This window comes from Pristiophorus japonicus, unplaced genomic scaffold (assembly GCF_044704955.1).
Source record: "Pristiophorus japonicus isolate sPriJap1 unplaced genomic scaffold, sPriJap1.hap1 HAP1_SCAFFOLD_182, whole genome shotgun sequence".
Lineage (NCBI taxonomy): Eukaryota > Metazoa > Chordata > Chondrichthyes > Pristiophoridae > Pristiophorus > Pristiophorus japonicus.
Window position 1 is genome coordinate 515,001 of NW_027251505.1, and position 59,198 is coordinate 574,198.

Consider the following 59,198-nt stretch of genomic DNA (forward strand, 5'->3'; position numbering starts at 1 on the left):
CTCGGGTGTCGGGTCTGGTCGGCGGGGGCGGGGTGGAGGAGTGGGTATTGGGTCGGGTCTGGTCGCAGGGGGGCGGGGGGAGCGGGTGTTTGGTCGGGTCTGGTCGGCGGGGGGCCGGGGGGGTGAGCGGGTATCGGGTCGGGTCTGGTCGGCGGGGGAGCGGGTGTCGGGGCTTGTCGGGGGCGGGGAGCAGGAGCTGGCCGTGGGAGGAGCCTTATTCACACAGCCCCAGTGTGGCCATTCAGCCAGGGCTAGGGGCTGCGTGCTTCGGGCCCCTCCCACACAGATCGGCGCCTGTAGCTGCAGCACTTGCGTGCCCACTGTAGCGCACATGTGCAGATGTCCCGGCACTGATTTCAGCGCCGGGACCTGGCTCCGCCCCCCCCCACAGCTCGTGCTGGCTGCGCCGAGGGCCAGAGGACCTGTAAGTCGGTGGAGAATACCGAGGATTTTTTTAGGCGCCGTTTTAGGCGCGAAAAACGGGCGCCCAGCTCGGAGGGGTGCCCGTTTTTTTTCTTGTGGAAACTTGGGTCCAATGAGTCTTGTGCTGCCCTCCAAGGCCCTCCCGAGCCCCGGATAATCGGTGGGAGACCCTTGCTAGCGCAACAGAGCACCCTCCCTGTTGTCTTTCGCCTTATCAGTCTGGGGCGGGCGGCTAAGTCAACAGGGTCCACGGCGCCCTGGGCTGTGGCACTCTGTCACTCCTCCTTACTGTCGGTGCAGAATCCCACGTTATGGGCTGCAATGCCATCTCCTCCACCTCTTGGGCTAGCCCAAGCTGATCCACCATGGGAGGTTCAGCTTCCCCTTGAACCTTGCTAATGGTGGAGCCTTTCTCCCTACTTCTGTTATTGGGCTGGGACCCTCTACCCAGTGGTGGGATAGCCTTACTGGAGCAGTGAACCAGCCCCAGCTGTAGGGCTTCGGGACCCGCTGCCTCCTCCGGAGCCTCCAAATCCACCGGGGCCTGTTCTTCCCCCAGTGCCTGATTCCCTTCCCTTGCTCGTCCCCTCTGTGTTTTACCTCTTTTGGGGTCAAACAATTTACACTGATTAATGTGATACCACTTCACCCGGCGAGGCAGTCGAACCGCATAAACCATAGGGCTAGCCTTGTCGACTCTGGTGTATGGTCCCATATATAATGCTTCAAAAACCCCGACCCGAGCATAGTTCCTCACCATGACCTGGTCCCCTATCTCCCATTCGTGGTGTTTGCTGGGCTCTAGCAGCAATCGGTTACTCTGATGCTGTCTTCCCATGTTACCAGCAGCCTGCCAGTGAATCTGTTTGAGGTTTTCCAACAGGTTCCTGACAAACCCGTCCCGGTTCACCTCTCGGAGCTGCCCTTCGGTGAGATCCGGCGCCAACACATGCACTGGGGTTCTCATGATCCGGCCTGTCATCAGCTCATGGGGTGAGTACCCTGTGCTCTTTGACTGACTGGCCCGGATTCCCATGAGGACCAACGGTAAGACCTCCACCCACTTGTTAGGTGAATCCCCCGTCTCCTTGCGCAGCCTTTCCTTTAGGGTCCGGTTCAGACGTTCTATGGGGCCTGACGACTGAGGGTTGTAGGCGGCATGCCATTTGGCTCTTATCCCCAGCACCTTTAGGGTGGCCTGCATCACCTGGCCGGTGAAGTGGCTTCCCCGGTCGGACTCCACGATTTGAGGTAGACCCCACCGAGAGAACACCTCCATCACCAGGGTTTTTGCAGAGCCCACCGTGGTAGCTGTTCGGCAAGGGAAGGCTTCCACCCACTTGGAAAACACATCCACCAGTACGAGGCAGTATTTATAGCCCTCCTGGGCGGCCGGTAGGAATCCGATGTAGTCGATCTGGATCGACTGCCATGGTCCCTCTACCCGCCTGACGTGTCCCATAGACGCCTTCCTTTTCTGAGGGTCTGGGTTGTTTGCAGCGCAAACCAGACAGCCCGCACAGAAGTTGCGGACGTCTTCCCGGAGGTCTGGCCACCACCCTGCCTTTTCTACCCGTTGCCAGGTAGATTCTGGCCCAGGGTGTCCCGCACCTGGACCCTCATGGGCCAGCTGAAGGAATTTCCTCCGGTGTTGTGGCGGCACTACCCATTTGTCCCCTTTAAACAACATGCCTTCCCGCACAGCAATATCTACAGCACTGGATGGGCCCTCCGCCTTTTCCCCCTCTTTTAATAGCAGCCAAGGCAGCCTTCAGGATCGGATCCTGCATCTGGACTACTTTAAGGTCCGGGGTCACAGCCGCCCCGACGCTCCCTTGTGTCCCTGGCTTGCTTCTTGCTGCTGCTATCCGGCCTGCCTCGTATGGGTCCTATGGGCGACCTGTGCGAGCACCTTCCCTTGCCAGCAGGTCTGCCTGCTGGTTACCTTCCCTCCGTGGCTCAGTTTTGGAGTGGGCCTTTACTTTATGGATATATACATCCCCGGTTTCTCCCATTGCAGCTACGATCTTTCCTAGCAGGGGTTTGGTCACAAAGGGCTTCCCATCTGCAGAGGTGTACCCCCGGCATGACCAAATCGCCAGATACTCTGTACACGAATTGCAAGTGAACATGCTGTCCGAGCAAATCGTGTATAGGGTAGGGAATTCCTCGGGGTGTGTGACCACATACATCACCGCCGGGAGTTCCGCCTGCTGGGCGCTCAGGGTGCATGGGAGTTTAAGAGCCAAGGCAATTCCTGCCTTGGGATCCCAAACTCCGCAGCCCGTGAGTCTTGTACCCGCGGACACTGAACTGGAGCCATCAACGTAGATCTCGCGGCCTGTGGGGTGTATCCCTGCCCGAAATCCAAAGTTAATGTCCCACACTCCCTCCACAGAGCATCGATGCGGCTGCCCTGGATAGATTAAATTTGCTGCGAGCCTGGGCTCGTAGAGGCCCTTGACCTTTAAAGTCATTTGGGTGAGGAGGAGGGTCCAGCGAGTGATTCTAGCACTGCTCACTGTCCCGTCCTTAATCTTCCCGTCCAACAGCATCTGCGTCGGGGTATGATGGGCGAGGAGTGTAATGGGGGATATTCCGGTAAAGATCTGAGCTCTCTTTACTGCCCAGTGGGTGGCAAGCAAGTGCCTCTCACAATTGGAGTATCCCTTTTCTCCCTCCGTGAGGACCCTGGAGGAGTACACCACTGGTCTCAGCTGACCGTTTCGCCCCTGGAGCAACACTGCACTTAAGCTGTCGCCACTGGCTGCCACCTCCAGGAAGAATTCCTCCCCTCCATCAATTGCCCCAAGGGCTGGTGCTACCTGCAGGTCTCTCTTAACACAGACAGATGCTGCCTCACAGCCCTCGTCCCATTCCCACTCGACCGCCTTATGTAGGAGTCTGAGCAGAGGGGCGGCAGTGGCTGCATAGTCCTCGATGAAGTCCCTACAGTAGCCAGTGATTTCCAGGAAAGACCTTACCCCCGACACATCCCTAGGGACAGGGAGTTCCGGCACTGCCTTTCTTCTAGCCTCATCAATGGCCCTTTCTCCTGCTCTTATCGTCAGGCCCAGGAATTTTACCTCTCCTCGACCTATCTGGGCTTTCTTGGGATTAACTATAAAACCCCCTTCCTTCAGTAAGACCAGCATTTCGGCCAGCAGTGGACCGTGTTCCTCACTGCTGTCTGTGAACAACAACAGGTCATCCACATACTGGACCAGCTGGTGTGACTGGCTTAAGCCTTTTAAGCAGTTCGCCATGCATTGGTGAAAGATGCTGGGACTATTATGAAAGCCCTGCTGTTCCCGGAAGGTGAAGGCAAACTTGTACTGGTCTTCCCTCCGTACAGGGATAGACCAGAACCCGTTGGGTATGTCCAACACTGTGAACGTGGTTGCGGATGCAGGGATTTATCTATCAGATCCGCAACCGCCGCTACTGTGGGAGCACAAGCTGGGATGTTTTTATTGAGCACCCTATAATCCACCGCAGCCCTCCAAGAATAATCCGGTTTCCTAACCGGCCAAAGCGGGGAGTTGACATGGGTGGCTATGGGTCTCAAAACACCCTGCTCGACAAGCGAGCTTAAAGCTGTCTCCAAGTCTGCTTCTGCCTCTTGGGGAAAGCCATACTGCTTTTGCGGGCGGGACATGGGATCCCCATCGATTCTAACCTCCATTCCTGTGACTCTCCCACAGTCGTGTTTATGGGTGGCAAATGCTGCAAGATTTGCTTGCACATAGTCCCGGTACTCGGCCGGGGTGTTACCGACCAGAACCTCCAGGTCGTAACCCCCTTTTGGCTTCATTGTACACAGAGTTGCTTTTCCCTGTTTCTTATCAATAACCATGACTTCTCCCTCTGCTCCCATGCCCACTGTGCCCCATAGACAGTGATTCCTCAAGTCTACTAGGATCTGGCGAGCGATGATAAAATCAGCCCCCAAGATCCGTTTTCCCACCCGCTCCCAGTTCATCAGGACGCACTTCCATTGTGTTTGGAGTGCTCCGAAACGAACCGCGAGCGGGACTGAGAAAAACCCAGCCTTCTCATTAGCTGTGAACCAAACTAGTTGATATGGCACCCCGTTTCATTGAGGTGAGGTTGCGGGGTCCTCCGAATGGACTATCGTGCTGGAAGCACCAGTGTCCAAAAGGTAGGTACCCAATACACCCTCAACCTCCATCTTGACCCAGGGTCATCCCCAGGGGTCGTATTCTAGTGGGCACAGGTATGCAGGCTGGATCTGGGCTAGTCACGGCCTCTGTCCTGGCAGGGTTGCTGGTGCTTCCCTGCCTGTTGCCGTGGCTACCTTCCCAGTCCCCTCCAGCGCTGTCCTCACTGCAGCTACTATCTGGTCAAGGGATGGTGAGGAGCTCGCTCCACTTCCCCCACTCTGGGCGGTTCCTAAAGAACTTCTCCCCCATATCTCTTTACTGGGCTCCTGCAATCCCTTTTAAAATGCCCAGCTTTCCCGTACCCGTAGCACACACCCTCCTTATCAGACGAGCGGCCATCCTCCTGGTGCCATTCCCATTTGGGAATCGGGTTGGGTTTTACTTCATTTACCCGACCTTTGGAGGTTTTCTGTTCCTCCCCTCCTCCATTCCGTTGGACCAGTGCCAGTTGCCTGACCACTGCTTCCTCGGTGAGGTTGGGGTCCCGGGAATCGAACCACAGTTCTGCCCTGGCCTTGAGCCGGGGCAAGCAGTTTGCCACCAGCATCCTCAGCCAGCGGCCAGTCTGTACCGCGGAAAGATTCACCCGGTCGAGGAGCTCCCCACAGGCTGCGTGGTATACCACCCACAGCCTGTCCGCAAATGCCTGCAGGGTTTCCCCTGCGAGCTGCCTTGTCCTTTCGACCCGTTCGAAAGGACTGCGTCATCGAAGCCCATAGCCTCAAGGACGGCCCTCTGGACCTCAGTAAATGTACGCTGTCCCCTCCGGCATTCTGCTGGTAGGGCCTGGTACAATTTGCTGTCCAGAGAGAAGAGCAGCAGCTTGGCTGTCTCTTCCTCGTCGCACCCATTAATTTCCCCTGCCTGCATCACCTCCATGAAGTGGATAGACGGGTCCCCGCTGCGAGTGAGTTTGGCCAAATGGGCCACCATGGCCCTGAGTGATTGAACTCCATGGGGAATAATAAAGTCGCTCTCCAGCGCTCCCCGACCTTGGCCACCTGCCTGTGGATGACCGTACTTGCGCTGCCTGACCGGGCACATCCGCCCTGGTTCAGGGTCTTTCTGCGCTGGTCCCTCTACCTCTGGCTGTCCCACCATACTCGGTGCAGCAGACAGTGCCTGGTCGCCTGATCCAGCCCTTAACTGACCCTCGGCTGGAGCCTCACATCCCTGCTGCCAAACGGGACACATTGGTCCTGCCCCCAGCCCTGGGTATGCTACTACCTGCGCGCCCCGCCCCTCCTGGTACCCACCGGACAAACCACCGGTGCCTCAGGAGGTGGTCGGGCGCCTCTTACCTTTGGATTCTCCTCTACCTCCCAATACTCTCCTTTGTCCCCTGTGGACCCTCCGGGTCCTATCAGGGCGACCGTCCCCTTTGCCTGGGATAGAGCGTGGGTGAGAGTTTTAATCCTCTCCTGACAGGGACCGTGATCTGCAAACTCACTGCTACTGGCCACTTTATAGGCTGCCTGCACATCTTTTAATTTATTCTCCAGTTCCCAAATTTTCTGGGTGTGCCGAGAATTCTGTTCCCGGAGGGACCCCTCACTACCCTTGGCCTCAGTGACCTGACTGAAGATAGTCCCGGCTATTTCGGAAGGTCTCCTACAACTGCCGGTTCCTTTGCTGCTCCCCAGCTAATTCGGCCAGCAGGTTGTCCCCAACCACAGCCCGGATAGCAGAGAGCTCCTCTGATTTCTGAAGACTCTGTTCCAAGTCCTTCACCCGCTGGTCGAGCTTTCGGACTTGGCGGGTGAGGCAGATAAGCCAGATGGCCTTTTCCACCCTGTGGTTGTAGTCCTTCCCTGCTGTCCACTGTTCAGCAGCATCCACTGGGCGCTCTGCCCGAGTGAGGGCTTGTACCCAAGGTTTGGTGAGGTTCACCTTGCCAAAAATGTATGAGGAAATTCTCTCCTCCATTTTAGATTCCTCTCTTATCACCTCATCTGTTATATTAACATCTCCTCTTTGTTGATGTCCCTTCGTGGTCGCCATGTTCTGTAAGGGGTTTTCACAGGGTTGTTATTGTGCCTTGGGTGTCTCTCTCTGAGCTTCTGCCCTCACAGCTTATGCCTGGCCTGTGAGGTACCCTGAGTGCTGCAAGAGCACCCCTGGAGAGACTGTGTCCACAGCTTATGAAAGGGGTTTTGAGACTCGTGCGTACCCACAGCTTATGCCTAGCCTGTGAGGCAGCTGTGAGTGTCAAACACTCCTAACCCCTTCTTCCCTAGCCTGTGACACACAGTTGAGCGTTTTCGAGGCGCTGCTAGCTTCCCTTACACGGTTCTGACATAAGACTCACGATCAGGAGATGTAATACAATAGAACTGAGACAAGGTGATTCCAAGAGGAACTTTAGGTTTCCAATTTATTTGACAAGGTGTAACTCAACAAAAGCAATACACCAACAAAACAATCCCCCGAAATCCCACTAAAACAGAACCAACGAAAATCTTTACACCAGTTTAGCAGTACAATGCCCAACCTCCCACCTTTCCTGGCCGAACTGAGTTGGGAGTTCTGGGGACCAGAGGTTATACTCACTACTGTGCCTTCCGCAGTCTGGTGGTTTGTTTCTTCTATCTTCGGTGTCCTCGGACACTGGTTTTCCTTCAATGTCGAGAGGCTTGTGGTTGTGGTTGTTGAATGATGAGTGCAGGGAAAATCATCACTCCATGCTACTATGTCAGAAACCCCTTTTTTTATAGCCAGATTATCCAGTCTGCCTCTCCTGCTGAAGTCGATTCTTCTCATTGGTGGACATTTGATTTTGAAAAATGCAGCAGTTTTAGGTTTTTAGTTTTTTTTCCCACTGATCTTAACCTACTCAAGGTTTGAGTGGGTGTTGATTGCATTGGCCTCCTGTAGCCATTATGCTAGTCTGGCCTGAGCCAGATATTTCTATGCCTGATGAAAAATGTGTTGGAATATGTATGTGGCATTGTTTAAATGCTAATGTTTTCAAGGGGCAAGTTTCGAGGGTATACAGTTCCCAGACAATTTGATTAGTTCCAATGTCCAAACTGGCCCTTTTGATATTGACTCCACCCCTTTTCTTGCAGACTCAACATACATCTTTTAAAAAATCCCAAATTCGATTAAAGTTCGTAGTTTCTTCCATGTGCACTTTAGGATTTCAAACTTTCTGGTAGATAGTTCCAAATTAAATTCCCTTTCCTATGAGTCCAAACACTGGGCGGGGGGGGGGGGTGTCTCCATGAATGCACCTCCTTTTATCCCCTACAGGCCTTGTCTGCTCTTTTAAAATTCATTTGTGTCCCAAAGTTTTCCTTCCATCGGTTTCAATTCACAGCACAGACTGATCCCACAGCCCTTTTCCTTCTGGGTAAAATGAGGGGGTTTTCGTCCTCCCCTACACATTGGAGAATTGTATTATATGTGGGTTACTAACCGGTGTTGAACACCAGACTCCAGTGCCCATGTATTGCTAGGTTTATCTGTCACTAGAGAATTATTCTGAATGTGAGTCACATATAGAATGACATATTATATACAGCACAGAAATAGCCCATTTGGCGTTTATATTCCATCGAGCCTCCTCATGTCTTTTCACATCTAACTCGATCAGTGTAACTCTCTATTCCCTTATTCCTCAGTTACTTATCTAGCTTCCCCTTAAATTAATCTATACTTTTCGCCTCAACTACTACCTCACCAATCTCTGTGTAATGAAACTTTTGCTGAATTCCCCACTTGGTTTCTTGGTGACTCTCTTATATTGATAGTTCCAGTGTTGTTGTTCCCCACACATGAACACACTCTCTCTGTGTCAACTCAATCAAAACCTTTCATATTATACACCTCAATTAGGTCACACCTCAGACTTCGCTTTTCAAAAGAAAAGAGATCCAGTCTCTTCATCCCTTTCTGATAGGTATAAAGTCGTATTTCTGGTATCGTTCTTGTAAATCGTGTTTGCAACCTCTCCAGTGCCGCTGTATCCTTTTTATCAGGATTTAAAGGCAAGAAACAAAAAGGGCCACTGAATATAAAAGGGCTGCAGGAGGGGTCAAAACTAAAAATCATGGTTTAAAAACTAGGATGAAAACACTCTACCTAAATGCACGCAGCATTCAAAATAAAGTAAATGAGATGATGGCACAAATCATTACAAATGGGTATGATTTGGTGGCCATTACAGAAACATGGTTGCAGGGTGGCCAAGACTGGGAATTAAACATACAGGGGTATCTGATGATTCAGAAAGATCGACAAGAAGGGAAAGGAGGTGGGGTAGCTCTGTTAATAAAAGATGTTATCAGGGCAGTTGTGAGGGATGATATTGGCTCCAATGAACAAAATGTTGAATCATTGTGGGTGCAGATTAGAGATAGTAAGGGGAAAAAATCACTGGTCAACGTAGTTTATTGGCCCCCAAATAATAACTTCACGGTGGGGCGGGCAATAATCAAGGGAATAATGGAGGCATGTGAAATAGGAACGGCAGTAGTCATGGGGGATTTTAACCGACATATCGATTGGTCAAATCAAATCGCACGGGGTAGCCTGGAGGAGGAATTCATAGAATGCAAACGGGATTGTTTCTTAGAACAGTATGTAACAGAACCTACAAGGGAGCAAGCCATCTTAGATCTGGTCCTGTGTAACGCGACAGGAAAAATAAATGATCTCCTAGTAAAAGATCCTCTCAGAATGAGTGATCACAATATGGTTGAATTTGTAATACAGATTGAAGATGAGGAAGTTGTGTCAGAAACGATCATACTATGCTTAAACAAAGGGGACTACAGTGGGATGAGGGCAGAGTTGGCTAAAGTAGACTGGAAGCAAGGACTAAACGGTGGCACAATTGAGGAACAGTGGAGGACTTTTAAGGAGCTCTTTCATAGTGCGCAACAAAAATATATTCCAGTGAAAAAGAAGGGCAGCAAGAGAAGGGATAACCAGCTGTGGATAACCAAGGAAATAAAGGAAAGTATCAAATCAAAGACCAATGCGTATAAGGTGGCCAAGGTTAGTGGGAAACTAGAGGATTGGGAAAATTTTAAGCAACAGCAAAGAATGACTAAAAAAGCAATACAGAAAGGGAAGATAGATTACGAAGGTAAACTTGCGCAAAACATAAAAACAGATAGTAAAAGCTTTTACAGATATATAAAACGGAAAAGAGTAACTAAAGTAAATGTTGGTCCCTTAGAAGATGAGAAGGGGGATTTAATAATGGGAAATGTGGAAATTGCTGAGAACTTAAACAATTATTTTGCTTCCGTCTTCACAGTGGAAGGCACAAAAACCATGCCAAAATTTGCAGGCCACAGGAATGTGGGAAGGGAGGACCTTGAGACAATCACTATCACTAGGGGGGTAGTGCTGGACAGGCTAATGGGACTGAAGGCCGAGAAGTCCCCTGGTCCTGATGAAATGCATCCCAGGGGATTAAAAGCGATGGCGGAAGTTATAGCAGATGCATTCGTTATAATCTACCAAAATTCTCTAGACCCTGGGGAGGTACCAGCGGATTGGAAAGCAGCTAATGTAACGCCTCTGTTTAAAAAAGGGGGCAGACAAAAGGCAGCTAACTATAGGCCGGTTAGTTTAACATCTGTAGTGGGGAAAATGCTTGAAACTATCATTAAGGAAGAAATAGCGGGACATCTAGATAGGAATAGTGCAATCAAGCAGACGCAGCATGGATTCATGAAGGGGAAATCATGTTTAACTAACTTATTGGAATTCTTTGAGGAGATAACGAGCATGGTGGATAGAGGTGTACCGAGTGATGTGGTGTATTTAGATTTCCAAAAGGCATTCGATAAGGTGCCACACAAAAGGTTACTGCAGAAGATAAAGGTACGCAGAGTCAGTGGAAATGTATTAGCATGGATAGAGAATTGGGTGGCTAACAGAAAGCAGAGAGTCGGGATAAATGGGTCCTTTTCCGGTTGGAAATCAGTGGTTAGTGGTGTGCCACAAGGATCAGTGCTGGGACCACAACTGTTTACAATATACATAGATGACCTAGAAGAGGGGACAGAGTGTAGTGCAACAAAATTTGCAGATGACACTAAGATTAGTGGGAAAGCGGGTTGTGTAGAGGACTCAGAGAGGCTGCAAGGAGATTTGAATAGGTTAAGCGAATGGGCTAAGGTTTGGCAGATGGAATACAATGTCGGAAAGTTTGAGGTCATCCACCTTGGGGAAAAAAAACAGTAAAAGTGAATATTATTTGAATGGGGAGAAATTACAACATGCTGTGGTGCAGAGGGACCTGGGGGTCCTTGTGCATGAATCCCAAAAGGTTAGTTTGCAGGTGCAGCAGGTAATCAGGAAGGCGAATGGAATGTTGGCCTTCATTGCGAGAGGGATGGAGTACAAAAGCAGGGAGTTCCTGCTGCAACTGTATAAGGTATTGGTAAGGCCGCACCTGGAGTGCTGCGTGCAGTTTTGGTCACCTTACTTAAGGAAGGAAATACTAGCTTTGGAAGTGGTACAGAGACGATTCACTCGGCTGATTCCAGAAATGAGGGGGTTACCTTATGATGATAGATTGAGTAGACTGGGTCTTTACTCATTGGAGTTCAGAAGGATGAGGGGTGTTCTTATAGAAACATTTAAAATCATGAAATGGATGGACATGATAGAGGTTGAGAGGTTGTTTCCACTGGTAGGGGAGACCAGAACTAGGGGACACGGCCTCAAAATACGGAGGAGCCAATTTAAAACCGAGTTGAGAAAGTATTTCTTCTCCCAGAGGGTTGTGAATCTGTGGAATTCTCTGCCCAAGGAAGCAGTTGAGGCTGACTCATTGAATGTTTTCAAATCAAAAATAGATAGATTTTTAACCAATAAGGGAATTAAGGGTTACGGGGAGAGGGCGGGTAAGTGGAGCTGAGTCCACGACCAGATCAGACTTGATTAAATGTTTTAACCTGGTGTTGATCGACTTTGGGATGGTGATACTCCTTATTTATGAACTGATGAACTCTTGTCCATTGAAATAGCACTGCTTTGGCTTCGGGAAGTCTGGGCTGAGCCAGATATTTCTATACATGTTGAAAAGGTTTTGGAATATGGATGTGATATTTGGGTCCTGTGGGTAAGGTGGATTTGTTTCTTCCGTGGTCGATTGTTTAAATGCTAATATTTTCTGGGAGCCTGACTATGGTTAAAGAGCTCCCCCAGACAAACTGATTAGCTACAATATCCAAACTCTAAATCCCACCCCTCTGTCACTGCAGCATTTCCCCACAGGCCCAAACGTGCCTTTTAAAATCCCAAACTTGGTTAAGACTTGTAGATTTCTTCCATATGCTTTTTAGGATCCCAAACTTTATGTTTACTCATCCCAAATCGAATTTCCTTTTCAGTGAGTCCAAACACTGGGGGGTTTCCACGAATTTTGGAATCTACATTGGCAGTCCCTCGGAATCGAGGGAGACTTGCTTCCACTCCGAAAATGAGTTCTTTGGTGGCTGAACAGTCCAATACTAGAGCCACAGACCCTATCACAGGTGGGACATATAGTCGTTGAGGGAAGGGATGGGTGGGACAGGTTTGCCGAACGCTCTTTCTGCTGTCTACACTTGATTTCTGAATGCACTCGGCGATGAGACTCGAGGTGCTCAGCGCCCTCTCGGATGCACTTCCTCCACTTAGGGTGGTCTTGGGTCAGGGACTCCTGAGTGTCAGTGGGGATGTTGCACTTTATCAGGGAGGCTTTGATTGTGTCCTTGTAGAATTTCTGCTGCCCACCTTTGGCTCGTTTGCCATGACGGAGCTCCGAGTAGAGCACTTGCTTTGGGAGTCTCTTGTCTGGCATGAGGACAATGTGGCCTGCCCAGTGGAGCTGATTGAGTGTGGTCAGTGCTTCAAAGCTGGGGATGTTAGCCTGAATAAGGTCGTTGATGTTGGTGCGTCTGTCCTCCCAGGGGATTTGTTGCATCTTGCGGAGACATCGTTGGTGATATTTCTTCAGCAAATTGAGGTGTCTACTGTACATGGTCCATGTCTCTGAGCCTTAGAGGAGGGCAGGTATTACTACAGCCCTGTAGACTATGAGCTTGGTGGCAGTTTTGAGGGCCTGGTCTTCAAAGACTCTTTTCTTCAAGCGGCCGAAGTCTGCACTTGCGCATGGAGGCCGTGTTGAATCTCGTCGTCGATGCCTGCTTTTGTTGATAGGAGGCTCCCGAGATATGGGAAGTGGTCCATGGTGTCCAGGGCCGCGCCGTGGATCTTGATGACTGGGGGGTAGTGCTGTGCGGTGAGGACAGGCTGGTGGAGGAACTTTGTCTTACGGATGTTTAACGTAAGGCCCATGCTTTCATAGGCCTCAGTAAATACATCGACGATGTCCTGGAGTTCACCCTCTGTATGTGCGCGGACGCAGGCCTTGGTGAGGCCACACCTGGTATATTGTGTACAGTTTTGGTCTCCTAATCTGAGGAAGAACGTTCTTGCTATTGAGGGAGTGCAGCAAAGGTTCACCAGACTGATTCCCGGGAGGGCAGGACTGACATGTAAAGAAAGACTGGATCAACTAGACTTATATTCACTGGAATTTAGAAGAATGAGAGGGGATTACATGGAAACATAAAATTCTGACGGGATTGGACAGGTTAGATGCAGGAAGTATGTTCCCGATGTTGGGGAAGTCCAGAACCAGGGGTCACATTCTAAGGAAAAGGGGTAAGCCATTTAGGACCGAGATGAGGAGAAACTTCTTCACTCAGAGAATTCTGAACCTGTGGAATTCCCTACCACAGAAAGTTGTTGAGGCCATTTCGTTCGATATATTCAAAAGGGAGTTAAACGTGGCAATTACGGCTAAAGGTATCAAAGGTATGGATAGAAAGCAGGAAAGGGTTACTGAGCTGCATGATCAACCATGATCATATTGAATTGTGGTGCAGGCTCGAAGGGCCGAATGGCCTAATCCTGCACCTGTTTTCTATGTTTCTATCTTTCTATGTTTCGATGCAAAGCACAGAAAAAAATGGTTGAAGTATCGACTCTGCCTCAGTTAGCATTTCTTTCATTGTGCAAAAGAAGGTGACAGATTAATTAATGATGCAATCCCGTGAAAGCAACACAAAAGTTTAACAAAAAAACATACGGTGACTGGCAGGTGAGCGCTGCTTCTGACGCCCGGTGGGAATGGGCGGGGATTTTAAAGCCCCTTGCATTGTGAAACCTTCAGATAGTCAAACATTTCCGATGTGCTGTATCGACCTCGTGGCGCAACGGTACTGCGTCTGACCCCAGATCACGTCGAGGTCACTGTTCTTCAGGGTAATTCGGGAATTAATATTTTCTTTGCTGTTTGGCAATAACCAGACACTTCCTCCAAGGTCTGTCTCACTTTTTCCCCGTTGTCAATAGAGATACGCCTGCTGCCCTCATTTATTTCATGTGACAGGACACAAAAGTTCAAAATCAACTTGCAGATGGCCACATACAGCATTAAATAGTCAGGATGGCCGAGCGGTCTCAGGTGCTGTGGTCAGTTTGTAGTTTTTTTTCTGGAAGCGTGGGTTCAAATCCCACTTCTTCATTCTCGTCATTGAGCAAAACTCATTGTTTGACACCACGACCAACTCCTTAAAAGTGGGATTCAGCAGTTCACCTGCTCGCTTCACATTTCTGTCTGACCAGGTGCTGAAAGTGGAGATGATTCCGCAGTGTAGCGGTTAACACGTTCGCCTCACACGCGAAAGCTCACCGGGTGGGAATATTTTCTGGAACTTTCTCCTCGTGCTCAGGGGCGAGTTTGTTCTTCTGTGAAAGGTCATAAGATCATAAACATGCAAGGATTAGGGGCCGGAGTAAGCCATTCAGCCCCTCTAGTCTGGTCCACCATTCAAGAAGATCCTGGCAGTTCCTCGGCAGCAAGTTTAAACATCTGGGGCGGAGCCAACAGGCACCTGGCTGTAATCAACGACAAAAAGGTGTATTTTGCAGAAGCCCAGCAAACTCAGACAGGAGATCATGAGATTCTAAAAAGAGCCCCACGTTGGATGATTATTTTTCATAGAATTATATAATCAGAAGTTTACAGCACGGAAGGAGGCCATTTCGGCCCATTGTGACCATGCAAGCCAATAACAGGCTCTCCAGCCTAATCCCACTTTCCAGCTCTCGGTCCATAACCCTGCAGGTTACGGCACTTCAGGTGCACATCCAAGCACTTTTTAAATGTGGTGAGCGTTTCTGCCTCTACCACCCTTTCAAGCAGTGAGTTCCAGACCCCCACAACCCTCTGCATGAAGAATTTTCCCCTCAAATCCCCCCTACACCTTCTACCAAGACTTTAAATTTATGCCCCATGGTTGTTGACTTCTCTGCTAAGGGAAATGGGCCCATTCTATCCAATATATCACGGCCCCTCATAATTGTATACACTTCAATGATGCCTCCCCTCAGCCCACTTTGTTCCAAGAAAAACAACCACAGCCTATCCAATCTGTCCTCATAGCTAAGATTCTCCACTCCCGATAACATCCTCGAAACCTCCTCTGTAAGTCTCTAGTGCAATCACAGTCTTCTTCCTGTAAAGTGGTGACGAGAACTGCACGCAGTACTCCAGCTGTGGCCTAACCAGTGTTTTATATTCAAGCATAATCCACCTGCTCTCTTATTCTAGGCCTCGGCTAATAAAGGCCAGCATTCTGTATGTCTTCTTAACCAGCTAATCCACCTTGCCTGCTACCTTAAGGGATCTGTGGACATGCATTCCCAGGTCGCTTTGTTCCTCTACAATTCTCAATGTCCTACCATTTAATGTTTAATTTATTTCTATTGTGTCTGTAAGCACTCAAGTAATGACTCCATGAGGCAAGGTATTGTACTTGAACTGTGGTGACCTTAGTCCATTTATTGCAGCTCCTGAGTGAGGGTACAGGATGGTGAGCTCCGTTTTATACCTGGTTACCTGTCGTGTACAGGTGATCCCGAGGTCTCCACCAGTTGCACCCTCTGGTGGTACAGGCATAGTGTATACAGTGTGAAGGTACATCCAGTAGTCTTATGTAACTGTACATTGAGTGTACAGGGAGTATAATTATATTATACAGACACAACATCCCTCTCACCTTAGTCTTGTGCCACTGGCCTTTTCATTGTGTCCTCTGGCCCGAGACTTGAGTGCACAAAGCTCTTGCACCTTGTCAATGCTTTGGCTTGGTTCTCTCCCTGTGGACCCCCAAGTCCTTATTACCACAACATTGGGAAATGGTCAGCATTGGATGGTTGGAGGTTGCAGTGGGGGTTGTGTGGGTTCTGGGTGTGATCCATGTGTGTCCATGGCTACATACATCCATTCCCCCGCCCCATACATCGACCCTGTGTGTGGCTCAACATCTGCATGTGCAGACCTGTACAGACAGAAAGAACAAAAAAACATCGGATTAGTTCCATCACTGTTTGGGTTCTGCAGTAGTGGAACAAGTACATTTTACAGGTAAGGTACATACGTGGTGTCACAGTCTTGCCCCTGGGTTGTGTAGGTGCAGGTGGGTGAGGACACTAGTTCCAGAGTAACCAGACTGTGTCCAGGTTGTCTGATGGCAGCGCTGTGTCCCCTGCTTGCTGGGTGGGCTCAGATCGCTCACCTGTCTGAGTCTCAGAGCCTTTGCCGTTGCCTCGTGGTCGGCAGAGCCATAGGAGTGTGTGGCCTCCCTGTCCACCTTTGAAGGCTGCGGTGTCTCCCTGCTGCTATTCAGCGATAGTGGGAGCCTGGTCATCGCAGGTCCTGTTGGGAGGTCAGGAGGGTGCTATCCGCTCGCTCCCAGTACTGGCCCTGGTGGCCAGAGAGGTGGAGCCGATCGGGGGCAGGGTACCGGTAGTGGTGCCTTTGACGTCCGCTGATCACTGGCCCTGCAGCTGGTATGCTCCCTCTGTGTGTGGCCACACTCCCTGGGGTATCACATTGGTCCCGGAGGGGCAGGCTACATGGTCGCTGGACCTGGGTGCTGACGGGAGGTTGCCCTTGATTTTGTCGGCAGACATGTAAATCGCACGTCATCACTTCGTTTACTCTCACAATACATTGGCTCTGATCGCAAGTGCCCGACTTATCATGATTAGTTACATTTACAAACTTGAAATTGTCAGTTACATCTTTTACATATGTATCACCATCATCGCTGTATAAACATAGAAACATAGAAACATAGAAAATAGGTGCAGGAGTAGGCCATTCGGCCCTTCTAGCCTGCAACGCCATTCAATGAGTTCATGGCTGAACATGCAAATTCAGTACCCACTTCCTGCTTTTTCGCCATACCCCTTGATCCCCCTAGTAGTAAGGACTTCATCTTTTCCCTTTTGAATATATTTAGTGAATTGGCCTCAACTACTTTCTGTGGTAGAGAATTCCACAGGTTCACCACTCTCTGGGTGAAGAAGTATCTCCTCATCTCGGTCCTAAATGGCTTACCCCTTATCCTTAGACTGTGACCCCTGATTCTGGACTTCCCCAACATTGGGAACAATCTTCCTGCATCCAACTTGTCAAAACCCATCAGAATTTTAAACGTTTCTATGAGGTCCCCTCTCATCCTTCTAAACTCCAGTGAATACAAGCCCAGTTGATCCAGTCTTTCTTGATAGGTCAGTCCCACCATCCCGGGAATCAGTCTGGTGAACCTTCGCTGCACTCCCTCAATAGCAAACATGTCCTTCCTCAAGTTAGGAGATCAAAACTGTACACAATACTCCAGGTATGGCCTCACCAAGGCCCTGTACAACTGTAGCAACACCTCCCTGCCCCTGTACTCAAATACCCTCGCTCTGAAGGCCAACATGCCATTTGCTTTCTTAACCGCCTGCTGTACCTGCATGCCAACCTTCAATGACTGATGTACCATGACACCCAGGTCTCGTTGCACCGCCCCTTTTCCTAATCTGTCACCATTCAGATAATAGTCTGTCTCTCTGTTTTTACCACCAAAGTGGATAACCTCACATTTATCCACATTATACTTCATCTGCCATGCATTTGCCCACTCAAGAGTGGAACTGTCCCTTTAATTGTGATGGGTTGCCGGTCTCCTTTTAGAGGGTCTTGCAAACTTTACCCCAATCCGGTTCGCCGCTCGGCATCACGTGTTGCTCCCTTTTGGTCTGGCTGCCGCCATCTTGACTTCAGGCGCTTCACCTCGTGGTTTGGACGCCATCTTCTTTCTCTCCATGGGGTAGGCTGCGGTGATTCTTTTCTCCCCAGGTTCTGCCACAGAAGCCGGGAAGTTACCTTCTGCGTGAATTTTCTTCTCTGGAGTCCTGCCACTGGAGCCTGGAAGGTGAGGTCTGGTTGTTTGGGCTGGATCATCTCGCCGTTGGGTTGAGCGGTCTGTGTCGTCGCCTCACAGTCGAGTTGGGCGGTTGGTTTTTCAGGTGTTGTGCTGGATCCAACTTCGGGGCCATGGAGGACGTCGATCGCTGGAGGTTGGATCTTTTCCCAGCTCCAAGTGATCTTTTTCATTCACCTTCTTCCTAATAGCTTTGGACCATCCCCAGCAATGATCCACAAAGGTAACCTGTGCATCTCGCCGCCATGGGACACCTGGACATCCACGCTGCCAACGACTGGGATGTATCGTTTGTGTAGGTGAGCAGTTTCACTTCGATCGGGATCATTTTAGGTCGTTCGATTGGATTGTCCCCGAGTTTCTCAAAGGCTGCCTGATTCATCAGTGACTGGCTCGTCCCTGTGTCCACCTGCATCGTGACTGGAACATAGTTGACTTCAACTTCCATTTTCACCGGGGAACTCTCGGTGGTGCAGGTAAACACTCCGTACACCTCATCGTCGCTGGACTCCGGATGATTGGCCAACTCTTCATCGACTCGGTGAGTACGACTTCTCTTGCCTATTCGCTGGAGGTGGCCCTTCATGTTACAGCCTTTGCAAGTATAGTCTTTATAGCGGCACTGGTGGGCCCTGTGATTTCCTTCACAGCGCCAGCATGGGGTTGGCCGGTTGGCCCGTTGGCCCCAAGTGGTGGACTCAGGATTGCGGAACTCAGGTTTCTCTTCTCTCTTCCCTGAGAGAGACTGCTAGCAGCAGCCCTGCCTCTAAAAGGCACCAGTCGGTTCACAGTACTTGCCGGGTTAGAGTCCTGGGGGTGAGACATCCACTTGGAGATGCAGGCCGAGATCATGAATGCCTGGCTCACGTTAATTGCCTTCTGTAGGGTGACCGTGGTGTCCGCAGAGAGCAGCCTGTGGAGAAGGCCCTCGTGGCCGATTCCAATAACAAAGATGTCCCTTAGTGCTTTGGTGAGGTGATCTCTAAAATCACATGGTGCAGCCAATCGTCTCAGGTCTGCAGCATATTTTGCGATTTCTTGGCCTTCAGGCCACCGGTGGGGAGAGAACCGGTGTCTGGCTGTGAGGATGCTCTCTTTAGGTTTGAGCTGTTCCTGTACCAGCATTATGAGCTCCACATATGTTGTTGTCTTCTCTGGGGCTAGCATGTCCCTGACAAGGCCATAGACGGTGGGCCCACAACTGCTGAGCAGGATAGCTCAGCGCTTATCAGCCAGCGAGGTCGGGTCGTCTCCCGCCAGGTCATTCGCAATAAAGAAGTGTTCGAGCCTTTCCACAAAGGCCTCCCAATCTTCCCCATCGGCGAATTGTTCAAACGTGCCAAGGTTCGCCATTGTCGCGTGGAAATTCGTATTCTCATCACCAGTTATTGTGTCTGTAAGCACTCTAGTAATGACTCCATGAGGTAAGGTATTGTACTTGAACTGTGTTGACCTTAGTCCATTAGTCAGGGAAAGCATTTTTACAGAGCAAGTTGTCAAAAATAATTCAAGTCTGTGAGAGACTGTGACAATAATTGTTTCAATCATCATTAATCCACCCACATGTGTTGCACACTGAAGGAAATACAAATATGTTTGCTGAGCGACGGCCGAATTTTAATAACTTTTTATACAACTGTAGAATCAGCAGAAAAACAGGTTATTCGGCCCATAATCCCTAATATATAGCCCATAGTACAAGAGTAAGGAAATCTTGCTACAACTGTACAGGGCCTTGGTGAGACCACACCTGGAGTACTGTGCACAGTTTTGGTCTCCTTATCTGAGGAAGGATACACTTGCCTTGGAGGTGGTACAACAGAGGTTCACCAGATTGATTCCTGGGATGAGAGGACTGTTCTATGGTGAGAGATTGTGTAGAATATGTCGATACTCTCTGGAGTTTAGAAGAATGAGAGGTGATCTCATTGAAACGGACAATATTTTGAAGGGGATTGACAGGGTAGATGTTGAGAAGCCCGGCTAGCTCAGTCGGTGGAGCATGAGACTCATGATCTCAGGGTCGTGGGTTCGAGTTGGGCGAATTATTTTCCTTAAACTTTATGTTGCTTTCACGGGAAAACATCTTTCATGAACCCATGATCTTCTTTGCACAATAAAAGGAATGCGAACTGAGGGAGAGTTGATAATTTAATCATTTGTTCTGTGATCTGCATAAGAACACAAGAACCAGGAGCAGGAGTCTACCATTTGGCCCTTCGAGCCTGCCTTCTTTTGCACCCAAACAAATTATAACCGTGTTTTTAAATTAGCAGTGCGAGATATTTAGAGGGCACCTTCACAAACCAGGAATCGATCCCAGGTGGCTGTCGCGAAATGAACGTGTTACAGCCACCTGGGATTGATTCCTGGTTTGTGAAGTAAATTTCATATCACCGTTTGTAATTGAAGTGGAGTAATTTTATGAAGTTAGATGGATGTCCCAAAGAATTGTATAAGTTTGTGCAATTGCAGAACTTGTGACCTGACAGTAGCCAGGAGACGGTCTGCTACAAGTTACACTAGGAAGAAACTGGACCTCTGAGAGTCCATTCCTAACGGTTCTAGTCCAACCCAGGAATGGCCAATAAATCAAGTAATCTCGAGTGGGGACAAGAAGTGTCCCTTTCCCGCCACCTGGCGGAAAAACAAAAGAAACTAATTGAGAAGATAATTGAGAGGATGGAACCCCCAGGACCCGCCAGCAAATCAATGGGAATGGTGGGAGAAGGAAAGGAAAGATAAAGATGAGAAAGCCGTGGTCTTGATTCTTCAAGCCCACATAAAATTAACAGATGAGGTTCATCAATATGTAAGAAATAAAAAAACCTGATAGTGATGATCTGAAGTGAAGTATGGATCCAAGAATAGAGCCAGCCAAACAATAAACTTTGCTGAATGAAAATAGACTTTTGTGAACGTCTGTCTAGGAATGAGATAAAGAATGGAGAAGGGAAGCTGTAATGTCTTTAAAAAAAGCCTGTGTCTCTGGAGGCTGCAGGCTGGGGAAGTACACTCCCATTTTTCATTTGTGTAAAACCTTGACGCGAAAGCTTTTAGCTCAGGAAAGAGATTTTTAAATTACAGATTGGCAGTACAATACTTGAATTGTGATTTTGAGATATTTCAGGTGATTCTCATTGATAAACATTTTGGTTGTATAGGAAAATCTTGGGTTTGGAAGCCTTTTTAATAAAAGTACACATACTGCGTCAGGAACTGAAGCTTAAAAAAGATGTAATTTATGAGATATAGTACCACAAAATTGAAGTTACAGAGCAAAAGATTAGAGTTTTTGATCAGCTTCTAAAACGGAAGATAGGCAAAAAAATCCAGTAATACCATATTTGACATTTTGTAATTCAACAATAAATACAAATTCTACAAAAGGGGAGCAGAAATTAGGATGGGAACAGAGAAGAGTTAATTTTGTTGTGAAGGTTTCAAGTACCATTGGTAAAGAAAAGGCACAACAAAATGCGATACATTTAAAACAAAAAGTTAAATCTGATCTCTTTTAAAAAATAAAACTAAAAAGTTTGGAAAAAAAGACGTAACGTACTAAATAAGTGCTGAAAAAAAAAGTGTTTGCGATGGAAAAAGAAATAAAAAGGGTCAGAGGGTCTAGTAAGGAGGAGGAACTGAGGGAAATCCTTATTAGTCGGGAAATTTTGTTGGGGAAATTGATGGGATTGAAGGCCAATAAATCCCCAGGGCCTGATGGACTGCATCCCAGAGTACTTCAGGAGGTGGCCTTGAAAATAGCAGATGCATTGACAGTCATTTTCCAACATTCCATTGATTCTGGATCAGTTCCTATCGAGTGGAGTGTAGCCAATGTAACCCCACTTTTTAAAAAAGGAGGGAGAGAGAAAACAGGGAATTATAGACTGGTCAGCCTGACCTCAATAGTGGATAAAATGATGGAATCAATTATTAAGGATGTCATAGCAGCGCATTTGGAAAGAGGTGAAATGACAGGTCCAAGTCAGCATGGATTTGTGAAAGGGAAATCATGCTTGACAAATCTTCTGGAATTTTTTTAGGATGTTTCCAGTAGAGTGGACAAGGGTGAACCAGGTTATGTGATATATTTGGACTTTCAGAAGGCTTTCGACAAGGTCCCACACAAGAGATTAATGTGCAAAGTTAAAGCACATGGGATTGGGTGTAGTGTGCTGACATGAATTGAGAACTGGTTGTCAGACAGGAAGCAAAGAGTAGGAGTAAATGGGCACTTTTCAGAATGGCAGGCAGTGACTAGTCGGGTACCTCAAGGTTCTGTGCTGGGGCCCCAGCTGTTTACACTATACATTAATGATTTAGACGAGGGGATTAAATGTAGTATCTCCAAATTTGCGGATGACACTAAGTTGGGTGGCAGTGTGAGCTGCGAGGAGGATGCTATGAGGCTGCAGAGTGACTTGGATAGGTTAGGTGAGTGGGCAAATGCATGGCAGATGAAGTATAATGTGGATAAATGTGAGGTTATCCACTTTGGTGGTAAAAACAGAGACAGACTATTATCTGAATGGTGACAGATTAGGAAAAGGAGAGGTGCAACGAGATCTGGGTGTCATGGTACATCAGTCATTGAAGGTTGGCATGCAGGTACAGCAGGTGGTTAAGAAAGCAAATGGAATGTTGGCCTTCATAGCGAGGGGATTTGAGTACAGGGCAGGGAGGTGTTGCTGCAGTTGTACAGGGCCTTGGTAAGGCCACACCTGGAGTATTGTTTACAGTTTTGGTCTCCTAACTTGAAGAAGGACATTCTTGCTATTGAGGGAGTGCAGCGAAGGTGCACCAGACTGATTCCCGGGATGGCGGGACTGACCTATCAAGAAAGACTGGATCAACTGGACTTGTATTCACTGGAGTTCAGAAGAATGAGAGGGGACCTCATAGAAACGTTTAAAATTCTGACGGGTTTAGACAGGTTAGATGCAGGAAGAATGTTCCCAATGTTGGGGATGGCCAGAACCAGGGGTCACAGTCTAAGGATAAGGGGTAAGCCATTTAGGACCGAGATGAGGAGAAACTTCTTCACCCAGAGAGTGGTGAACCTGTGGAATTCTCTACCACAGAAAGTTGTTGAGGCGAATTCACTAAATATATTCAAAAAGGAGTTAGATGAAGTCCTTCCTACCACGGAGTTCAAGGGGTATGGCGAGAAAGCAGGAAGGGGGTACTGAAGTTGCATGTTCAGCCATGAACTCATTGAATGGCGGTGCAGACTAGAAGGGCCGAATGGCCTACTCCTGCACCTATTTTTCTATGTTTCTATGTTCCTATAACTTACTAAATACTAGTTGATATTGGCTGTGAAAAAGATATTGGTTTAATTGGGAAAAGGAAAAAAATATTGGAGGAGGTAAGAGACACTCTCCATTGATAATGATTTTAAATTACGAGAAAGTTTCACTGAAGTTTGAAAAGATTTGCAGAATAGACGTTATTAATCAAGAAAAGTCCCGAACAGTCTAAACAAACAGAAGGGTTTTGAAAATAACAAGGAGAAAAGATCTAAGCTATGCGAACTCAGCAGAGAGAGAAATAAAACACAAGATTTGCCCATTGAACGGGACTGTTAAAAAAACCCGAAATGTTGGCATGTTAACAGCTTGTGTGAAGATTGGATTTCAGTAAACAAAATAGCTATTAAAAATGTGTGTTCTTATTTCAACAAAAATCTTTGGCAAGTACTTGAATTGGATGTTGAGCAAAAAAATTGGAGTTTAATCTAAAATGCTCTCTTTCCCGATGAGAAGATTTTTATTGTGACCACTTTACGAATGATTTCTGCTGTTTTAACGGATTCCTAATTTCTAAGCAAGTTTTGAAGGCACAAAGATTTGGATGATTACGCAAAGTCACGGAATGACATCAGGCCTTCTTACAAACCTGTAAAGGAGTTAATCCTTTCTATTGACAGCTGTTTTACACTGGACCTTTCTCATTTGAATTTCTTACTAAAATAAAGAAGACTCACCTGACAGACAGTGGAAATGGTGGGATAGTCAGAATAAAAATAAAACAGAACTAGCTGGTCAAGAGTTAAAAGCGAAGATAAATAAGCTGGAAGAGATTTTGAAAAACAGGACCATACGGATAGTGCAGTGTGCAGCCAAAGCACCATCACCTATGGCAATCTAGCCAATGTATCCCAAGGTGGGTATGTGTAGTCCACAAACCCAACCTAACAGTAAAGCAGACTGGGATGTTTGGAGGAATAGTGGTGGCATTGGTGTTGATTAGAGTTTGGATAATATTTAGATGGGTCATCGTGCAGGCTCGAGCACAGCAGGCTCAAATACAAAACCGACTGCAGCCCAGACAGGGACATGAAGTGATCGAGATGGCACGACTATAAAGAATATGGATAACCTAACCCTTACCTCCGATTCTACAGAGTGACCGCGACACAAGTAGACCAGAACCTAACACCTGGTGACGACCAGGCTATCTGTTTAAAATTTGCAGATAAAACCATCACCGAGATGGGACCGCAGTGGTGACTTCGACTCTGGGGACTCATGATACTGGGAATCTTGAGGCCCACACAAGCACTGGATAATACAGACGGACTACGAGAGATGCAGCACACGCAAGAAAGACACAACTGTATCAACTATAGGGTTTTGTTTACTTTGACTGACGAAATATGCATTCCAGCAATCTAGGACTGGAGCAAGGACAGAACTTATTTTAACGCGTGGCTGCAAATGAATCCGGATAAGAATAGAGTATGTGTGCGATGCTCCACGGGTACAAGAAGCAGTTGCATTAGACGAAGGGAGGCCGGGGGGGCCCGATGAATGTACCTTTGGAATAATTTGCGCGCCTCCTGCCCAGCCACAACCGTTAGTCACCCAGCGGGGCTGTGCGGATACTATGAGGAGGTAGAAGCTGCCGCAATATCGTTGTATGTATGCTTCTCACCCCTCCGACACCGCACCCAATAAGAACCACCACACTCCCCATGGAATTGTCATGTCCAACAATTACAAGGGGACCGGAAAATGGGATTGTGCTGTCCAACGAGGGTGAACTATTGTATGATAATGTCAAGCATGAAATTGTGCCTGTCCTGATCAATAACTCAGGTATACAGATGCCGGAATATTGTACAGAACAGGCAAGAAATATGTATAATGTATTAAGTAAAGTTGTAATGCAGCAGGCTGCCGATGCCATGGGTGCCAGTAGATTCCGAGGACAGGAGCCAGTTCATTGGACTAAGAGGGAAATAGTTAATGACGTTGTGACCGGTTTTAATGCCGGAACCTCCTTAGTAAACTCACTGGACATACAAAGGCTAAATGAAAGGGTGGAGCAGCTTAAAGGGGTGATGAAGGGATTATTAGAACGGGCAGAGCGGACTCAGGAAGGTCAATCCGAACTTGGAAGAGAGGGTGCCGAAATCCAATTGGATGGCCTCTCGGTCCTGGAAGCTCAGGCAAAAACAATCAATCACCTTTTCGACAGAGAGAGAGAAGATACCGCAAAACTGAGACAGGGACAACTCTGTCACGCTTATGGCCGATGGATGGTCGTACAGATACGCCACAACCCTGATCATATCCAAAGGGGGGAGTTGCCAGACTGGATAGACAGCCCACATCTGGCTCAGTTGGCCAAACTGAAGGGGACACTGGGTAATTGCACTCTGAAGGGACTAACCAGAGTATGCCCAGTGATCCCAAACTGCCGAATGAGCAAAGCTGCCGGAGTGGGAATAGCCGTGATGATACCTGTAGTCACACAAGATTCAGGACCATTTCCCCTTTATCAACTGTGGAATATCTGGATCATACGGGAAAACACCTCCCTCCATTACTAACTGACCGCAGCCCCTGCTCTCCGCAGAGACAACACACTCTATGGGATCTCCCTGACGGGATGCAAGCAGACGGGTGACATTACGGTGTGCCCTCACCCGGTGGGACAGGGAGAACTAGTCGAATGTGGATTTCATCCAACCGATGGATGTGTATTGGAAATAGTACCTGCCCCCACACACCGAGGCCCAAAATCATTAACGCCATCGATCAGCTCCACGATCACCTGCAGGATTATGACGAGCCAGAGCAGGCCCCTATCCCACATTTAGTTGCAGTATTAAGGGGACTAAGACTCAGAGTAGGCCAGTGTGTCAGACTCTACCACCAACTACAGACAAAGATTGAAATACTGGAGAAGGATACTGACCAAGAGTTACAAAACCAGAATTGGTGGAGGAGGGTCTGGGACTGGGGCATGAACGTAAACATCCATCCCTGGATTGGAATAATATGACACATACTGGTAGGGATACAGCTGGTCTTAGCACTAACATGGAGAGTCATGGCCTTTCGATCCTGCAGGCATTATGCACGACAAAGGAGTATCAGAACAAGGGCTCAAGTAAATAAAGTGACTTGTCCAGCAGAGGGACAGGGGAATCTGAACTATATCAATTTGATCTAAGCAACTGGGACTTCTGACACCACGTGGCTGGCCAGCACGTTGTGACAGGAAGTACCGGGTGGTACATAAAAATATAAGTCGAGTAACAAATAATGTTGTCGGTTAAAGGAGACTAGGATTAGTCCATTACCGAAAGGGGGGATTGTTGTAGGGCAAAGGCAAAGGCACCTGCTGAATATATGTCTGCATATATGTATGTGTAAAATGGTAGCCAGATATAAAATGGCTGCCAGGGATTCTGCAAAGCACTAGGGGAATTCAGCTAACAGTTAGCTTGAATACATTTTTGGGTAGCTGATGACACTGCAGTTCCGTGTACAGGAACACTGTCAAGAGCGAGCTCAGCAGAACGTCCTTAATCAACAAACCACAGACAAGATGTCCCAGTAGAATACTGAACAAAGAAATTCCTGTGACTGTATAAGGATAAGGAGGTTAGGTGCAGACAGAACCCAAGGTCAGTAGAGATAAGGGGATCTGGAGAATCTCACGAGGCCATGAATAAGCCCCAGCTAAAACATGAGCTGATCACACAGTCCCCTGGTGCCTGGGGGCCAATTCCATTGTCCCAGTGGAATCGATTTGTAATTTATAGTCGTTATGATTGGATTGTGTCCAGCTGACATGGGCTAAGTAATTGTAATGAACTGTTGTAAAACATATCAATATCGATGAATTTCTTTGTTCGGTGGAGTGGAATGCCTGGAGTTGGACCAGAGGCTCTCTCCCCGCCGGTGTAATAAAGGCCATTTTGGGATTGGAACCGACCCCGAATGTCGAGTGATTCTTCCAGAAAAAGATTTGTGCTAACATAACCCGTGCTGTACCAGCCCTGGGAGAGATTGATGGGAAAGTGTAGAGGGAGCTTTACTCTGTATCTAACCCATGCTGTACCAGCCCTGGGAGAGATTGATGGGACAGTGTAGAGGGAGCTTTACTCTGTATCTAACCCCGTGCTGTACCTGCCCTGGGAGAGATTGATGGGACAGTGTAGAGGGAGCTTTACTCTGTATCTAACCCCGTGCTGTACCTGTCCTGGGAGAGATTGATGGGACAGTGTAGAGGGAGCTTTACTCTGTATCTAACCCCGTGCTGTACCAGCCCTGGGAGAGATTGATGGGACAGTGTCGAGGAAGCTTTAGTCTGTACCTGCCCTCTGAGTCTTTGATGAGACAATGTCGAAGGAGCTTTAATCTGTATATAACCCATACTGTACCTGTCCTGGGAGAGATTGATGGGACAGTGTAGAGGGAGCTTTACTCTGTATCTAACCCCGTGCTGTACTTGCCTGGGAGGGTTTGATGTGACAGTGTAGAGGAAGCTTTAGTCTGTACCTGCCCTCTGAGTCTTTGATGAGACAATGCAAAGGGGGCTTTGATCTGTATCTAATCCGTACTGTACCTGCCCTGACGGGTTTGATGGGACAGTATAGTGGGAGCTTTGCTCTGTATCTATCCTGTGCTGTGCCTGCCCTGGGAGGGTTTGATGGGATAGTGTCGAGGGAGATTTAAACACGTGCTGCACTGTAATGTATATATGCCCGGGTTTACCTGCCACCAGGGGGACCGACCGTCGAAAATCATTGGGCCACAGGCACACACATGCAACTCTTGTATATAAAGAAACCCTCCATGTTTAATCCTTTGTTCGAGAGCTAGAAAAGTACGGTCAGGATGCACCTGACTGAGTTCACGGTAGTAAACCTGCTGAGTTATTGCATATGCAACATGCACCTGCCCTGGAAGAGTTTGATGGGGCTGTGTCGCGGGAGATTTATGTTGTATCTAATTTGTGCTGTACATGCCCTGAGAGTTTGATGGGACATTGTAGAAGGAGCTTTCCTCTGTATCTAACCCCGTGGTGCATCTGCCCAAGGAGCGTTTGATGGGACAGTTTAGAAGAATCTTTACTCTGTATTTAGCCCATGCTGTACCTGCCCTTGGAGAGTTTCATGGCACAGTGTTGAGGGAGCTTTACTGTGTATCTAACCCGTTCTGTACCAGCCCTGGGAGTGTTGATGGGTCAGTGCAGAGGGAGCATTACTCTGTATCTAACGCGTACTGTACCTGCCCTGGGTGAGCTTGATGGGACAGTGTAGAGTGAGTTTTGCTAAGTATCTAACACGGGCTGTATCTGTCCTGAGAGGGTTTGATGGGATAGTGTCGAGGGAGCATTACTCTGTATCTAACACGTGCTGTACCTGTCCTGGGCGAGTTTGATGGGACAATGTAGAGGAAGCTTTACGCTGTGTCTAACGCGTAATGTACCTGCCCTGGGAGGCTTTGATGTGACTGTGTAGTGGTAGCTTTACTCTTTATTTAACATTATTGTCCTTTTTTATCCACTTGTTTCACACCGAAACAAATCGTAACCGTGATGTGAATTTAACGCCACGTGATTCTTTGAAATCATCTTTAAATTATTGGTGAAAACCACTTCTTATGCCACCGAAAAACAGCTTTGATTCCAGGTCTCGGCGATAAATTTTGTAACACCATTTTTAAATTGAAAACCTAATAAAATTGACGACATGCAGCCAACGTGCAAAAGTAAGAATTATTTTCATCACCGTTAATTAGCCGATAACCTTCTTCAGAATGAAATAAATAATAATATAATTACTGAGCAACAGTGGTATCTTCAATCATTCATTTTCTCTTTACATGTGATGAAGTTTTATCCCTATCTCATTTACACGCTGTATGAGAATGGTTTAAAATTGTAAGTGTTTATGACCCAGTTGTAAAACCATTGATTGTGTGTGTGTCTATTCTTGATAGGAGGAGCACTTGAGACCGAAGTTCCAGTTCTATATATGTATCAATAGAATCAATTTCCACCAGTTTCTTTAAACCCAATAACATAATTTATTTCGAGTGGGCTGGATGGAGGAAAATGATCCATGTAAAAAATTTTTATCGTTTTACTTGAACTGAAAATATTGGAGTGGGAACTAACTGCATAACAGCACTGCTGGCAACATTTGCGGAATAGATTCCTGCAGCCAAAAAGCACAATGACAACCTGGGACTGTGCGGCACCGAATACTCGGGGAAAAACAGTTAAACCCTTCGTTCCTGGGTGGGCTCGATCCACCAACCTTTCGGTTAATAGCCGAACGCGCTAACCCATTGCGCCACAGAGACTGGTGGAACTATACGGTTCAAGGCATCCCAAACCAGGGTGTCAGTCAGTTAAAGCTTCAGTTTGCTCTGACCGTCATGGAACTTGTCCACTCTCAGTGGTACTTTTCACAAATAAATGGAGGGACATTCATTGTGGATGCATGGAAACAGTCTGGTTCCGCACACTGCAGACACTTCCATGTCACCGCCAACCAGCTCTCCCGCAACCGGTGTGATCTACCTTCCAGCCTTCCGGTGCCTTGTCTGTGACAAAGTATTCTGATTGTCCCGAAGCCAGTGTTAGGTTTGAATTCCTTTTCAGCTCCTGACTGCGGATATTCCTGTGATTAAACAGGAACTAAATGCTAACAGGGACAGTTGGATTCACCGTTTCATTGCTTGGTGAAATTTCAAAGATTGAAAGCGACGCACATCAACCCCAAACGTCCCGTGAGATGTAAGCCCAGTTGCTGTTTCAAGCTTGAATGCAGATACAAGCAGAACTTATTCAAAGAAAGTCCAAGTCCCTGAGACGCCTGATTATTTGCACCAAACTCTTTGCAAAGATTTGAGGTTCATGTTTGGTGATCTGGGCACATCGTTTGCCAAACTACAACACTTAAAACATAACTCAACGGCCTTAAAGCGCTTTGGGGTGACATGAGTTCCTGAAAGGCACTGCAGAAATGGAAGTCCTTCTTTGCAAAAGTTCGATGCAATTTCAAAATTTGCGAGCAATATCAGGGCTCCTCTGGGACCCCTCGTAAATTTCAATGAACAACTCCAAAGGGAGAATCATAGCCCGGGACCAACGAGCCAACTGTTTGACAAACGTGAAGATAAGGTGTAACCATGATCAAAGCATTTTTGTGTGTGTCGCTATTCAGAACATAAGAACTTAAGAACGAGGAGCAGGAGTAGGCCATATGGCCCCTCGAGCCTGCTCCACCATTTAACATGATCATGGCTGATCCGATCATGGACTCAAGTCCACATCCCTGCCCGTTCCCCATCAGCCTTATTCCCTTATCAGTTAAGAAGCTATCTCTGTCTTAAATTTATTTAATGTCATGGCTTTCTCAGCTCTCTGAGGCAGTGAGTTTGACAGATTTACAACCCTCTGAGAGAAGAAATTCCTCCTCATCACAGATTTAAATGGGCGGCCCTTTATTCTGAGATTATGCCCCCTAGTTCTATTCTCCCCTACCAGTGGAACCATCCTCTCTGCATCCACCTTATCAAGCTCCCTCATTACCTTATATGTTTCGATAAGATCACCTCTCATTCTTCTGAATTCCAATGAGTAGAGGCCCAACCTACTCAACATTTTCTCATAAGTCAACCACTCATCTCCGGAGTCAACCCAGTGAACCTTCTCTGAACTGCCTTCAATGCAAGTATATCCTTTCGTAAATATTGTAAGTGTTTGTGATCCTCGCTCAATTGCCAGACGGACGGTTTGAATCAACCCCACCTTACAAAAGTTCTAGATCTGGGAATTATTATTCAGAGTGTAAATTAAATGAGTCACAGAAAGGGATGCTTCGGTGATAAATCATAGTATATTTATTTCGTGCAGCATACACTGGCTAAAACATGCACTGCTAAACGAAATGTCTCTGTGGAGAATAAAATCCCGGTTACAAACAACATACATACAGTACAGAAATGAACCTAGTAACACGCAGTAATTCCCTGGTGGATTCTAACCCCACCCCGACCAATGAATTACCCTCCCCAGAATAGCCCTGAAAAGCTTCACTTCTGAGAAAACCCTGAGCCCTTACCCAGCTGGCCTGGGATATCAGGTTACTGGCTTGGGACACTCGCGACCATGTTCACCACCACAAGCAGCCGGTTTCCTTGCTCAGCTCAGCTGTGGGAAGTCACTGCCTGGTCTTCAGTCTCGGTGGCTTCTTCTGCAGTACTGCGGCCCCTTCCTCTGGTACATCGATCGGTGGAGCGAGAGCGAGAGGGAGAGGGGGCTCTCTCTAGACACAAGCTGCAAGCTGCAAGCTCCAAGCTTCACAACAAGCTCCAAGCTAAAAATAAAGTGGAAAGGACCCTGTCTTTCTGGGAGTCTTGCTACCCCTATCTTTCCCGCCAATCTTTAAAACCCCTTTGTTTCTAAGCACGGGTACTTAGTCAGTGATGGGCCATCCCACCCATGCATTGGGCTGATGGCCCTTAGTCTGGGCATCTCTCTGAGTCTTTGTGTTGGGAAAGACCCAGCTCCTCCTTGGCTGGCCAGGCTGGTGGGTTCATTGTTCTGTGTCTCCTTCTGAGATGGAGGTGAGAAGTGCTTTTACAAATTAGAGTGGCTTTGTCAGTAGCCCCCCTTCCTGGCCGACAGCTCTTTTGTCAATGGATGACTGACATGTCTTTTGTCCCAGCTCACTGCCATGCGGTCTCTGGAGTTTTAACAAAACCAGCTTTTTCACATATCTGCGCAGGGTGTCCCCAGCATAGGGAAAATAGCCTCAGAAAAATAAAATCCACAATATATTCTCGACTGAGTCCATTCTTTAAACAGAAACTTTGCGATCTCTTCATTCTGCTCTGCTAATTGTCGATCTTGCCACGTAAAAAGTGCGTTGGCATTGCAATGCATTAATGTAAAATTAATGAAAAGAAAATGCAACGTTTTGTCGAGTGCAAAACATGCATGGCCTGCATTTCAAAAAGCATTGCTTTTATTCATCCTGCGGAATGCATATTGCACAGATAATCTCAGCACACATTGTGCAGGCAAAGGCAGCATTAGACAACAAAGTATTTGTTCTCCGCTGATTTGTAGCAGATAACTGACGGTTGAGCACACAATTTGACAACTAGACTTGTAGATCAAGCATCAATGAAAAAGGCAACAAAACTGCCCACCAGCACCAGGTGTCTTTCACTTGTTTGTCCCAAATTTTCAGCAGCTGGGACAACAAGAAATTAAGTTTTACTGAGATTTGAACTCAAATCACTAGATTTAAAGTCAAGAGGGCTCACCATTACACCATGGAACCAACTATGCCAAAACTTTTCAAACATACTTCGTCACAGACAAGGCACCGGAAGGCTGGAAGTTCGATCACACCGGTTGTGGGAGAGCTGGTTGTTGGTGACATGGAAGTGTCTGCAGTGTGTGGGACCAGACTGCTTCCACACATCCACAATGAATGTCCCACCCTTTACTTAGGAATAGTAGAACTGAGAGTGGATAAGTTCCATCCCGGTCGGAGCAATCTGAAGCTTTAACTGACTGACACCCTGGTTTTGCATGTCTTGCAGTGTGTATCTGTGGCGCAATGGTTTAGCGCATTCGGCTGGTAACTGAAAGGTGGGTAATCCAAACCCATCTCCGGGCGAAGCCTTTTAATGTTTTTCCCCGAGGATTCGGTGCCGCACAGTTCCGGGTTGTCATTGTGCATTTTGGCTGCACGAATATATTCCGCAAACATTGCAAGCTTTGCTGTTATCCAGTGAGTTCCCACTCCAATACTTTTATGAGCATTCAGCAGAAGTAAAATGATAAAAAATTTTTACATGGATCATGTTCCTCCATCCAGTCCAATCAAAATAAATTATGTTATTGAGTTTAAAGGAACTGGTGAAAATTGATTCTATTGATACATATATCGAACTGGAACTTCGGTCTCAAGTGCTCCTCCTATCAAGAATAGACACACACACAATCAATGGTTTTACAACTGAGTCATAAACACTTACAATTTCTCATACAGCATGTAAATGAGATAGGGATAAAAATTCATCACATGTAAAGAGAATATGAATGATTAAAGATACTACTGTCCCTCAGTAGCTATATTATTATTTATTTCATCCTGAAAAAGGTTATCGGTTATTTAACGGTGATTAAATGAATTATTATTTTATGAATTTAAAAAAGCTGTTACAGAAGTTACCGCCCTGACCTGGAATCGAAGCTGTTTTTCGGTGGTATAAGGAGTGGTTTTACCCAATCATTTAAAGGTGATTTCAAAGAATCACGTGGCGTTAAATTCAGATCACGGTTACAATGTGTTTCGGTGTGAAACAAGTGGATGGAAAAGGACAATAATGACACCAAGCATTACGATGCAGCGATGCAGAAATGCAGCGTTCCCTGGTGGTCCAGTGATTAGGATTCGGCGCTCTCACCACCGCGGCCCTGAGTCGATTTCCGGCCAGGGAAATTGCACTTCCATCAAAATTAATACCTTATAAGAAAGAGTTGCATGCATCGAATGTGGTAAAAAAGATTCATTGATTTAAACATCATTAATGAATCCATTGTAGAACTTCAATCATTTATTTTGCCCTGAGTACGTGAGGAACTTTTATCCCGACCTCATTGTATTTTAGGAGCATGGTCCAGCCCCGGTATCTCCACCTGTGAAAGTAGGAAACTGCTGGAAATACACAACAGGACGGGTAGCCTTTGACAAACAATTAAACGCAGGTTACAGACTCTCTTCCTTCCACTGCCCTTTGCGGGACACTTGTTCCCCTTTAATTTTACAGACTTACTGAGTTCACTAACCGCGGGGAGAGAATAGGTGTCTCCGCGGCGCAACTGTGCTAACATGGAAGATAACACGATGGGGATGTGGGGATGTGGGGATGTGGGGTGGGGATCAGTGACATGTTTGTGTAAAGGGCAGCGGAGGAGAAGGATTGACAGCTGTCAGTGAGGGACAGAAGTTGTTTAAGGTGAGCCAACATATTCCCGATCAGCACAGAAGGCATTCACTGGTCAGCTGTCCTCTGCTGTACTTCTGGTCAGAGCGTTTTCCGCAGTGGAGCCGTTATCATATTTGCTTTCCACGCAAAATGATCCCGTGCAGGAAGATTATGTTTAAACTTGCTGTGGATGAACAGCCATGGGCGAGTTTATTCTCCTGTCAAAAGGGCGACAGTGGCTTCTCCCTTATTCTTTAATTGCTCTTTATTTCACTTCACTAAATAGATATATTTGAGTGAGAGAAATTGTTCCAGAGTGTCGCACACTTCATCTTTTCTTCCCCATTAAACACGTAAAATGAGGCCGGGGAATAAATACAGAAAACAAAGCAGAGGGATACAGACAAGAGGAAGAGAGAAGGGGAAATACTGTCCCCACCCAGAACTAATGCAGAAACCCCTCTGCTGCGCTCGGGGTGGCCACCCACAGCCTGGATACACTAACGTCCCAACAGCTCATTGACTGTCCGAGTGGGACTGTGCGGCACTTCAGAAGACAGGACGAAAAAGCAAAGTCACTGATTCAGTCCCATGTGCTTTTCTGACTGACACCGGGGAAACGGTGAGACAGATTTTGGAGCATAGGTCTGGATATTGTGAAACAGCAAAGAAAATGTTAAGTCTGGAATTAAATTATTTAATGCGTATCCTGCTCGTTTAGTGGTTAGGCATTCACAGAGGGAGCCCGAGTTCGGAAAGTAACTTTTTAATTCAAACTTTTTTCAAATAATTACACGCAATTAATTAAACTCTATGGGAGGCGGGGTGATTAAAACATCACCGATCGGAAAGGAATTGTTCGCGGGAAGCCTCCAACCGGAATTTTTGGGCTAATATTTCCACCCGAATTGTTTTGCAGACTTACAGTCAATACTTCAATAAGTGAACTGTAATAATTTCAGGAGCTTTCATCATAGATGATATTTTACACCCTATCTGACTTAACACACTCTGAATTTTTGAAATTGGTTTAAAATGTTCATTGGTCAGAAGACAAGGAACCTGGGGTACTTTTTTCAATTTATTTCGCAGCAATTATATTCTAAGATAATGTTATTGCCCCGGCTCGAACCTGGGACCTTTCGTGTCTGAAACAAACGCAATGACCGCTACATTACAGAAATCACTGCTAAACTTAGTGCCCAGAGAGAAGTGTTAAGCCACAAGGTGTAATTCTGAGTCCCTTTTTGTGAAAAAATCTTTTCACAAACATTTCTCTCACCGAAGCTGCACAAGAAAAAAATGTTCTTTTCAAAGTCGTCAAACGCCCAAATTAATGCACCCCCCGTATCTTCTGGATCAGAAAGCTCGAGTTGTGCCGACTCAATCCATAAATCTGACTTTACTCACCCTGTATTTTAGGAGATTGGTTTAAAATGTTCATTGCTCATAAGACACGGAACCTGGGGCTACTTTTGTTCAATGTATTTCACAGCAAATATATTCTAAAATAAAGCACGCGCCAAGGCTCAAACCAGGGACATTTCATGTGGGAGGTGAACATGATAACGGCTACACTACGTAAACCTTTCCTTAACCCAGCCCACGTTTCGTCATTTGTACCACAATTAAACCCAATGAGATCGTAATAAATGTTCCTCACAGGCTCATGGCAAAATAAATGGTAAAAGATTTACAAAATAATTTATGTATTAATTAATGATGTTCAAGTCAATGATTCTTATTTTTTATACATGATTTGCATATAGATCTGTAAAATAAATGATCTCTTTTTTTTTATAAGGTTTTGAACTAAAAGTACAACTTCCGAGGGTGGGAATTGAACCCAGGACACAACGTTGAGAGCATGGACTCCTGAGCACTCGACAACCAGGGACCGATATATCTTTTTATTGCTGCATCATTATAGTTAATGACATTATTGTCATTTTCAGTTCACTTGATTCACACCGAAACAGATTGTAACTGTTGTGTATGCATGCCTGTTTACTGTGTGATGTCTGTAACACTGCTATGCAACACTGAATGTACTCTTACACTGTACACACCTGACCTACACCAGAGGATGCTGCTGCTTGAGACCGAAAGGTTACCTGAAACCCAGTATATAAAGGAGCTCACAGCTTGGTGTCCTCACTCGAGGAGCTTCAAATAAAGGACTACACGTCTACACAGTTTAAGTATCATACCCTGCCTGGTGGAGTCATTATTAAAGGTGCCGACAGTAAACGTGATCTGAAATTCACGCCACTTGAGATCACATTCAAATAATTCACTGAATCCACCCCTTGTACCACCGCAACACAGGTTCGATTCTTGGTCAGGGAGATAATATTTACAACACAGTTTTCAAACTAATAGCCCTATATAAATGTCAACATGCAACAAATGTGAAAAAATGAGTTCATTTAATCATGTTCAATGAACCGATAACTTTCTTTTGCAGAATTAAAGAAATGATAATCTGGTTACTGAGGGATAGTGGTACATAAGAACATAAGAACAGAAGAATTAGGAACAGGAGTAGGCCATCTAGCCCCTCGAGCCTGCTCCACCATTCAACAAGATCATGGCTGATCTGGCCGTGGACTCAGCTCCACTTATCCGCCCGCTCCTCATAACCCTTAATTCCCTTATTGGTTAAAAATCTATCTATCTGTGACTTGAATACATTCAATGCGCTAGCCTCAACTGCTTCCTTGGGCAGAGAATTCCACAGATTCGCAACCCTCTGGGAGAACGAATTCTTTCTCAACTCGGTTTTAAATTGGCTCCCCCGTATTTTGAGTCTGTGCCCCCTAGTTCTAGTCTCCCCGACCAGTGGAAACAATCTCTCTGCATCTATCTTGATATCCCTTTCAATATTTTAAATGTTTCTACAAAATCCTTCTGAACTCCAACGAGTAAAGACTCAGTCTACTCAATCTATCATCATAAGGGAACCCCCTCATCTCCGGAATCAGCCGAGTGAATCGTCTCGGTACCCCCTCCAAAGCTAGTATATCCTTCCTTAAGTAAGGTGACCAAAACTGCATGCAGTACTCCAGGTGCGGCCTCACCAATAGCCTATACAGTTGCAGCAGGACTTCCCTGCTTTTGTACTCCATGCCTCTTGCAATGAAGGCCAACATTCCATTCGCCTTCCTGATTACCTGTTGCACCTACAAACTAACTTTTTGGGATTCATGCACAAGGACCGCCAGGTCCCTCTGCACCGCAGCATGTTGCAATTTCTCCCCATTCAAATAATATTCCCTTTTATTGTTTTTTTTCCCAAGGTGGATGACCTCACACTTTCCGACATTGTATTCCATCTGCCAAATCTTAGCCCATTCATTTAACCTATCTAAATCTCTTTGCAGCCTCTCTGTGTCCTCTACACAACCTGCTTTCCCAGTAATCTTTGTGTCATCTGCAAATCTTGTTGCACTGCATCTGTCCCCTCTTCCAGGTCATCTGTGTATTTTGTAAACAGTTGTGGTCCCAGCACCGATCCTTGTGGCACACCACTAATCACCGATTTCCAACCTGAAAGGGGCCCAGTTATCCCATCTCTCTGCTTTCTGTTAGCCAGCCAATTCGCTATCTATGCTAATATATTTCCACTGACTCCGCGTACCTTTATCTTCTGCAGTAACCTTTTGTGTGGTACCTTATCGAATGCCTTTTGAAAATCTAAATACACCACATCCATCGGTACACCTCTATCCAACATGCTCGTTGTATCCTCAAAGAATTCCAGTAAATTAGTTAAACATGATTTCCCCTTCATGAATCCATGCTGCGTCTGCTTGATTGCACTATTCCTATCTTGATGTCCCGCTATTTCTTCCTTCATGATAGTTTCAAGCATTTTCCCTACTACAGATTTTAAACTAACCAGCCTATAGTTACCTGCCTTTTGTCTGCCGCCTTTTTTAAACAGAGGCGTTACATTAGCTGCTTTCCAATCCGCTGGTACCTCCCCAGAGTCCAGAGAATTTTGGTAGATTATAACGAATGCATCTGCTATAACTTCCACCATCTCTTTTACTACCCTGGCATTTCATCAGGACCAGGGGACTTGTCTACCATTAGCCTGTCCAGAACTACCCCCCTCGTGATAGTGATTGTTTCAAGGTCCTTTCTTCCCACATTCCTGTGACCAGCAATTTCTGGCATGGTTTCTGTGTCTTCCATTGTGAAGACCGAAGCAAAATAATTGTTTAAGGTCTCAGCCATTTCCACATTTCCCATTATTAAATCCCCCTTCTCATCTTCTAAGGGACCAACATTTACTTTAGTCACTCTTTTCCGTTTTATATATCAGTAAAAGCTTTAACTATTGCTTTTTATGCTTTGCACAAGTTTACCTTCCCATCTATCTTTCCTTTCTTTATTGCTTGCTTTGTCATTCTTTGCTGTCGTTTAAAATTTTCCCATTCTTCTATTTTCCCACTAACCTTGGCCACCTTATATGCATTGGTTTTTAATTTGATACTCTCCTTTATTTCCTTGGTTATCCACGGTGGTTATCCCTTCTCTTACCGCCCTTCTTTTTCACTGGAATATATTTTTGTTGAGCACTGTGAAAGAGCCCCTGAAAAGTCCTCCACTGTTCCTCAATTGTGCCACTGTTTAGTCTGTGTTTCCAGTCGACTTCAGCCAACTCTGCCCTCATCCCACTGTAGTCCCCTTTGTTTAAGCATAGTATGCTCGTTTGAGACACTACTTCCTCACCCTCAATCTGTATGACAAATTCAAGCATATTGTGATCACTCATTCCGAGAGGATCTTTTACGAGCTTCAATCATTAATTTTCTCTTTCCATGTGATGAACTTTTATCCCTATCTCGTTTACACAATGTATTTTGGGAGAATGGTTTAAAATTTTAAGTGCTTATTGTCATGTATTCAACCAACATTGTAACCCATATATAATCTGACCTCAGTTGCACACTGTGAGAAAAAGGACCACGAGGAGGTGAACTTGTGGGAGATACTCCGAACCTGGACCTTCAGGTATAAAAGGGGAAGCTCCACCCACTTTCATCACGTGAGTGCAAAGGAACAAAGGACAGACCACAGACTGACCTACTATCAAGCATGGGCCTCGTGTGCATTTATACTGTACAGTACGGATGTATCAATGGCGACAAGAAATTGGGATTTTAACCACGTGAGCATGGCCGCTAGCAGAATAGACGAGAGATACTGTGTTAAGGAATGGTTGGGACAGAGAATCAACATTGTTGAAGCAGAACACAGTTCTCCAGGCAGACAAGGGCAATCGGGCATGCCCAACCTGTAATCGAACCCAGAGGGGGAGTTCGACAGAGATAATGGCAAGCAGAACGGTGATTCACGCCATTGCAAGGGACAATGTGGCCAGTAATGGGGCCATCAACACTTGTAAATGGCACACTCAAGGATAGTCACAGGTGTTGTCAGGGACGATTGACTAGCAAGGGATCTTTTGTTTCCAACAACAGCTCATGTTGGAAGCATGGAGGCACAAACTCAGCCGGAGTTTGCAGAGATGAGCAAAATGCCGACAGAAATTGCAGAAATGAACGCTGGGGGAAATCGCTGGAAGCTGAAGTTCAGTGAGTTCATGTGGAGCATGTATACAGTTCATACAACAGGACGCCACCGATAATGATGAAAGTGGTCCTCAGTGGCATCCCAGTATCAATGGAGCAAGACACGGGGGCTAGCCAGTCCCTGATGGGTATCAAATAGTTTGAAAAGTTGTGGGCGTCCAAGGCCAGTAGGGCCAAAATTATCACCGATTGACGCACAACTATGGACATACACCAAGGAGATCATTCCGGTGCTTGGCAGCACCACGGTAATCGTGACCCACAAAGATTCGGAGAAAAGGTTGCCACTCTGGGTTGTCCCGGGGGACGGTCCCGCACTACTGGGGAGGAGTTGGCTTGCTGTCGTGAACTGGAAATGGGGCAATGTCAATGCTATTTCCTCTGTGGAGCGAGTATCATGCCCACAGATCCTGCACAGATTTGACTCATTATCTCCACCCGGCATTGGCACTTTCATGGGGGCCAAGGTAGTGATTCACATAAACCCGGAAGCCAGGCCAGGACACCACAAGGCCAGAGCGGTGCCATACGTGATGCTGGAAAAGATAGAAGGTGAATTGAACCGCCTGCTGAGGGAAGGTATCATTTTGCCAATCGAATTCAGTGACTGGGTGAGCCCGATTGTACCGGTGTTCAAAGCGGATGGGTCAGTCAGGATATATGGTGATTACAAGGCCTCCATCAATCGGGTGTCACTCCAAGACCAGTACCCGCTACCGAGAGCGGAGGACCTCTTTGCGATGCTATCCGGTGGCAAACTTTTTTCAAAATTGGACGTGACCTCAGCATACATGACCCAGGAGCTGGCGAGAGAGTTGAAGAAGCTGACCACCATCACGACACACAAGGGGTGTTTGAGTACAACAGATGTCCATTCGGGATTCGCTCAGCCACCGTGATCTTCCAACGAAATATGGAAAGCCTCCTCAAGTCGATTCCAGGGACGGTGGTTTTTCAGGATTACATCCTCATCACGGGTTACGAGACTGAAGAACACCTCCACAACCTGGATGAGGTGCTACGCAGACTTGACCGGGTAGGGCTGCGACAGGGAAAGGCGAAGTGCATCTTCCTAGCTCGAGAGGTAGAATTCCTGGGGATGAGGGTAGTAGTAGAAGGGATGAGCCCTACTGCGTCCAAGACGGAAGCGATCCAGAGAGCACCCAGACCCCGTAACACGACGGAGCTGCGTTTGTTCCTGGGGCTCCCGAACTATTTGGTAACTTTCTTCCCAAATTGAGCACGCTGCTAGAGCCGCTGCACGTGCTCCTAAGCAAAGGTCGCGAATGGATCTGGGGGGACAGCCAGGAAAGGGCTTTTAATAGAGCACACAATTTGTTATGTTCCAACAATCTGTTAACGCGATATGACCCATGTAAGAAACTTGTGTTAACATGCGATGCGTCGTCCTATGGTGTCGGGTGTGTGTTGCAGCATGTCAATGCCAAGGGTCAGTTACAGCCGGTAGCTTATGCCTCCAGAGGTCTGTCCCAGCAGAAAGGGGCTACGGGATCATAGAAAAGGAGGCGCTCGCATGTGTATATTCGGTAAAGAAAATGCACCAGTACCTCTCTGGCAGGAAATTTGAGCTGGAGACAGATCACAAACCCCTAACGTCCCTTTTGGCCGACAACAAGGCCATAAATGCAAACGCATCGGTCCGCATACAGAGGTGGGCACTCACGTTAGCCACCTATGACTACACAATTCGGCACAGACCGGACACTGAAAACTGCGCCGATGCACTCAGCAGGCTCCCACTAGACACCACTGAGGTGGCTACCAAGCATGCCGCTGAGATGGTCATGGCTGTTGAAGCTTTCGCAAGTGAAGGCTCACCTGTGACAGCCGGTCAGATTAAAGTCTGGACAAATAGAGACCCGCTATTGTCTCTAGTCAAGAAATGTGTCCTGAATGGGGACTGGGCAGCCACGTACAGGGCATGCCCTGAGGAATTTAAACCATTTCACAGGGGCAGGGATGAACTCTCGATTCTTTAAACCCAATAACATAATTTATTTCTAATGGGCTGGATGGAACATGATCCATGTAAAAAATTGTTATCGTATTACTTGAACTGAATGCTCATAAAATATCGGAGTGGGAACTAATTGGATAACAGCACTGCTGGCAACATTTGCGGAATAGATTCGTGCAGCCAAAACGCACAATGACAACCTGGGACTGTGCGGCACCGAATACTCGGGGAATAACAGTTAAATACTGCGTCCCTGGGTGGGCTCGAACCACCAACATTTCGGTTAACAGCCGAACGCGCTAACCCATTGCGCCACAGAGACTGATGGAAGTATAAGGTTCCAGGCATCCCAAACCAGGGTGTCAGACAGTTAAAGCTTCAGATTGCTCTGACCGGTATGGAACTTGTCCACTCTCAGTGGTACTTTTCACAAATAAATGGAGGGACATTCATTGTGGATGCGTGGAAACAGTCTGGTCCCGCACACTGCAGACACTTCCATGTCACCGCCAACCAGCTCTCCCGCAACCGGTGTGATCTACCTTCCAGCCTTCCGGTGCCTTGTCTGTGACAAAGTATTCTGATTGTCCCGAAGCCAGTGTTAGGTTTGAATTCCTTTTCAGCTCCTGACTGCGGATATTCCTGTGATTAAACAGAAACTAAATGCTAACAGGGACAGTTGGATTCACCGTTTCTTTGCTTGGTGAAATTTCAAAGAATGAAAGCGACGCACATCAACCCCAAACGTCCCGTGAGATGGAAGCCCAGTTGCTATTTCAAACTTGAATGCAGGTACAAGCAGAACTTATTCAAAGAAAGTCCAAGTCCCTGAGACGCCTGATTATTTGCACCAAACTCTTTGCAAAGAGTTGAGGTTCATGTTTGGTGATCTGGGCACATCTTTCCCCAAACAACAACACTTCAAACATAACTCAATGGCTGTAAAGCGCTTTGGGGCGTCATGAGTTCCTGAAAGGCGCTGCAGATATGCAAGTCCTTCTTTGCAAAAGTTCGATGCAATCTCAAAATATGCGAGCAATATCAGGGCTCCTCTGGGACCCCTCGTAAATTTCAATGAACAACTCCAAAGGGAAATCACAGCCCGGGACCAACGAGCCAACTGTTTTGACAAACGTGAAGATAAGGTGTAACCATGATCAAAGCATTTTTTTGTGTTTCGCTATTCAGAACATAAGAACTTAAGAACTAGGAGCAGGAGTAGGCCATATGGCCCCTCGAGCCTGCTCCACCATTTAATATGATCATGGCTGATCCGATCATGGACTCAAGTCCACATCCCTGCCCGTTCCCCATAAGCCTTATTCCCTTATCAGTTAAGAAGCTATCTCTGTCTTAAATTTATTTAATGTCGTGGCTTTCTCAGCTCTCTGAGGCAGTGAGTTTGACAGATTTACAACCCTCTGAGAGAAGACATTACTCCTCATCACAGATTTAAATGGGCGGCCCCTTATTATGAGATTATGCCCCCTAGTTCTCGTCTTCCCTATCAGTGGAACCATCCTCTCTGCATCCACATTATCAAGCTCCATCATTACCTTATACGTTTCGATAAGATCACCTCTCATTCTTCTGAATTCCAATGAGTAGAGGCCCAACCTACTCAACCTTTTCTCATACGTCGACCGCTCATCTCCAGAGTCAACCCAGTGAACCTTCTCTGAGCTGCCTCCAAAGCAAGTATATCCTTTCGTAAATATTGTAAGTGTTTGTGATCCTCGCCCAATTGCCAGACGGACGGTTTGAATCGCCCCCACCTTACGAAAGTTCTAGATCCGGGAATTATTATTCACAGTGTAAATTAAATGAGTCATGGAAAGGGATGCTTCAGTGATAAATCGTAGTATATTTATTTGGTCTAACATACACTGTCTAAAACATGCACTGCTAAACAAAATCACTGTCTCTGTGGAGAATAAAATCCCGGTTACAAACAATATACATACAGTACAGAAATGAACCTAGTAACACGCAGTAATTCCCTGGTGGATTCTCACCCCACCCCTACCAATGAATTGCCCTCCCCAGAATAGCCCTGAAAAGCTTCACTTCTGAGAAAACCCTGAGCCCTTACCCAGCTGGCCTGGGATATCTGGTTACTGGCTTGGGACACTCGCGGCCATGTTCACCACCACACGCAGCCCGTTTCCTTGCTCAGCTCAGCTGTGGGAAGTCACTGCCTGGTCTTCAGTCTCGGTGGCTTCTTCTGCAGTACTGCGGCCCCTTCCTCTGGTACATTGATCGGTGGAGCGAGAGCGAGAGGGAGAGGGGGCTCTCTCTAGACACAAGCTGCAAGCTGCAAGCTCCAAGCTTCACACCAAGCTCCAAGCTAAAAATAAAGTGGAAAGGACCCTGTCTTTCTGGGCGTCTTGCTACCCCTATCTTTCCCGCCAATCTTTAAAACCAATTTGTTTCTAAGCACGGGTACTTAGTCAGTGATGGGCCATCCCACCCATGCATTGGGCTGATGGCCCTTAGTCTGGGCATCTCTCTGAGCCTTTGTGTTAGGAAAGCCCCAGCTCCTCCTTGGCTGGCCAGGCTGGTGGGTTCATTTATCTGTGTCTCCTTCTGAGATGGAGGTGAGAAGTGCTTTTACAAATTAGAGTGGCTTTGTCAGTGGCCCCCCTTCCTGGCCGACAGCTCTTTTGTCAATGGATGACTGACAGCTCTTTTGTCCCAGCGAACTGCCATGCGGTCTCTGGAGTTTTAACAAAACCAGCTTCTTTACATATCTGCGCAGGGTGTCCCCAGCACAGGGAAAATAGTCTCAGAAAAATAAAATCCACAAAATATTCTCGACTGAGTCCATTCTTTAAACAGAAACTTTGTGATCTCTTCATTCTGCTCTGCTAATTATCGATCTTGCCACGTAAAAAGTGCATTGGCATTGCAATGCATCAATGTAAAATTAATGAAAAGAAAATGCAACGTTTTGTCGAGTGCAAAACATGCAGTGCCTGCATTTCAAAAAGCATTGCTTTTATTCATCCTGCGGAATGCATATTGCACAGATAATCTCAGCACACTTTGTGCAGGCAAAGGCAGCATTCGACAACAAAGTGATTTGTCCTCCGCTGATTTGTAGCAGATAACTGACGGTTGAGCACACAATTTGACAACTAGACTAGTAGATCAAGCATCAATGAAAAAGGCAACAAAACTGCCCACCAGCACCAGGTGTCTTTCACTTGTTTGTCCCAAATTTTCAGCAGCTGGGACAACAAGAATTTAGGTTTCACTGAGATTTGAACTCAAATCACTAGATTTAAAGTCAAGAGGGCTCACCATTACACGATGGAACCAACTATTCCAAAACATTTGAAACATACTTCGTCACAGACAAGGCACCGGAAGGCTGGAAGGTAGATCACACCGGTTGTGGGAGAGCTGGTTGGCGGTGACATGGAAGTGTCTGCAGTGTGCGGGACCAGACTGCTTCCACACATCCACAATGAATGTCCCACCCTTTATTTGGGAAAAGTACAACTGAGAGTGGATAAGTTCCATCCCGGTCGGAGCAATCTGTAGCTGTAACTGACTGACACCCTGCTTTTGCATGTTTTGCAGTGTGTATCTGTGGCGCAATGGTTTAGTGCATTCGGCTGGTAACTGAAAGGTGGGTAATCCAAACCCATCTCCGGGCGAAGCCTTTTAATGTTTTTCCCCGAGGATTCGGTGCCGCACATTTCCGGGTTGTCATTGTGCATTTTGGCTTCACGAATATATTCCGCAAACATTGCAAGCTTTGCTGTTATCCAGTGAGTTCCCACTCCAATACTTTTATGAACATTCAGCACAAGTAAAACGATAACAATTTTTTACATGGATCATGTTCCTCCATCCAGTCCAATCAAAATAAATTATGTTATTGGGTTGAAGGAACTGGTGAAAATTGATTCTATTGATGCATATATCGAACGGGAACTTCGGTCTCAAGTGCTCCTCCTATCAAGAATAGACACACACACAATCAATGGTTTTACAACTGAGTCATAAACACTTACAATTTCTCATACAGCATGTAAATGAGATAGGGATAAAAATTTATCACATGTAAAGAGAAAATGAATGGTTAAAGATACTACTGTCCCTCAGTAACTATATTATTATTTATCTCATCCTGAAAAAAGTTATCGGTTATTTAACGGTGATTAAATGAATTCTTATTTATTCATATTAGCTGCATGTCGTCAATTTTAAAAGGTTTTGAATTGAAAAAAGCTGTTACAGAAGTTACCGCCCTGACCTGGAATCGAAGCTGTTTTTCGGTGTTAAAAGGAGTGGTTTTACCCAATCATTTAAAGGTGATTTCAAAGAATCACGTGAAGTTAAATTCAGATCAAGGTTACGATGTGTTTCGGTGTCAAACAAGTGGATTGAAAAGGACAATAATGACACCAAGCATTACGATGCAGCGATGCAGCAATGCAGCGTTCCCTGGTGGTCCAGTGATTAGGATTCGGCGCTCTCACCAGCGCGGCCCTGGGTCGATTTCCGGCCAGGGAAATTGCACTTCCATCAAAATTAAAACCTTGGAAGAAAGAGTTACATGTATCTCATGTGGAAAAAAAGATTCATTGATTTAAACATAATTAATTAATCCATTGTAGAACTTCAATCATTATTTTGCCCTGAGTATGTGAGGAACTTTTATCCCGACCTCATTGTATTTTAGGAGCATGGTCCAGCCCCGGTATCTCCACCTGTGAAAGTAGGAAACTGCTGGAAATACACAACAGGAAGGGTAGCCTTTGACAAACAATTAAACCCAGGTTACAAACTCGCTTCCTTCCCGTACCCTTTGCGGGACACTTGTTCCCCTTTAATTTTACAGACTGACTGAGTTCACTAACCGCGGGGAGAGAGTAGGTGCCTCCGCGGCCCCACTGTGCTAACATGGAAGATAACACGATGAGGATGTGGGGATGTGGGGTGGGGATCAGTGACATGTTTGTGTAAAGGGCAGCGGAGGAGAAGGATTGACAGCTGTCAGTGTGGGACAGAAGTTGTTTAAGTTGAGCCAACACATTCCCGATCAGCACAGAAGGCATTCACGGTCAGCTGCCCTCTGCTGTACTTCTGGTCAGAGCGGTTTCCGCAGTGGAGCCGTTATCACATTTGCTTTCCACGTGAAAGGATCCCGTGCACGAAGATTATGTTTAAACTTGCTGTGGATGAACAGCCATGGGCGAGTTTATTCTCCTGTCAAAAGAGCGACATTGCCTTCTCCCTTATTCTTTAATTGCTCTTTTTTTCACTTCACTAAATAGATATATTTGAGTGAGAGAAATTGTTCCAGAGTGTCGCACACTTCATCTTTTGTTCCCTTTTAAACACATAAAATGAGGCCGGGGGAATAAATCCAGAAAACAAAGCAGAGGGATATAGACAAGAGGAAGAGAGAAGGGGAAATACTGCCTCTACCCAGAACTAATGCAGAAACTCCTCTGCTGCGCTCGGGGTGGCCACCCGCAGCCTGGATACACTAACGTCCCAACAGCTCATTGACTGTCGGAGTGGGACCGTGCGGCGCTTCAGAAGACAGGTCGAAAAAGCAAAGTCACTGATTCAGTCCCATGTGCTTCTCTGACTGACACCGGAGAAACGGTGAGACAGATTTTGGAGCATAGGTCTGGTTATTGTGAAACAGCAAAGAAAATATTACGTCTGGAATTAAATTATTTAATGTGTATCCTGCTCGTTTAGTGGTTAGGCATTCACAGAGGGAGCCCGAGTTCGGAAAGTAACTTTTTAATTCAAACTTTTTTCAAATAATTACATGCAATTAATTAAACTCTGTGGGAGGTGTGGTGATTAAAACATCACCGATCGGAAAGGAATTGTCCGCAGGAAGCCTCCAACCGGAATTTTTGGGCCAATATTCCCACCCGCATTGTTTTGCAGACTTACAGTCAATACTTCAATAACTGAACTGTAATAATTTCAGGAGCTTTCATCACAGATGATATTTTACACCCTATCTGACTTAACACACTCTGAATTTTTGAAATTGGTTTCAAATGTTCATTGCTCAGAAGACAAGGAACCTGGGGTACTTTTTTCAATTTATTTCACAGCAAATACATTCTAAAATGATGTTTCGGCCCGGGCTCGAACCGGGGCCGTTTCCTGCGTGAGAAGAACGTGATAACCACTCCACTACAGAAACCACTGCTAATCTAAGTGCCCAGAGAGAAGTGTTAAGCCAGAAGGTGTAATTCTGAATCCCTTTCTGTGAAAAAATCTTTTCACAAACATTTCTCTGACCGAAGCTGCACAAGTCAAAAATGTTCCTTTCAAAGTCGTCAAACTCCCAAATTAACGCACCCCCCGAATCTTCTGGATCAGAAAGCTCTAGTTGTGCCGACTCAATCCATAAATCTGACTTTACTCACCCTGTATTTTAGGAGATTGGTTTAAAATGTTCATTGCTCATAAGACACGGAACCTGGGGCTACTTTTGTTCAATGTATTTCACAGCAAATATATTCTAAAATAAAGCACGCGCCCAGGCTCAAACCAGGGACATTTCATGTGGGAGGTGAACATGATAACGGCTACACTACGTAAACCTTTCCTTAACCCAGCCCGCGGTTCGTTATTTGTACCACAATTTAACCCAATGAGATCGGGATAAAAGTTCCTCACATGCTCATGGCAAAATAAATGGTAAAAGATTTACAAAATAATTTATGTATTAATTAATGATGTTCAAGTCAATGATGCTTATTTTTTATACATGATTTGCATATAGATCTGTAAAATAAATGAACTCTTTTTTTTTATAAGGTTTTGAATTAAAAGTACAACTTCCCAGGGTGGGAATTGAATCCAGGACACCACGTTGAGAGTATTGAATCCTTACCACTTGACAACCAGGGACCAATGGACAGTTTTACTGCTGCATCATTATAGTTCATGACATTATTGTCATTTTCAGTTTACTTGATTCACACCGAAAAATATTGTAACTGTTGTGTATGCATGCCTGTTTACTGTGTGATATCTGTAACACTGCTATGCAACACTGAATCGACTCTTTCACTCTACACACCTTACCTACACCAGAGGATGCTGCTGCTTGAGACTGAAAGGTTACCTGCAACCCAGTATATAAAGGAGCTCACAGCTTGGTGTCCTCACTTGAGGAGCTTCAAATAACTGACGACAGGTCTCCAAAGTTTAAGTATCATACCCTGCCTCGTGGAGTCATTACTCAAGGTGCCTACATACACTACAGTAAACGCCACTTGAAATCACATTCAAATGATTCACTGAATCCACCCCTTGTACCACCGCAACACAGGTTCGATTCTTGGTCAGGGAGATAATATTTACAACACAGTTTTCAAACTAATAGCCCGATATAAATTTCAACATGCAGCGAATGTGAAAAAATTTATTCATTTAATCATGTTCAATGAACCGATAACTTTCTTTTGCAGAATTAAAGAAATGATAATCTGGTTACTGAGGGATAGTGGTACATAAGTACATAAGAACAGAAGAATTAGGAACAGGAGTAGGCCATCTAGCCCCTCGAGCCTGCTCCACCATTCAACAAGATCATGGCTGATCTGGCCGTGGACTCAGCTCCACTTATCCGCCCGCTCCTCATAACCCTTAATTCCCTTATTGGTTAAAAATCTATCTATCTGTGACTTGAATACATTCAATGCGCTAGCCTCAACTGCTTCCTTGGGCAGAGAATTCCACAGGTTCACAACCCTCTGGGAGAAGGAATTCCTTCTCAACTTGGTTTTAAATTGGCTCCCCCGCATTTTGAGGCTGTGCCCCCAAGTTCTAGTCTCCCCGACCAGTGGAAACAATCTCTCTGCCTCTATCTTGTCTATCCCTTTCATTATTTTAAATGTTTCTACAAGATCACCCCTCACCCTTCTGAACTCCAACGAGTAAAGACCCAGTCTACTCAATCTATCATCATAAGGTAACCCCCTCATCTCCGGAATCAGCCGAGTGAATTGTCTCTGTACCCCCTCCAAAGCTAGTATATCCTTCCTTAAGTAAGGTGACCAAAACTGCACGCAGTACTCCAGGTGCGGCCTCACCAATACCCTATACAGTTCAGCAGGACCTCCTTGCTTTTTTACTCCATGCCTTTCGCAATGAAGGCCAACATTCCATTCGCCTTCCTGATTACCTGTTGCATCTGCAAACTAACTTTTTGGGATTCATGCACAAGGATCCCCAGGTCCCTCTGCACCGCAGCATGTTGCAATTTCTCCCCATTCAAATAATATTCCCTTTTTACTGTTTTTTTTTCCCAAGGTGGATGACCTCACACTTTCCGACATTGTATTCCATCTGCCAAACCTTAGCCCATTCATTTAACCTATCTAAATCTCTTTGCAGCCTCTCTGTCCTCTACACAACCTGCTTTCCCACTAATCTTTGTGTCATCTGCAAATTTTGTTGCACTACACTCTGTCCCCTCTTCCAGGTCATCTATGTAAATTGTAAACAGTTGTGGTCCCAGCACCGATCCCTGTGGCACACCACTAACCACCGATTTCCAACCCGAAAAGGGCCCATTTATCCCGACTCTCTGCTTTCTGTCAGCTAGCCAATTCTCTATCCATGCTAATACATTTCCACTGACTCCGCGTATCTTTATCTTCTGCAGTAACCTTTTGTGTGGTACCTTATCGAATGCCTTTTGAAAATCTAAATACACCACATCCATCGGTACACCTCTATCCAACATGCTCGTTATATCCTCATTGAATTTCAATAAATTAGTTAAACATGATTTCCCCTTCATGAATCCATGCTGCGTCTGCTTGATTGCACTATTCCTATCTTGATGTCCCACTATTTCTTCCTTCATGATAGTTTCAAGCATATTCCCTACTATGGATGTTAAACTAACCAGCCTATAGTTATCTGACTTTTGTCTGCCCCCTTTTTAAACAGAGGCGTTACATTAGCTGCTTTCCAATCCGCTGGTACCTCCGCAGAGTACAGAGAATTTCGGTAGATTATAACGAATGCATCTGCTATAACTTCCGCCATCTCTTTTAATACCCTGGCATTTCATCAGGACCAGGGGACTTGTCTACCTTGAGTCCCATTAGCCTGTCCAGCACTACCCCCTAGTGATAGTGATTGTTTCAAGGTCCTCTCTTCCCACATTCCTGTGACCAGCAATTTCTGGCATGGTTTCTGTGTCTTCCATTGTGAAGACCGAAGCAAAATAATTGTTTAAGGTCTCAGCCATTTCCACATTTAGAAACATAGAAACATAGAAAATAGGTGCAGGAGTAGGCCATTCGGCCCTTCTAGCCTGCACCACCATTCAATGAGTTCATGGCTGAACATGTAACTTCAGTACCCCATTCCTGCTTTCTCACCATACCCCTTGATTCCCCTAGTAGTAAGGACTTCATCTAACTCCTTTTTGAATATATTCAGTGAATTGGCCTCAACAACTTTCTGTGGTAGAAAATTCCACAGGTTCACCACTCTCTGGGTGAAGAAATTCCTCCTCATCTCGGTCCTAAATGGCTTCCCCCTTATCCTTAGACTGTGTCCCCTGGTTCTGGACTTCCCCAACATTGGGAAGATTCTTCCTGCATCTAACCTGTCTAACCCCGTCAGAATTTTAAACGTTTCTATGAAGTCCCCTCTCATTCTTCTGAACTCCAGTGAATACAAGCCCAGTTGATCCAATCTTTCTTGATAGTTCAGTCCCGCCATCCCGGGAATCAGTCTGGTGAACCTTCGCTGCACTCCCTCAATAGCAAGAATGTCCTTCCTCAGGTTAGGAGACTAAAACTGTACACAATACTCCAGGTGTGGCCTCACCAAGGCCCTGTACAATTGTAGCAACACCTCCCTGCCCCTGTACTCAAATCCCCTCGCTATGAAGGCCAACATGCCATTTGCTTTCTGAACCGCCTGCTGTACCTGCATGCCAACCTTCAATGACTGATGTACCATGACACCCAGGTCTCTTTGCATCTCCCCTTTTCCTAATCTGTCACCATTCAGATAATAGTCTGTCTCTCTGTTTTTACCACCAAAGTGGATAACCTCACATTTATCCACATTATACTTCATCTGCCATGCATTTGCCCACTCACCTAACCTATCCAAGTCGCTCTGCAGCCTCATAGCATCCTCCTCGCAGCTCACACTGCCACCCATCTTAGTGTCATCCGCAAATTTGGAGATACTACATTTAATCCCCTCGTCTAAATCATTAATGTACAGTGTAAACAGCTGGGGCCCCAGCACAGAACCTTGCGGTTCCCCACTAGTCACTGCCTGCCACTTTGAAATGTCCCCATTTACTCCTACTCTTTGCTTCCTGTCTGACAACCAGTTCTCAATCCATGTCAGCACACTACCCCCAATCCCATGTGCTTTAACTTTGCACATTAATCTCTTGTGTGGGACCTTGTCGAAAGCCTTCTGAAAGTCCAAATATACCACATCAACTGGCTCTCCCTTGTCCACTCTACTGGAAACATCCTCAAAAAATTCCAGAAGATTTGTCAAGCATGATTTCCCTTTCATAAATCCATGCTGACTTGGACCTATCATATTACCTCTTTCCAAATGCACTGCTATGACATTCTTAATAATTGATTCCATCATTTTATCCAGTACCGATGTCAGGCTGACCGGTCTATAATTCCCTGTTTGCTCTCTCCCTCCTTTTTTAAAAAGTGGGGTTACATTGGCTACCCTCCACTCCATAGGAACTGATCCAGAGTCAATGGAATGTTGGAAAATGACTGTCAATGCATCCACTATTTCCAAGGTCACCTCCTTAAGTACTCTGGGATGCAGTCCATCAGGCCCTGGGGATTTATCAGCCTTCAATCCCATCAATTTCCCCAACACAATTTCCCGACTAATAAGGATGTCCCTCAGTTCCTCCTCCTTACTAGACCCTCCGACCCCTTTTATATCCGGAAGGTTGTTTGTGTCCTCCTCAGTGAATACCGAACCAAAGTACTTGTTCAATTGGTTGTTCCCCGTTATGACGTCCCCTGATTCTGACTGCAGGGGACCTACGTTTGTCTTTACTCGCCTTTTTCTCTTTACATATCTATAGAAACTTTTGCAATCCGTCTTAATGTTCCCTGCAAGCTTCTTCTCGTACTCCATTTTCTCTGCCCTAATCAAACCCTTTGTCCTCCTCTGCTGAGTTCTAATTTGCTCCCAGTCCCTGGGTTCGCTGCTATTTCTGGACAATTTGTATGCCACTTCCTTGGCTTTAATGCTATCCCTGATTTCCCTTGATAGCCACGGTTGAGCCACCTTCCCTTTTTTATTTTTACGCCAGACAGGAATGTACAATTGTTGTAGTTCATCCATGCGGTCTCTAAATGTCTGCCATTGCCCATCCACAGTCAACCCCTTCAGTATCATTCGCCAATCTATCCTAGCCAATCCACGCCTCATACCTTCAAAGTTACCCTTCTTTAAGTTCTGGACCATGGTCTCTGAATTAGCTGTTTCATTCTACATCCTAATGCAGAATTCCACCATATTATGGTCACTCTTCCCCAAGGGGCCTCGCACAACGAGATTGCTAATTAATCCTCTCTCATTACACAACACCCAGTCTAAGATGGCCTCCCCCCTAGTTGGTTCCTCGACATATTGGTCTAAAAAACCATCCCTTATGCAATCCAGGAAATCCTCCTCCACCGTATTACTTCCAGTTTGGTTAACCCAGTCTATGTGCATATTAAAGTCACCCATTATAACTGCTGCACCTTTATTGCACGCACCTCTAATTTCATGTTTGATGCCCTCCCCAACATCACTACTACTGTTTGGAGGTCAGTACACAACTCCCACTAAAGTTTTTTGCCCTTTGGTATTCTGCAGCTCTACCCATATAGATTCCCATTATTAAATCCCCCTTCTCATCTTCTAAGGGACCAACATTTACTTTAGTCACTCTTTTCCGTTTTACATATCGGTAAAAGCTTTAAGTATCCGTTTTTATGCTTTGCACAAGTTTACCTTCGTAATCTATCTTTCCTTTCTTTATTGCGTTCTTAGTCATTCTTTACTGTCGTTTAAAATTTTCCCAATCTTCTATTTTCCCACTAACCTTGGCCACCTTATACGCATTGGTTTTTAATTTGATACTCTCCTTTATTTCCTTGGTTATCCACGGCTGGTTATCCCTTCTCTTACCGCCCTTCTTTCTCACTGGAATATATTTTTGTTGAGCACTATGAAAGAGCCCCTGAAAAGTCCTCCACTGTTCCTCAATTGTGCCACCGTTTAGTCTGTGTTTCCAGTCTACTTTAGCCAACTCTGCCCTCATCCCACTATAGTCCCCTTTGTTTAAGCATAGTACGCTCGTTTCAGACACTACTTCCTCACCCTCAATATGTATTACAAATTCAACCATACTGTGATCACTTATTCCGAGAGGATCTTTTACTAGCTTCAATCATTAATTTTCTCTTTACATGTGATGAACTTTTATCCGTATCTCGTTTACATACTGTATTTTAGGAGAATGGTTTAAAATTTTAAGTGCTTATTGTCATGTATTCAACCAACATTGTAACTCATATATAATCTGACCTCAGTTGTACACTGTGAGAACAATGACCACTAGGTGGTGAACTTGTGGGAGACACTTCTAACCTGGACCTTCAGGTATAAAAGGGGAAGCTCCACCCACTTTCATCACTTGAGTGCTAAGGAATAATGGACAGGCCACAGACTGACCTTCTCTCAAGCATGGGCCTCTTGTGCATTTATACTGTATAGTAAGGATGTATCAATGGCGACGAGAAACTGGGATTTCAACCACGTGAGCATGGCCGCTAGCAGAATAGACGAGAGATACTGTGTTAAGGAATGGTTGGGACAGAGAATCAACATTGTTGAAGCAGCACACGGTTCTCCAGGCAGACAAGGGCAACCGGGTATGCCCCAACATGTAGTCGAACCCAGAGGGGAAGTTCGACAGAGACAATGGCAAGCAGAACGGTGATTCACACCATTGCAAGGGACAATGTGGCCAGTAATAGGGCCATCAACACCTGTTAATGGCACACTCAAGGACAGTCACAGGGGTAGTCAGGGACGATTGACTAGCAAGGGATCTTTTGTTTCCAACAACAGCTCATGTTGGAGGCATGGAGGCACAAACTCAGCCGGAGGTTGCAGAGATGAGCAGAATACCTACAGAAATTGCAGAATTGAACGCTGGGGGAAATCGCTGGAAGCTGAAGTTCAGTGAGTTCATGTGGAGCACGTATACAGTTCATACACCAGGACGCCACCGATAATGATGAAAGTGCTCCTCAGTGGCATCCCAGTATCAATGGAGCTAGACACGGGGGCTAGCCAGTCCCTGATGGGTAACAAATAGTTTGAAAAGTTGTGGGCGTCCAAGGCCAGTAGGGCCACAATTATCACCGATTGACGCACAGCTACGGACATACGCCAAGGAGATAATTCCGGTTCTTGGCAGCGCCACGACAATCGTGACCCACAAAGATTCGGAGAACAGGTTGCCACTCTGGGTTGTCCCGGGGGACGGTCCCGCTCTACTGGGGAGGAGTTGGCTTGCTGTCATGAACTGGAAATGGGGCAATGTTAATGCTATTTCCTCTGTGGAGCGAGTTTCATGCTCACAGATCCTGCACAAATTTGACTCATTATTTCAACCCGGCATTGGCACTTTCATGGGGGCCAAGGTAGTGATTCACATAAACCCGGAAGCCAGGCCAGGACACCACAAGGCCAGAGCGGTGCCGTACGTGATGTGGGAAAAGATAGAAGGTGAATTGAACCGCCTGCTGAGGGAAGGTATCATTTTGCTAGTCGAAATCAGTGACTGGGCGAGCCCGATTGTACCGGTGTTCAAGGCGGATGGGTCGGTCAGGATATATGGTGATTACAAGGCCACCATCAATCGGGTGTCACTCCAAGACCAGTACCCGCTACCGAGAGCGGAGGATCTCTTTGCGATGCGATCCGGTGGCAAACTTTTTTCAAAATTGGATGTGACCTCAGCTTACATGACCCAGGAGCTGGCGAGAGAGTTGATGAAGCTGACCACCATCACGACACACAAGGGGTTGTTTGAGTACAACAGATGTCCGTTCGGGATTCGCTCGGCCGCCGCGATCTTCCAACGAAATATGGAAAGCCTCCTCAAGTCGATTCCAGGGACGATGCTTTTTCAGGACGACATCCTCATCACGGGTTACGATACTGAAGAACACCTCCACAACCTGGAGGAGGTGCAACGCAGACTGGACCGGGTAGGGCTGCGACTGAAAAAGGCAAAGTGCATCTTCCTAGCTCCAGAGGTAGAACAGAGGGTAGGAGTAGACGGGATGAGCCCTACTGCGTCCAAGACGGAAGCGATCCAGAGAGCACCGAGACCCCGTAACACGACGGAGCTGCGTTTGTTCCTGGGGCTCCCGAACTATTTGGTAACTTTCTTCCCAAATTGAGCACGCTGCTAGAGCCGCTACACGTGCTCCTAAGCAAAGGTCGCGAATGGGTCTGAGGGGACGGCCAGGAAAGGGCTTTTAATAGAGCACACAATTTGTTGTGTTCCAACAATCTGTTAACGCGATATGACCCATGTAAGAAACTTGTGTTAACATGCGATGCGTCGTCCTATGGTGTCGGGTGTGTGTTGCAGCATGTCAATGCCAAGGGTCAGTTACAGCCGGTAGCTTATGCCTCCAGAAGTCTGTCCCAGGCAGAAAGGGGCTACGGGATGATAGAAAAGGAGGCGCTCGCATGTGTATATTCGGTAAAGAAAATGCACCAGTACCTGTTTGGCAGGAAATTTGAGCTGGAGACAGATCACAAACCCCTCACGTCCCTTTTGGCCGACAACAAGGCCATAAATTTAGACGCATCGGTCCGCATACAGAGGTGGGCACTCACGTTAGCCACCTATGACTACACACTTCGGCACAGACCGGGCACTGAAAAATGCGCCGATGCACTCAGCAGGCTCCCACCAGCCACCACTGAGGGGGCTACCGAGCATGCCGCTGAGATGGTCATGGCTGTTGAAGCTTTTGCAAGCGATGGCTCACCCGTGACAGCCCGTCAGACTAAAGTCTGGACAAATAGAGACCCGCTATTGTCTCGAGTCAAGAAATGTGTCCTGCATGGGGACTGGGCAGCCACGTACAGGGCATGCCCTGAGGAATTTAAACCATTTCACAGGGGCAGGGATGAACTCTCGATTCAGGCCGATTGCCTGCTGTGGGGAAACCGTGTAGTCATGCGCCAGATGGGCAGAGAGGTGTTCATCAGAGAACTCCACAATGAGCATCCGGGCATTGTCATGATGAAGGCAATTGCCAGGTCACACGTTTGGTGGCCAGGGACAGATGCAGATCTGGAAGTTTGTGTTCGCAGGTACAACACGTGTGCCCAGCTGTGCAATGCGCCAAGGGAAGCCCCCCTTAGCCCCTGGCCATGGACCGCCAAGCCTTGGTCACGCATCCATGATGACTACACAGGTCCTTTCATCGGAAAAATGTTTTTGGTTGTAGTAGACGCTCACTCCAAATGGATCGAGTGTGACATTTTTAATTCAAGCACATCCTCTGCCACGGTAGAAAGTCTACGGGCAATGTTCGCCGCCCACGGTCTACCGGACATCTTGGTCAGCGACAATGGCCTGTGCTTCATAAGCACTGAATTCCAGGACTTCATGGCAGGCAATGGAATTAACCATGTCAGAAAGGCACCGTTCAAGCCAGCCTCAAACGGCCAGGCAGAACGAAAAGTGCAGATAATCAAACAGGGGATGCTCAGAATCCAAGGGGGTTCCCGACAAAGCCACTTATCACGCCTCCTGTTGGCCAATAGATCCCGACCACACTCGCTCACAGGGGTTCCACTCGCAGGGCTGCTAATGATAAGGATGCTCAAATCCCGTTATCCCTTATACACCACACCATGAAAGAAATTGTTGAGAGCAGGCGCCAATCACAATATAACTACCATGACAGGAATGCGGGGGCACGATATATTGGTGTAAACGACCCTGTTGTTGTCCACAACTGCACTGCAGGGCCTAAATGGCTTACAGGCACTGTGATTGCCAAAGAGGGCAATAGGATTCTGGTAGTTAAACTAACCAATGGACAAATCTGCCGCAAACATGTGGATCAAACAAAAAGGAGGTTCAGCAACCCCATAGAAGAAGCAGAGGAAGAACACGATACAGAGTTCACTCCAGCACAGGTGACCGAACACCGGAACCAAAGGGAGGAGAGCCCAGTCACTGTGGGCAGTCCCGATAGGCCTGAGGCACCGCAAACAGCAGACACACAGGCCAGCGCCCAACAACCGGAGCCCCAACTCAGGTGCTCTACAAGAGAGCGTAAACCACCAGAGAGACTCAACCTGTGATCCCAAAAAGACTTTGGGGTCATGTATTCAACCAGCATTGTAACCCATTTTTAAATTCAAAACCTGATAAAATTGACGACCTGCAGCCAACGTGCAAAAGTAAGAATTCTTTTCATCACCGTTAATTAGCCGATAACCTTCTTCAGAATGAAATAAATAATAATATAATTACTGAGGAACAGTGGTATCTTCAATCATTCATTTTCTCTTTACATGTGATGAAGTTTTATCCCTATCTCATTTACACGCTGTATGAGAATGGTTTAAAATTGTAAGTGTTTATGACTCAGTTGTAAAACCATTGATTGTGTGTGGGTCTATACTTGATAGGAGGAGCACTTGAGACCGAAGTTCCAGTTCTATATATATATCAATAGAATCAATTCCCACCAGTTTCTTTAAACCCAATAACATAATATATTTCTAATGGGCTGGATGGAACATGATCCATGTAAAAAATTGTTATCGTTTTACTTGAACTGAATGCTCATAAAATATTGGAGTGGGAACTAATTGGATAACAGCACTGCTGGCAACATTTGCGGAATAGATTCGTGCAGCCAAAACGCACAATGACAACCTGGGATTGTGCGGCACCGAATACTCGGGGAAAAACAGTTAAACACTTCGTCCCTGGGTGGGCTCGAACCACCAACCTTTCGGTTAACAGCCGAACGCGCTAACCCATTGCGCCACAGAGACTGATGGAAGTATAAGGTGCAAGACATCCAAAACCAGGGTGTCAGTCAGTTAAAGCTTCAGATTGCTCCGACCGTGATGGAACTTGTCCACTCTCAATTGTACTTTTCCCAAATAAATGGAGGGACATTCATTGTGGATGCGTGGAAGCAGTCTGGTCCCGCACACTGCAGACACTTCCATGTCACCGCCAACCAGCTGTCCCACAACCGGTGTGATCTACCTTCCAGCCTTCCGGTGCCTTGTCTGTGACAAAGTATTCTGATTGTCCCGAAGCCGGTATTAGGTTTGAATTCCTTTTCAGCTCCTGACTGCGGATATTCCTGTGATTAAACGGGAAC

General features: G+C 46.4%; 4 non-coding genes across 4 annotated transcripts; all 4 read right to left on the reverse strand.

Annotated features, from left to right (window-relative positions):
* Positions 1-29,437: 29,437 nt before the first annotated feature.
* On the reverse strand, positions 29,438-29,511 carry trnan-auu (transfer RNA asparagine (anticodon AUU)). Its single transcript has one exon. It is a non-coding gene; the product is annotated as a tRNA-Asn (tRNA).
* Positions 29,512-41,990: 12,479 nt separating this feature from the next.
* Positions 41,991-42,064, reverse strand: trnan-guu (transfer RNA asparagine (anticodon GUU)). The gene has a single exon. It is a non-coding gene; the product is annotated as a tRNA-Asn (tRNA).
* A 5,792-nt stretch (positions 42,065-47,856) lies between these two features.
* Positions 47,857-47,929, reverse strand: trnav-cac (transfer RNA valine (anticodon CAC)). The gene has a single exon. It is a non-coding gene; the product is annotated as a tRNA-Val (tRNA).
* Positions 47,930-58,786: 10,857 nt separating this feature from the next.
* Positions 58,787-58,860, reverse strand: trnan-guu (transfer RNA asparagine (anticodon GUU)). The gene has a single exon. It is a non-coding gene; the product is annotated as a tRNA-Asn (tRNA).
* Positions 58,861-59,198: the final 338 nt, after the last annotated feature.